Genomic DNA, 63156 nt, shown 5'->3' with positions numbered 1-63156 from the left:
TGTTTTGATTTGGGTTTCGCACATGTGACCACTTTGGGTCACATAACTACGGGCGGGAAGAACATTATATAAGGAGGCCGATGCGGCCGAGGAGGATGGGTTCTTCACGCTTTGTTCTAAGTACTTTTCCTACTTATTACTTTAACAAATCTAAAATACTTTTACGATCTTTATCTTTATTGCAACGATATCCTTACACCAAGGAAAGCCCTTCATGCAGAAGAGTTAGAGAAAACTTACGATAAGCGTTTCCGATAGAAGACAAAGGTCTTGTACTATTAGTAACATCGGCAGAGGCCTAGTGCGATCGTAAGGTGAACAAATAAAGAGAAGAAGAAGAGAAGTATTGTTCCCCATCACCAAGAACTAACTATCCGAGGAGGGATCATTACATGCACCTTTGTTTTAACTCTAGCTCTCATTCTATTCTGGTATCAGCAGAGTACCCAGGCCCAACGAAGACTTTACATAATGGGAGATGGTGCCTCTACCCACAAGGTATGATATACTCAAGTAAGGCAGCAGGAGTATGGTATGCCAATGTTCAATTGGCCCCCATGCTCCCCTGACCTGAATCCAATTCAGAATGTTTGGAATCTTTTGAAAGGCATACTTGATGCCTGGTGGCCTTGCATTCAGAGAAAAGCTGCCATGGTAGCTGCACTTCCAAAAGAATGGGATCAGATATCTCCATCCAATGTAGTTTCCTTCATTGATTCTATGCCCGAACCGATTGAGGCTGTTATAGCTGCTAATCGAGGACCTACTCACTGGTAGACTAGACCAATCATTTTTTCATTTTCTTTAATTTTTAATTTTTGATATTTATAATTGTTTATTTATATTTATTATATCTATCTCAATGTACTCTATATACAAATATTCAATAGTTTAGCAATCTTTGATCAGGGGCTAACTGTCATTTTATTCTAAGTACTCCAACATTCAGGCATCTTCCTCCCTCCCTTTAGCTTATGAGAGGGGCCCCTTGTTTCCAAATACTTTTTGCCTGGGACATGTACCCGTACTGTATTATCTCAGAGAGGGGCAGATTCTCCACCTTATATTTTCATTCTAATCTCTCTTTTCGCGTTCTTCTATGGTATCTCGAGTACCGTCTATGGTTCTCCAGAAGACGAGAAGTACAAGTATCTGTGCTTAAATGACAGGAGCCACAAATTTGTATGGGCACTAACACACGACCAGACCCAACCAGCAAAACAACGGTGTCTTATTCTCAGATACGAGTACTCCAGGACGGGTACCTCACACCTGAGAGTACAGTCACCCCCCACTATCCCGGATGGACTAATTTTACAGATTCCATCTGGGACAACAGGATATCCAGAACAACAGGTATCACGAACAATGAAGAAACTTGGATATTACTATCCAAGGAAAAATAAAGAATATTTATTGCAATTCCTATCATCAGCAGAAACTGTATCTCAACAAATATTCATATACAGTATTAACTCCACCTCCAGTTGCCCATTGTAACGTGTTCGCATGGAGCTAATCAAGTTATCGGTAATAGATACGATAGTTGGCAGGTGGCCTGCTCTTCCAGAGAGGAGGCGAGAGCTGAGAACTAAAGGAGGCTTCAAGGGTGTATTGGGGAACAAAGAAGTAACTATTCAACCAAGTATATTGAAATACTGTCTGTCGAAGTCTGCCTTTTCTATCGTAGAAACAGGCGGTCTTTAAATACACAAATCTGTTCATGTCTAGTATGAACGAAACTAATCAAAGGCATTAATCGATACACTTTGGTAAAACTCTTTAAGTATCAAAGCGATACTTAAAACAAAACATAAAACAAAACCAATAACCGAGTACCCGTATCGGTTATATTCCCCAAAACAAAACAACTATTTAAACAAACAAAAACCTAATAATCATCAAAAGCAGATTCTGAGAAACTCATGGCTTCAGTTTCTGCTAATAACTCTTCATCATAAGTATCACACCAGGGACAAGACGAAATTTTAAGAAAACACTTAGACTCAAAGAAATGTAGATCACAGTAGTCATGAATACCAGATTCGCACTGTATATCAACCCAAGCGTGATCACAATCAGGACAGTAGTCTATCCAGAGGATTTCGAAGTAGTCTTCAAGTTGGATAACATTGCGGTTCAACAACAGTCCAACAATCTGTTGTCGCAGCCTCACATTGAGTTCCACATAGTTTGACATGGTTATGGCATTCGGATGGTGATCGGGATCAGATAAGGTTGTCAAGGACCTGTTCCATAGCATGATTTTCATCATCGCTACTTTCGAATTCCAATTCAAAGTATGGTGCCCAAAATCCATCTCTAGCTTCAAGTTCTGCATGCCATCGCTCAATTTCTGGCATCGTGGGAGTCCAGCACATGGTGATATAATTGATCGTTGGGGGGAGGGATTCATTCGGCATATTGTCTTTCCACCATTCGTTCACCATCTCTATAGCGTGCTCGAGTCCTTCTAGTGGTTCCCAGCTGTTTTCACTCGTTGGATATCCTTTCCATTTGACTAGAAACTGATCATTTCCATGCCAAAGGTGGTGGTCTCTGATTTCTTCAACTTCCCATTCATCTTTCTTATCGATGATGATAGGTGCAGGTCGAGAGTGGGATCTTCCAGGGAACTTAGAGTTATTATTTGGATGGAATCGTTTGACAGCTGAGGCGTGGAAGACTGCAGTATTGCGGCGATACATGCGTCTATCCATCTGGACAGTATAGTTTTCTGTATGCTCGTCAAAAGATAAGACTTTGAAAGGTCCTCGCCGTCGGGGTTGCAATTTCTTGCTGCGTCCGACATTGGTAATGAACATGTTACCATGTACTATGAGCATATCACCCAGTGGGATGGGGACATGTTTGCGTCGTCGTTTCTGAGCAGTAGTGGTGCTTCGAAATCGGGCAGCTTTAACAGCTTGGAAGGCATCGTTCCGAATTGCTTGATGGCAGTTTAGATGGTCATCAGAGGCAGGGACTGAGGAGTTCTTAAGTAGTGTTGTAGGTAGGAGGGAGTATTGGTGGCCAAAGACTGCCATGTATGGTGATATTCCCAAGGTATCTGAAAATCCGGCATTGATATATGCGGCCAGTTCAACCACGGCTGGTTCCCAGTTGGTTTGTTGTTCATTGATCATGTTCCTAATTCCGGTCTTAACTTCGCGGATTTTTCGTTCTGCTTGGCCATTAGTCTCATGGTGTCCAGGGGCAGCCATAATGTGTTTGATTCCGAGGGAGGTCAAGGTTTGCTTCCAGAATCTGGCGGTGAACCGGGGTCAGCATCACTGACAATAGATCAGGGGTACCCATGGGGGGTAAATAGGTGTCTTTGGAGGTTATTCCAGGTGTCTTTAGAGGAATCGGTAACCTTCATTGGTATGAGCCATGTATATCCAGAAAGTAGATCCACAGCTACCAAGATGGTGTCATATCCAGCGGACTTGTTGAATGGTCCTGCGAAGTCGATGGCATAGGATTCGAATATTTCACATGGTAGTTGGAGAGTCTGTGCTTTCCCTTCAGGTAGTTGTGTTCGCTCCTTATTTGCCTGGCAGAGTTCACATTGTTTGACGAAATCGCGGAAATCCTTGCGCATCTCAGGCCAGTAAACATATTCTGAGGCATATTAAAGGTTGCAGTCCGCACTGTGGTGTCCTTTGTTCTGAATCTCAGAGATGACATATTCTCTAATAGTCATTCCATTGAACATATGGCCTCTTGGGACGTATAGGCAATGTTCACCATAACGGGTGCTGGTATAGGCCATTCCATTGGATATGTCGTAGGGGGCGAGGTCTCCATGCTTGGAGCTATCCATGGCTTTGAAGTAGATCGGATCATGGCGATATCCTGCTATCATTTGGCTTCGGAAAGATGAGGTTAATTCTTCTGTGGTTGATCTAACATCTCGTTCATCCTCAATCAGGGATCCTCTTGTTGGTTCGATAGGGGCATCCTCCTCCTCAAAGGTTTCATAGAGTTGTCGGCCATGCTCAGGAATAGTAGGGGGTATGACTGAGACAATGGTTTCATTATTATATACTCGTAAGGGTCCACCATATAGTGGTCGTGAATCGATCCTGGGAGGAGAGAATGGCGGGGCTGACTGTGAGGGATGTAAATAGGATATTGCATTCACGTAGGCTGCTGCTTGTTCAAGTTCTTCAAGACCTTGGTATCGTGTTGGAACAAGATTAAGAGTATGAGGAGGTTAGGTCGATTCATCTTCATCGATCATCTCTTCTGCTCCTTCGGCGGTGTCGAAGCTAGTATTTTTGGAATCATCAGTAGGCATATAGTACAGTCGCCGGTATCTGTTGCCGAACTTAATCTCAGTCTGGTGAAAAGGGCAGGTGTCGTGATAACAGTGGGACCAGTGGAGTCTGCTTTGTTCAAGCTCATGAGGAGGGGTGCTGCGGAGCGTGCAATTGTCTTTCCATTCTTCATCAATGTCCTTTCCTCGTTCCATTCCGGCAGCGCTGTACATGGTGTAAGCGAAAGGATTGGAGGGAGTGGCAGAGCTGGCGGTAGCCATCGATGGTTCTTGTTCATAGGAGATGTCGTCAGGGCTGTCTTCGCTTTGTCTTGTGTGGTCATGAAGAAGAGGAGGATCTGCAAGGTCTTGATTCTCATATAGGCGGGAGAGAGCATCAGCTAAATAGTTCGTTCTTCCAGGGGTATACATGATTTTTGCATCGTATTTGCTGATTTCGCCTATCCATCTTGTTCTTCTCCTTCCCGGTATTCTTTCTGTTTTTAGATTAGTGAGAGGTTGGTGGTCGGTAACAATAGTGAAGGTATTGCCCATCAGGATGTGGTTGAAAGCGGTGAGAGCATCAATTACAGCAAGGGCTTCCTTGTCTGTTGTTCCATAGTTCATCTGTGAGTTAGTGAACTTCCTGCTGTGTAATGCCGCTGGTCTTGCCGTTTCATGGGAGGCCCCTTGCCCAACCTATGCCCCAACTCCAACATCCGATGCATCAGTAATTAGCCATATCGGTTCTGGTATAGTCAATAGGTTGAATAACGTTGGTGTTTTTAATCAACTCCTTGATGTTGGTAAAGGCTTGGTCATGAGTGTGGGTCCAGCCAAATTCTGCATTGCCAGTAAGGTCTGTGAGCGGCGCTGTCATAGTGGCATGGTGTGGTAGAAACTGGGAACTATAGTTAACTAGTCCTAGGAATCGCATGAGTTCTTTTTGATTCCGGGGTGTCGTCCATTCCGTTAAACAGGCTATTTTTCCAGGGGCTGCATGTATTCCTTCATCATCTATAACATGTCCTAGGATATCAAGTTTATAGGCAAACAGAATTGATTTGTTTCTGCTAGCGTAGAATTTAGCTTCCTTTAGTTTGGTACAAACCAAACCTATATGGTAGGCGTGTTCTATTTCGGTGTTCGAGAAGATGAGAATATCATCAATGTAGACTCAAACAAAATGGTGGAGGTATTCACTTAGGAGATCTTCCATAATTCGCATAAAGGTGGCAGGCGCATTCATATCACCTTGTAATATAACTCGGCTAATGAAACTTCCAAAGGGTGTTTTGAAACTGTTGTAGCGTTCACTTTCTGGATCTAACCTTGTTTGGAAGTAGGCATCGCTTAGGTCAATCTTACTTCGGAATCTAGCCCGTCCAACTGCATTTAGGATCTGGGTTTGGTTTGGGATAGCGGAGCTGTCCATAACCGTGTTTTCATTCGGTAGTTTGAGGTCAACTAGGGGGCGAATTCTTTTGCCATCTGCTTTGGGTTGAACAAACATAGGAGTGGCACCTGGGGCTTCTGCCCGGTAGATGACTCCTCTTCTTTGTTGTTGGTTGATCCAATTACAAAGTGGGCTTTTGTATGCGTCAGGAATAGAATAGGTGGGTTGGTTCTTGAGATTAGAGGGATCTCGGAGGTGAATGTGGTGGGTCACCTCTCTCATAGGCGGTAGTTCTTCGGGTATTTGATCAGGGAAAACATCCGAGTATTCATCCAATAGTCGTTAATCAGTTGCTTCTCAGACTGCGGCTCGGTACTCTCCGCTTGTTGGCTTGCATGAGACTCTGACCTTCTGATCTGGGAAATCGATGGTTGATTCCCCACACCTGATTATAGCTTTGTGGCGATTCAGGAATGGCATACCTATTAGGGCATCGTATTTGGCTAGATTTCCAACCAGCATTTCCTGGAGGGGTAGTACAGCAGAACCAAGTCGAATAGTCGCACTACAGGTTTTATGACTTGTGGATCGTGACCCCTTTACTGCCATCTTGACTGGTATGGGTTGGTTAAGGTCTCGAGTTGGGAGTCCATGGACAGAGATAAAGGCATTACTGATCATATCCCTTCCGATTGCGCCAGTGTCAAATAGGACTCGAGCTTTTTTGCCATTGATCAGGATAGTACCTTCCAGGGCGGTGTGTGCTTTGAAAGTAGCCAGAGGTCGAACACTGTTGCATTCCACATCGATATACCCGATATGGATCTCTTCATATTCGCTGGATTGGGTATTATTGCTTTCAACATTGTTGGCCGATGCCTCCTGCTTAATTGCCTTTCCTTTCCCTTTCTTCGTAGGACATTTCTTTGCCATGTGTCCTGTTTTTCCACATTCAAAACATTCTCCTTTCTGCTGTCTTGATTCTTTGGAGTATTTTGTTTTTTTCTTGAAAACCCGTGGGGTATCGTCTTGGGAGTTGCCGTAGGCTTTGTGCCGTGGCTAGCTGTTCCTACTAAAGGATGTCTGTGTTTTGTAGGCCTTGGTCTTATAGAGGATTGGAATCGTCCTTTCAGGTAATCGAGAACTGTAGTTCCTCTTAATCTTACATTCCCGCCGTATTCCTTATAGCATTAGTGGTATGCGTCAGTTGCCTTTCCTTCGCAAAATGATCCAATGATAAGTCCAGTTGTAGGGTCTTCCATATCTTTTCCTTGTAAGAGTAGGAAGTGTGAGAGTTCCGTCGCCCATCAGTCAAAAGCTTCAGGTTTGATGTCTTTTCCTTCTCCTGTGAACTTCGGAGGGAGGTGGAGTTTAAACTTAGGGGGTTCAAATGCTGCGGGTACCTCCTCTTCTTCAGGCCTAGTACGAGATTTTCCTCCTCCTCCAGAAGGCCCTCCTCCTGTGCTAGCCATATCTGATTCGCTACTGGATTCAGGGTCGATTGGAGGTTCAAAGGAAGGCTTCTTTGCTGGAGTAGAAGGGAATTCTCCTGGAGGTTGTGTGTCTTCCGTGTTTGCAGGATCGCCCAGCTCTTTAGCACAGCACCGGGGTTGTTTCTTTCTTGTAAGATCTTGCCGTTGGATTTGCTTCCCACTCCTGGTCGTCAATGACTCTATCTTGGGTTTGAGATGAAGCCGAATGTGCTGTGATTCTGCTGCTTCTCTCTGCTAGCGTTCTGGTGGATATCAATAGGTTGATCAGGCCTAAATCCAGGGACAGGTTCTGAACCACTTGCTGAGGTTAAAAAAATGTAATGTGTTCGCATGGAGCTAATCACATTATCGGTAATAGATACGATAGTTGGCAGGTGGCCTGCTCTTCCAGAGAGGAGGCGAGAGCTAAGAACAAAAGGAGGCTTCGAGGGTGTATTGGGGAACAAAGAAGTAACCGTTCAACTAAGTATATTGAAATACTGTCTGTCGAAATCTGCCTTTTCTATCGTAGAAACAGGCGGTCTTTAAATACACAAATCTGTTCATGTCTAGCATGAACGAAACTAATCAAAGGTATCAATCGATACACTTTGGTAAAACTCTTTAAGTATCAAAGCGATACTTAAAACAAAACATAAAACAAAACCAAGTATTAAACAATACTTAAAACAAACCAAGTATCAAAGCGATACTTAAAATAAAACATAAAACAAAACCAATAACCGAGTACCCGTACCGGTTACACCCATTTAGTGGAAATACATGTAGCATGTTCTTCATCCTCCTCTTCACTACTACTAGTCCTAATATATTCTGCCTTGTTCTGCCAGTCCAAGTGAAGGCTGGCAGAGCTCATTTCTTTGCCCTTTCCCTTATCTATTTTGCTTTGCCCCCCCATTTCCCCCCTATCCTGACCAAGACTGCCAGACCCAGGCATACCAACACTACCAGACCCACTAAGACCCTTAAGCTCCGAAATACTCCCAAGCCTGCTCTCTTTCATCTTCTCCAAGCCCAGCTCATAAACCTCTAGTAATACCGAAGTTGAACCCTCGGGTTTAAAGAACCAGTCAATTGTTGTCTGATAGGTTTGTCGAGTATTGCGATAGCTATACTGAATTAGTTAAAACTCCAAAAATAAACACTAATAAAAAATGGAGGAGGATAACACCAGAGAAGTGAGGAATGAAGCTTATGAGTAGAAGAAATTGCCTCTTCAATGGAAATACTATTGTGATCAAGGAGAGGTAGTTGAGTAACAGGAAGAGTTTGTAAATAACGTACAAGTTCAAAGGACTAATGTGCAGCAGTTTCAACTCCAATTAAAGGAAGTATTGGAATTTTATCGCTTATACTATTATCTTCAGAATCACTCCTATCCAGTTCATCCTTTGAGTGGAATAAAACGCCAGCAGCAACTCCAGCCTGAACGATCAGAAGAGCGTCTGGAGTAGACTTGTTGTTATATCCAAAACCCAACTCTTCCTCCTCCGGGTCCTTATCTGTGATATCAGCAAAGTAGGAGTCAAAAAAGGCCTCGAAGTTTTGAAATTTGTTCACCCCACCATCACGCAGTAAGCTAAAAGCCTCACGGCATTCTTGCTACTCTTGGTGAATAAACTTCTCTGCAGGTAACAAAGTATTGTGATTAACCCGCATACCAAGTGCCATGTCTACCTTCTCCTCCACAGTAATTCCAGCCTTTTTCCAACAGTGAGTAATGGTTTCTTGAGAGACTGAATCCCAGGAATCGGCGATAAGGTATATTGCTTGCAATATATCGAGTTTTGGGAGTGCCTCTCTATGAGAATTAAAATACTTAACCATAAATTGAGCATAGCATCTGCGGTATGCTGCCATGAAAGCAGCAATGATTCCAGCATCCAAGGGCTGCAAAAATGAGGTTGTATTTGGAGGCAGATAAATTAAAGTAATATGAGAGAGAATAGGTAGAGTTGGCCCTTTGTACTCGATAGGTGGTGATGTCGGAAGAGGATGCATGGGACAGTTATCGGTAACTAGAGCAATTTTACGCCGAGCAATTTGCATTTCATCATTCAATCCTCGTAGAAAGTCATACCAGAGACCAGTTAAGAGCTATGTCTTTTTATTATAATGGTAAACGACTGATAGGTTGGCTGGATTAATACGATTTTGATTGAATGCATATGGTCTCTCTGCTTGTCCAATAACCCATATCTTTTGTTTGTCTGTTCCTGTTTCATTAACTATGTGAAATGTGGTAATTCTAATTTTATCATCCTTTCTACCTCTTAACTGTTTACCTTTATCTAAACGTACATTAGATGATTATAGTTGCTTATTAAAAACAAGACCACTTTCATCATAATTGTAATGATCTTCAGGAAAAAAGCTGGTGAGTTGTTGTGATAGATGTTTACATTGTGCTGGTAAAGCAGACTGGTCAACATCACCAGATTGCCCATGAGTTCATAGCCTGCCAAAGTTGTACCGATTTTTGAATCACAGAAGCCAACCGTTTGACATTTCGAAACCATCGTATTGTTCATTAACATCTACTCTTTCTAGTTCCGATTGAATGATCTTCGCTTGGGCTCGAATCATATCATCAGTAACTGAAACTCCAGCATATTCAGCAGCATCAATCCAAAGAGCTAGAAAGTGCTCTAAATATGGGTAAGAACTCGCTTCGTTCTTTCTGCTTTTTTCCTATTATACCTATTATTAACAAATGAATTTATTAGTACTACTATAAATACTAAATTTACAAGAAATACTTACCAGCCGGAGGTTCTGTCTTGATCATCTCCCTCCATCCTTTCAAGTGATCAGAAAGGCTCGAAGTAGCAAGTGGCTGTCCATCTGGATGCCGTGGGCACTCATCAAGCAGAGCACAGTCTGCCAACTTCATCAGAGGATGCTGTGCCCAAAGGCAGCAAAGCTCATATTTCTGCAAAGCTGTTAATCCAGCTTTTTTCGTGGATTTTGTTATAGGCATTATCGGAGTCAGGAAAATGGAAGGAAATTTGGTACAAATGGTTACGGTAGAGTTTTCTACCATAGTCTACTCTATATACACTCGTAACAGACTATCCCCTCCCTCTATTATCCTTCCTGACCTTTGGTATGCTAACTCACTGCTCATATCATTTTTCTTTTCTTCCACACTGCAGGGGATGCAGACTCCGCATTTTTTCCTGTTTGAGTCTAGTTTTTCTGATAGCTTTAAAGGAATCCAGTTCAGCAGACTAACTTTCTATTAGAACAGGGGTTAAGGTTTTCCAAAGTCTCATACGAATCCGAAACCCTCCTATTCCGGTTCAGCGGGTGAAATTCTATGTGAATTCAGAGGAGTCCAATATCTCATACGGTTCAGCGGGGTATCCGGTTCAGCGTGATCCGGGATAGCGGGGGGCGACTGTACTCGTACTTGTAGCATATTTCGCGAATCCCTGATTTCGGGGCGTTCTTCCCCTCCTATTACGAGTGCCAATATGCGCTATGAGGGCCACCGGAGAAGGGATACAGGGGTTATGTCGCGAGTTCAGTTAAGTTAAATTAACTGATCACAAACTTTATCGTGGGTACTCGAGTACAGCACAGTGCTTGTACGATGGGAACCAGTGCATGGAGGCATTGAGTTTGCTCGGGCTGGCATTGTACCTTGGCTTGGCATTTTGGCGGGGCATCGTAGTACAAGTGCTGTTGAATGAAGCGAGAAGGTGAAAAGGGGGTTTGTCAGCCACATTCATGCTCAAGTGAGATAGCGATGGCTCATGCGTGGATGCTTGGAACTGGGCCAATGGTAATTCTTTTGACAAACTCACCCTTCTCACCTTCTCCCACAAATACTCGAGTAGAGTACCCCCATAGAGCAGTCGCTGAGAGGGGCCTGTGCGGTGTGGGGGCTCGGTGCTGCCCGGGTTGCTGATGGGGAGGCATGTCAGCCAACGGCTATGATTCGCTAATCACTAGACCAGACAGAGGTGGTACTTGTATCATCGCGCATCTCCTGGAATAATTGAACTTCTGCTTGGATTTTGGAGTTGCTTTTGCTGGTAGAGAGCGTGGAACTTTTTTACTCTTCTTTTTGTCTTAGGCCGAGGCCGAGTGGTTCAGCCATCGCAGCGTTTTGCCCCCCTAATCCAAGAGTGGGAATTTTGGACGTCCCCGTGCGAGGTTTAACTATTCCAGTAAATTTGCCCAGGTATTTATTCATATTTTTTTACACTTTTTTCTTTTTCTTACAATACTCCGACGTGTGGTGGACTCCTTTCCACCATCACACTGCAGGTCTGATCCAACTGACTCGAACTTCCCGCTTCGGCCTCATCATCATCATTACCGCCCCAGCGCGGGTAACCCATGGACCAATCAGAACCTCTGGAACTGCTGTTCCGGGAGTCCCTCTGATTACGGTACGCATGGCGCTCGAGTACTGCACCGTTCTGCATTTCCGGAGATAGGCTCGGTCGAGAAGGTATCTTATCGGGCGAGAGGGGCACGGGATGCCCTGTAACTCGAAGGCCGAGGGGGGTTGGTTTGGTGGCAGGAGCCGGGACCTATCTGCCGGGCGCAGCGTAATGGGTCTCTTACGATACCAGTTCTCGGACAGTGATAGCGCCAGATATCTACTCGGAATTTGAGAATCACATCAACGAACTTTGAGAGACTGAAACCAACCTAATGCACTGTCGGGCAGTCCTTTCTCTGGAGGATACTGTAGATACGAGTCATCGGTCTCCTATTTTTAACTAGGTATATGAATCTGGAGAAGTTAGACATGCAAGGGAACCAAAATTTGATGAGAATGAAACATGCCCAGTACTCCAATATTCGCAATGTGAGGTGCTGACAAAATTGGGCTGGTACATGTACCTCCCCAGCGGTGTGCATAACATCAGGTCTTGAGGTTCGGTTGGTTACCACGGAAACCGTCACCGCCAATTCGGCGTTTCACGGAGGACACTGCTTTTGGCATGTGCCGTAAATGCAGTAGGTAGGCATGTCACCCTCCCGTTTTCAATACGTATCCTCGGGGAGAAAGCCCTCTCCGCCGCACACATCCTCTTAAGAGGAAACTTTTGTTCATCACCGGTCACTCGCCAATTGTACTGACGCTGATAAACAGGTATGCGCGATCAGTGTGACGGTGGTGATAGTCTTCACGTAAGCAAATAGAGGAGAGAAGCGTGGAAGTCAGGGCAGAATAATAATGGAGAATGAAAACCTAGTTCCCGAGACAGACTACTTGTGCTGGTACTCGAGCAGAGAAATACATGACTCAGTACCCTTCCTCCTCTTTCACCACCGATAAAATGCATCCGATACTTTTGAGATACAGAAACACAAAGCATCTGCAAGTAGCATCGAAGGTATTAATTTTTCTTCTTCTTTTGGGTTAGGGCTAAATCACCAGGTATTGGCAATTTCCTCTCCAGACACTTTGTGAATTGGCGGGTGGACGGCTAAATGCGATAGTCAAGGTAGGGACCGGCGCACCTCCTAGCGAATTAAAGCACCGGGGTAGGAGTTATTCTTGCGGACCTAGTTTTCTACTCGTGTTGACCCGGTTTTGCTTGAGAACCTCAAAAGTATCCCGGAAGTCTAGGAATTGCTTAGCACCCGGTACCGCCCGATATCACTCCCTAAGACAACCACAGTACTCTTTGAGAGGTTCCTATGAGTCGCTTGTACGACCTTGCGCTTGCCCATTTTAGGAGTATCCGGAAGTCTAGGAGTGGCTTCGGCATACCGTACTCCGTATTATCATAACTTGAATAAGAGAAAGATGTCTCAGGACGTCTGACTTTCCAATATATATATATATATTTTGGCGGGGACTGGAGAAAGTGCCGGCAAAACGGAACGACGCGTTACTTGGAGGGGAGAGTTTGACGTCCTCAGACATGTTGCTCTTATCCAGGTTACAAGTACTCGAGTAATACAGTAAGACACGCCAGGGTTTTGGGATACCCTTGGATTGGGCGAGAACAACGTGAATGCCGGGCACCAATAATCGGTCTTCCTGTTCACCCTCTCCTGGCTTGGTGACGACGCCTGCAAGTAAAAGTGCCGTGCTTAGTGTGTGAACCTAAGTCGGTCAAACCTTGGCTCGTTGGTCGAAATTACATTGTGTGTACAGTACTCGTACTTACACTCCAGTATTTAACCGTGTTTTTCTCGCAGCTTACCATACTCGGCCTTCTCCGCTAATACAAGTGCTGTGTTTGGGCCTGTCGAACCCCCGCCCTGTGGCCGTGGTAGAGGGGATCCCATTCTTGCAGCGGTCGAGATTCCACTTCCCCCGACCAGAGAGGGGTTCGACAAACTCAACTTACCCTCGATGCTCCGTACTAGCATGGGAACGTAGCTTAGCTCCTTGGCATAAATTTGCATGAGTTTTCACTTTTCCCGCTCCCAGTCAATACCGTAAATACCGACATATCATACCTGCATAATTGAGAATGGCGCTAATACGTCCAGAACCCCCCCGCTCTACCAGGGGGGGGGCAGAGCGAAAAGATTATCTTTCAGCCCTCAGCTGAGACAAAGAAGAAGAGGAAAAAATAAGAATCCAACGGACCTTACTCGGAGATGCAACTCCAACGTCCCAGAGAGATTCTCCATTATTTCGGTTTTTACGGTAATAGTGCCCGCCCCATCAAAAGATGGAGTTCATTTAACTTCGAGATATTGCACATTGGTACGTTCGTTCTACTTGCTTATTCCGTTCCTGGAATAAATCTAAATAGCTCTGCCCTCATGAAATATCACTCACGCTTTCATGCTGGCGTCGTTTTCTTTTGCCCTACTATCATATCATCGTTTCTCGCCCGAGAGCTGCAAGATGTGCACCTTTCCGCTCCATGCCTGCGGGAATGCCGGTTGGGTAATTGGGGATTGCCCGCTAGCTTCAAGGCTATGGCGGTACCACCGTTGTATTGTGGTTTCACAAACGTGCTTTGCAAACAATGCTCCTACCAAGCGGTGCGATTGGAATTTGGAAGGATTTAGAAAAGGTCCTTTGGCGTAGGAACCAAAGCTCAAGGAATGGAGTACCGTTAGAAATGGGGTGATTGAACCCCACTCTATCACCTTGTTTATTTGTACCAGTGGAGGACTGAGAGCCAACCTTTTCCGGTGTGATTTCCCCCTCCTATTCCAAAGAAGGGAGTTCTGGACGTCATAACGTGAGGTTCAATCATTCCACTTCTTGCTGTGGAGCATTCTAGAAACAGAAGAGGGAAAAACTGCTCGGAAGGAAACGGCAGTCTGACAGAATTACACAGTAAGGAGCCGAAAATTAGTTCTAGCCCTTCAATAAAAGCTTACGAGCCTAGAGATTTAGGACTAGGCACCAAACCTATTCTTAACAGATATAGTTCCTAAAACATCTTTTGTAACCTCCTCGGATTACTCTTTTTAAAAGATGGCGAGCAAAACGCTCAGGCATTTAAAGTTAAAACTCTGGGTGAGCAACACTGGTTCCCGCGAACTTTGTATGCAGATAGGTTATGCTAAGAGTCGTTGACCGATTTGAGTAGGCGCATTATAACGGCTTTGGGACCATAAAACACTTCTCGACAATTGGGGGGGGGGGTTGGCAAGGATCTTTGGAGAGCTATGAGAAATGAGATTTACTCGACTAATGTGTTGAAAAAGCCATAGCCAAGGTTTCAAGTTGAAAATAGTGATGTAGCGCGATTGCACCAAATGGAAAATTTGGGAAAGTGGGGAAGTATATGGTTTATCACATTCTGAGCTGGGTCTGCGCTTTGATGATCAAGCCCTGAGAAACTGAGCTAGAGTTCGGTGATCGAAGCCCCTTTTGCGGTAATGCGGCACGAGACTCAACTTGAGGTTTATGGCTGGTATGTGGCAATTTTCGCGAGTAAATTAGTCAAGTATGGGATTCCAGAACCATATTCACCTGAATTCCTTCTCTAGGGAGATGCTGCCCCACTCGTGTGTACTAGGTACAAGTACAAGTAAAGTAGACAGATATTGGACAGTGTTATTGACGCCAATCCAGGTTCCATCACCTCGGATGCCTTGATGCAGACATTTCCAACGGCTTGATCCGACGGCGGTCTCAAATTAGGGCGAACCAAACCCCCCTCAGCTTACCTGAAAATTGTCCGGTCCTACTCGAGTACTATATCTATCCTCTGCGCTGTAGCCTGACTAACGGAGGATTATCCTCCTGTCCCTACCACACCTCCCCCCCCTAGGTCCACATGGCCCCCTCGTGGCACTGTTTTCAACGGGAATACTCTGGACGGCGACTCCTGGTACAGGGGGAGCTTGGGCTCTGTTGCGATTGTGGCCATCCTCACCCAACTTGTTTTTTCTCGTCCGGGGGAGATACGGTATGGTTGTAAGACGAGCGATGCAGCAAGGCGTGGTTTGACGGTACGTGACAATCCTGGCGGACGCCTTTTGTCATTATAATACGAGTACGCAGTAGTGGGTCTGTATGACAATCGGACCTTGCGTTTTATTATTACAAATCATGGGAGAACCTTTTTTTTCATTTCCTTTATAATAATTATTTGTCCTTTTCCCCACTTCTTTTTGTTCCTTCCTTTTTTTCTATCATACCCCGCAGATTTTAGACCTTACCTTACCCCTACGATTGGGGCCGTGGTCTAGAATCCGATTTTATCGTACCGGTACCACCTCGTATACCCGGTCTGTCTCGTGCCACTCGCAATTCTCTGACGTTTTGTGGACACAGCTGGATCCGCATATGTAGCCAAGTACCGTGCATCAGAGCCGAATATGGGCGCTGTGCCTTTTGTGGTTGTTTGATTGTGGAGAGCTCAAGGAAGGGGGACTTGCGGGCACTTGAGTCGAGGTCGCACTCTTCGGTTTTATGCGCTGCTGCTACTGCTTATCATTGGGCTATCTAGCGTATGCGAGTTTATGCTGGCCCAGATGTGATTACAAACCTCAGAGAAATACGGGTGCAAGGTTATTGGGGAAGGTGAAGGCCCTCGATATCCCCGCGCCCCCCCCCCCTCCCCCTCCCCACATTGGGTAGGATGTCTTAATGTTCCTGCCCTGCATGATGGATACCGGTAGTATGATAATAATAACTCATGATGTCGAGGGGAATAGACCTCCTGAGCTCCCGCTAGTCGGCCACTAACTAGAGTTAGTGGATTCCTGACACCTTACCCACTCGGGCCAACTCCGCGTTTCACATAATATCACTTGTGGGGATAGATGCTCATCCTACCGGTACGTAGATTATCATCATCATTTTTTTTTCTTTTTTCAATGCACGATTGCCTAACAATATTCGGCCCCACATCTCCTACCGTACCCCAACACCCACCCACTTCCAGTCTGGGCTCACTGGTGGCCAAAGCTGCCCATTTTTTTATCACCATCGAATGTTACGGCCACGATTACTTGACACAAAAAAGGATTCTCAACGCCAAGTGGTATGATAATCTGACCTTAGGCGGGGGTGAAAAAGTGTATCATATATCATAGCAGGGGAGTACATGATAGGGCATTCAGGAATCGTGGTGATCCTGTTCAGGGCATTGCGTCCGACCTCCGAGTCGGGTATCACGAGTTGGGCACGTGGCTGGGAGCACCTACGTTATCGTTCGGTGAAAACGTTCCAGGTGCGAGTGATAGGGTGTGACTGCACTAATGTGCTCCTCGCCTGCATTGACTCTTCATAGCTAGGCCGAGGTATATAGTACCATATGATGGTTAGAGCTATGTCTCCTGATTTTTCTAAAGCCTTATTCCCGGAACGCCGGACGTGGAAAGTCGTTGGGTTTTCGGACTTTTTGTCTGTGCGACGGGACGGGAGTGGTGGGGAGGTTCTGGAAGAAGCTGTTTCGGCGATTGGATTCAAAGTCTGCTGTTGGCCATGCCTTCTATCAGCTGATAGGTAAATAATAATAATAATAATAATAATAATAATAATAATAATAATAATAATAATAATAATAATAATAATATCTGATCCAGCCTGACCTAATAGGAGGGTCTATTGAACTTATATGATACATACTTGGAAATAACACACCATGGCGCATTGTACTGTATCCCTCGCAACACCACACCGATATGCCCAAAACAAACAAACACGCGCTACTCGAATTCAATCTACGGCGCATTACATCCCTCATGAGCTACTACTACTACTCGCAGAAATTAAATTACATATCCGAGTAGGTGAGAATCTAGGGATGATTGATAGACCCAGTGATACCCCGCTTTGGAATTAGTTGTATAATATGATAGAAGACCTCTGAAATTCTGTTCAATGATTCATGTATATTTTAGAAAACCATGCTAAAGGTTCGACATATCACACCGGTATATTGTATTTATAATGTATGAGGGCTCAAGAAAAAGGTATCATACTTGTTTCAGGAGGTTCGCGTGTGCTCCAGAGCTGCAACTATCTTTCTCGAATCCTGGAAGGCTCGTAGCAACGATCAAATTGCTCTAGTCGAATTGGTTCTGCTTGTGTTGTGAGACTGAGCACTACATCTGGTGTGAAATGCGCGACCAACGATTTAGATATGTCGCTGTACAGTACTGTACTATGTCTGGCAACTTGGTCTTATCTCTGATTGCAGTTCATTGAGGTTAGATGGGCACTGATTCATATAATTATGGCTAAAAAAAAAAGGCCTGAATGTCCCCAGGGGCTTGGAAAACAATCTGGTTTGTTTTTCCTAGGATTTCGAGGATGTGTCGTCTAAGTTGTAATGAATTTTCCCACTTGGAACAAAAAAGTTCAATACTCCCATTTTAACTTGTACAGTATCACACATTTTCAGATGTAAAAAAAATATGTACTCGAGTAGCTAGTAATTACCGATATCATCAACCATCTTCTAGCTATATGTACTAGTATCATAGACAATACAATTACTCTAACTCTAAATTTTTTATTATACATGACCATTATCATGACTTTTCAAACTTTTTTCAAATAATTTTCTGGTGCCGTGAATTTAAAATGTAGACTTGAACCAACACTACCGGTAATTCTCAACCATCTGAGGAAGAGGGTTATACTGGGGGATTCTAACTTCAAAAGGTTCACCAATCCACACTATGCCTTCGCCAACCCACACGCCGACCGTATCCCGAGTACCAAAAGCTCAACCCACGACCCCAACCCGACCCAGGAAATGGAAAATCCCATCCCAGAACTTCATTGCCCTACCGATGATATCCTCACCATCTCCATCCTCGAGTCCTTCCAAATTATCCCTTCGCCACTCAACAATACCGTAAAAGAAAGCCAAAAAGCACTCGGCTCTATCTAGCATTTGATCTCTATCCTATGCAAGTATCCTAAGGTGGCTAATCGTCAACGAAGTGTATCCTAGAAAAGTTTCTCTGCACTCGGCTGGTTGTTGAGGAGGGGACTTGTAGCTTATTCCGAGCTTGTCGATTGGGGGGATAGCGTAGAAAACTAAAGGGGATCTGGGTGTGGTTAATGAACATGGGGGATAGGTTGTTTTCATTGGTAATAATCATAAGGCAGCAAAGGAATGGAATATAAGAGTACTCGTAAACAGGCAGGTGAAGGGGGGCGGGATGAGAGGGGGAAAGGGAAGGTTGGAAAGGAAAGGCAAAGAAGCGGAGAAGGTTAAAGAGCCGCGAAGGGTAAACAAGACCGGAGTGGTGGGCGAGACCGCAGTAGTAAATTGGGCAGCTAGATAGAATACCATGCAGAAGCTTGGTGAGAAAGAGGAGAAGAAGGAACGGGAGAGATAGGAGGATAAGCTGGCAGTGGAAGTGCTGGTAGAAGGTCAGGTGAAGGCAGGAACGGAGCGGAAGGGGAGGTGAGGGAGATGTTTAAGGGTGGAGGTGAATGAAAAGAAAATGAGAAGAAAACCGGGGACGGCAAATTGAAGGGGAAGGTGATACAGATGCAACAGCGGGAGCAGAAGGGCAAAAGAGAAAGAAAAGGAAGCGGGAGAAGAAGGAGGGGTAGTGAGGGAGGAGGAGATGTAGGGGGAGAGCGAGGAGGGGGAGAAGATGCGGAATAAGGAGAAGAGGAAGGAGAGGGGGTACCGTACTCGAGTACTCGTACTGGTAGCGGAGGGAGAAGCGTATTGTAAGGGGAGGAAGAATGAGGCAGGGGTTGAAATAGCTGGAGACAGGGAGCTGGAGGTGTTTGCATTCATTGGATGCAGTTCCCTTGTGGGATGAAATTTCCTATTTCTTGATTGGGGTGCTTTTAGTCTACTCGCCAAACCGCGCTTGAATCTAATTACTAGGTAAACATTCGACTGGCGTGTATTTCACCGCTAGGTAGTGTCATAGTCTAACAGTCTATGGAATTGCGATCGCTCTCAACCTATGAAAGCCCAATCACCACAGCCAACCCACCCCAGTGGAGCCACATAGAGAATGACAAAAATTACGAGGCAAGTTCGAGCATACTATATCACATATCCAAGGGATTCCCCACGAGCAACGATGTGGGGCCATCATTTTATCCTCCCCTGATGTTTTCCAGCCCCTCAGTAGGATTAAAGGCAGATAATTCATCCCTCCAAACTCCTGTTCTCCGTTGGTATTCACGAGCGTACTTTGTCCTCGCTGGTTAGGAGCCCGGGCCACTCTTGAAATTTGAGGCCAATTTCATATATCGGTACCCGGTTCGTGACTAGCAATCCATATTAGAAAAATATCTGTCGCTCTTCCTCTATAGTTTTTCCCGTTCCCAGAGACTTGCTCCGGCCGCCAATTTATTCGAAGGGGTTCCTCTGCCTTTCCGCCTGCGATGACGTGATTAAGGGATTCTATCATGGAAAGTTCTCAAATTTCCTTCGCCCACGATTGACCGCTGATGACCTGGAAAGGTTCCGGTGTACGCTTTTATAACTTTGGAGGCCATGATCGGAATTGCTAAGGTGTCTTGTCATAGAAAACAGGAAACGGAGCCTTATAGTACACGACTCCCAGTTAAACTCTTCCGAGGATCACTTCGACCTCACCAGCATCAACAGTTGCCGAAAACATACCAGCAATGTCCGCCTAACCTTAGTGAGGTTAGAAGTTTCTGGAATGGGAACGATAGATAATTGGCAAACTGCACCAGCATAACTCCCTTCCGTTCCGCCACACCCTGAAGAGCGCTCATAGTGTTCTCTCGAATACCCCCCAACAAACTCCCGATCCCAAGTGCACCGCCACTCCCTCCATGCTGCAAACTCAAGAAAAGAGGAACCCCAACTCGCGAGACTTTCCCCTTCAACTTCAACGCAAACAATTTGATGCACAGCATGCGCTCTTCAGATCACCCTAGCCGCAGCTGATACCAGAGATCTCATCCTTGCGAGCCAACCAACTCCGCTACAGCGCCGATAGTGTCTTCCATGGGGACGCGCTTGCTCGGGAAGCAACGAGAAGATGTCCACCTGCTTGCGCGGGTCCCAAATCCAGGATGGGGGTTTTAACCTCTGGCAGACAAAGTTCCGGTGGAGGCCACCTGTGGATCTTTTCGGCCATAGTGTCGGTGGTTTTGAGGAGAGCGTAAGGGGAGCTGCTATAAAACACCCTTGCCGCAGTGAAGACGTGAATACCAGATCCCGCCTCGACCGCCTCCATCAAACTGAAGCCCACACTCCTCTCCGAGTGCTTGAAGTATAACAGAAGGCCTGGATATGGGAGGATGCCCGGTGCCACCTGGACCTCCTTGGTAACCTCCCCCCTGAGCATAACGATGGCCTCAACGCGAAGCCTATTCCCGCCAGGGACGCTGACGGGAAAAATGCATTTTATATCGTTTCGTTTTGTGTTTGTGGATTATTTCTTTCTATTCCCTTACCCGGCGCGCCCACCATCGAGTAAACCTCACGGACAGAATTTAGTGGTTTCCTAAAGAAAGGAGACAAGCAGGAACTGGAATAGAACCTTATCCCACCGGCACCCCTGGTCTGCTGGTGGGGGGCAATTTTTTGCACCGGGCCTCCGAGATAAGTGGTTATATAACATGACTCGTACTACCAAAAGGAGTTCCTTTTTTCTTTTTCCGAGAAAAACTATGTCAACGAGCTCGAATTATTCCTTGAGTTGGGGTAGGCATAGTCTGCATTATCCGCCGCGTGTGGATGGGGAGCAAGTCAGTGGTGCAGCACTGAGAACGAGTGACAGTTTATGATGCTCTACTTAACAACCGGTTGGTGTGGCGTCTGGTGATGGTGGGTAGTGGGGGGGGCGGTGAATACAAGGGGGAATTTTAAGCCCACTTGAGATGCAAGGGCGGGTTTTAGCGTGGAAAGGTTACTGTGGTCTCATGGAACCAGCAGGAGGACACAGAGGATGAGGGGGTGGTAGTTTTTTGGGTCAAGTTCGCCAATATCACTCGTCAGACTGACTACTCATATGATAACGGGGTAATTTGCGTTATCATACCAGAACAGTAATTTCACCCTTCTCCGACAAGAGAGCAAAGAGAACTGAGTAAAGATATATCTAACACATCTCACCCACAACAAAAATAACCGCTAAAGCCTACACCTCTCCAGTCAAATAATCGAATCCACTCCATCCCCCCTCCTTCGGTTCAAATTCCGCAACCTCGAACGACCACTTCACCAGCGCATTATCAAAATTGTCCAACATCCACGCAGCGGTCATATCCATACCAGCCGTGACGCCGCCACAAGTCCAAATATTCCCATCCCTCATCCACCTCCCCTTAGGAACCCAGTGCGCCCCAAACGCATTGTCCTGCCCTATCGCCTTCAGCAACATCTTGTTACTCATCGCCCTCTTCCCCGCCAACACCCCCGCCTTCGCCATCACTAGCGAGGCCGAGCACACGGCGAGCACAGCCTGAACCTCTTCAACCCGCGCGACGATAAAATCCTTCACGTCGTCGCGCAGGGGCGCGAGCACGTCGGTGCCCGGGATTATGAGGACGTCGAGGGGCGGGCATGTGGTGTACGTGGTTGTCGGGAGGAGATGCGGGCCCCCGGTAGCGCTCATGGGGGATAGGCTGTGGGAGATGTAGTGCCATGTTATCCGCGGCGCGAGCGGGAGGAATACCTCCGTCTGCGGGAGCTGGGTGAGGAAACGATGGGAGATATTTGTCAAAAGGTCGATTGGCCCGGTGCTGTCCAGGAGTTCGTGATTATCAAGGAGGAGGACGCCGATCGAGAGGGTGGGAGCGGTTTGCGTTGCTGCCATTCTTGAGGTTTGGATGCTGGAGGGAAAGAGGGAGGGAAGCTGTGGAGAGGAGTTTATATATCTATAACTTGAATCAGCTCAACCCCACTTTACGATGAGAGCAGAGAGGAGTATAACATTGGTTGCCCGGGAAAGGAACGGAGCAACAAACTCCCCGAACCAAACCCCGCGTCCAATACTGGAGCAGCTTCAGCTTATTTCTGCAACTACTGTCTCTAATTGAGACGAGCATGATAAGAAGGCCGTGCACGTTTACCAATCAGATCTTTCGGGCACTCTGGGTACCGGCATGAAAATAGTTCGGACCGGGATGCTCAATGCCATGGACGACCAATGCTATCCCTTGAACCAGTGAGAGGGTGAGACTTTCCAGTCCAATTTACAATCTGGGACATAAGCCTATTCGTGTAGTCATGACTACCTCTGCTACGGCGACATTACTTCTTGATCGTTTCTATCACTGCCACGATGGATACCGGTAGCATAGTACTAGTACATATGTTGCGGTATTTTGAGCACTGTGGTTATATCGAGTCCGTGCTTGGTGAGGGGGCGAGGGGGAAGTCTGGATTGTCCCTAATCCTAAGCAAACCACCAGTCTGTGCTACCGCTCTGATCCTCAGCCGTTGCCACGGGCTGGCGTTTAACGACTTTAGGGACAATGCATACTTTTTCCCCTTGGCAAGTAGCCTTCCCTAACGTGATTTACGGGTATGGGACACCAATTAACTTATAACCTAGTAACCGATTATCTGTATCATCTAGTGTAAAATTAATCCTGCATTTCAGTACCCCTATAAATAATAGGCCTGCCAGAATGGGAATTTATTTGCGAGCACCATACTTTGAAATATGGAGTCAGAATACGCAACTCTTTTGTACAGATTTTAATATCATTCCGAAGGATACAAATTGAAAAATAGCTAAGGAGTACTTTCTTAAGTTAATAGTATCGCAATATTATATCATACATGTGCAAAATGACAAACAAGGGGAAAAAGTAGGTAAATAGAGAACCCCTAGAATCGCGACTCGACATGTATTATCATTCGCAGGCAGCTCTAGGCAAAAACCCAGACCCCTCCCCCCCAAAAAAATGCCAAACCACCTACTTTAGCGTAGCGATGCCATCGACACCACCAAGCTTGATGTCATCTACGCCATTCACGCAGTCAATCTTCACAACCCCGTTGATGCCATTGATACCACTAACCTGAGGTGTACCCTCAGCCTTAAGCACCTCCTCCGTCTTGCTAACAAGAATCTCGAATGCCCTCCTCAGCACCTCCTCTCGGATCTTAGGCCCACCGCCTACAACACGAATGGCATAGATCCCGTCGATAACCGTACTAGTGATAAATATCTCCCCATCGGCGTTCACCGCCTCATACACAACTCTGGTAAGGCGGTTACTCTCCTCCCTCCGTGTCGTCTTGATTGCGAATACTGTAAGTGCAAACGCCGGCGGCACGACGATTTCGAATATGTCTGCGCGATCGCGCACCCACTGTGCGAAACTCTCCCCATGCCGGATCGAATCCCAAATATGCCTCTGCAGTCCCGAGACCCCGTAAGAGCGCATCACGAACCAGATCTTGAGCGCGCGGAACCGGCGGCCGAGGGGGATTTGCCAGTCTCTATAGTCGGTGACTAGACCTTGCTCTGAGAATGGGTTTCGGAGGTAAGGGGGGGCTATAGAGAGGGCGTCTAGTAGGTGCTTGCGGGTCCTGACGTAGAGGCACGAGCAATCAAAGTTTGTTAGCAACCATTTGTGCATATTCATGTTGAAGCTATCGAAATGCTTGAAGGGGGCCGGGACATGATGGTATTGCGGGAGGATGAGAGCTGCGCCGGCGAACGCCGCGTCGACATGGACCCAGAGGTTTGGGTAGTCCTTCAACACAGGGACTATGGAAGCGAAGTCATCAGCGGCGCAGGTGGCAGTGGTGCCAAGAGTTACAGTTAGGAAGAAGGGGTGTAGGCCTTTCGCTGTTAGTTCTTCTAGGGCCTTGCGAAGGAGTGGGCCCGTTAGAACGTAGTTCTCTGTGGCACTGCCGGGGACTTGGATGGAATGATGTTTTACGCCGGCAATCTGACAGCCTTTTTGTGTAGAACTGTGGGTTTGGTCTGAGAATAGTGCGACAAGTTTTGATCTATTGTTGTCAATGATCCCCTCGCTCTGTTCCACCGATTTGCCTGCGGCAGCGAGATTGCCCAAGTATCGTTCCCTTGCCGCGACGATGACTGTGCAAATAGCCTCACTGGCACTCCCCTGAATAACTCCCCCACCGCCATTCCTGCTCGTGCTCAGAAAGCATTCCGGCAGGTTGAGCAACCGCGCAAGCCAATCTAGGACAATTGTCTCCAACTCTGTCGCGGCGGGGGAACAGAGCCAGTTGAAGTTTGCACTATTGAAGGTGGCAGAGTAGAGTTCTCCCAGGATACCGGGGTATGAGGAGTTCGCGGGGAAGAATGCGAGGAAGTTAGGGCTTTGCCAATGGGTTATCCCGGGGAGGATCTTGGATTCTATGTCTGATTGAATGTCGGCCCAGGGTTCAGGATTGGCTGGGGGTCCCGAAGGGAGGAGGGGTTTAAGGTATCCAGGCGAGACGTTAGAGACTACGCGGCGGGATTCGATAGTGTCATAGTAGTCGATTACTATCCAATGGTCCGTTTGTTAGTTGCAGGCAGACGTTGGTAGAGTGAAGCCGGTAGGGGCGGAGGGAAGGAGGGAGGGAGGTTACTCTGGTCAATGGCAGAGTAAGCAGCTGCCCGGAATTGCTCTGAATCCATGGCAAGGAGAAAAGGGGGGAGAAAAGGGGGGAGAAATAGGTCCGCAGATAAATGGGTGAGACGGAAAGGTAAAGTCAAAGGCAAAACGGAAAGCGGAAAGCTAAAAAGGTTCCTGTAGATGGATTGTTTATATTCACGCGCTCACAGAATGTGCAGAAGGGGTGGATCGATTTTTTAGAAGCTGGTGAAATGATTTCGAAACTCGAGGCTCTGTCCCCTCCCCCCATTTATGGGGATAGCGGGGCTGGTGGGGCGATTTATACCAAAATATTCCTCCCTGCCCTCGCTTCCCGTTCCCCATTCCCTGGGCTTCCTTTCTCCCTCTCTTTCTTTCCCCGAGCGTAGCAACTCGTGCTTACCGAACTACTCGAGTACCTTGTGTTCCTCCCAGCTTATCCTGATCCTAACCCAACTTTGGTGCCCGCGATATTTCGCCATCCTGTTGCACTCTGCAAGCTCAATTCGCCAATCACCTAACTTAAAGGGGAAAGAGGAACCAACCTCTAAAAGGTACTCGAGTAAGCTTACCCTTTCCCCAAGCGTCTTCGTTAGACTACTCAAGCACTTGTACAGGACGGGTGCTAGCATTAGACTAAGTGGATTTAGCTGGTTCGACGCACCGCCCGCTAGGGTAAGGAAAGAGGAACGACTCCCCGCTCCCTATCCCAAGGCTTTAGCAACCACAGTCCATTCCGGCTGCTTCAAGTACTGCACTGTGCCAGTATCGGCAACATGCAGGCGGGTAGACTGGTGGGATTTGGGGTTGATGAGCGAAAGCAGGGCAGGGCGGGATCATCTCCTCTTCCCCTTTTGTTTGCTTATGGAGGCAGTTTTGCCGTGCCGTACCTGAGGAAGTAGACCACGGGTGCTGTCCTGTATGAGGTATACTCGTGTACCTGAGTAGTCTGCAGTATCATAGTAGCACCGGTGGGGGAGAAGGCGGCTGGGACTGAGCTCGTGAAGCTTCGAGCCAACCATGGTGAGCCACCCGAACGGTACCGTGATTCTTTCCCCACCGTAGTTCGTGATAGAGATGGTTGTGGAGAGTTAATCGGTTATGGTACCGAACACCTTGACTACGGTAGGCTATGCCTCTCCACTTGTGTGGCAGTCCTGTACAGTATTATAGCCACCTGGAAGCCAGTGGGAAAAATAGCGGTGCTCTAGGAGCCTCGAAAATGATTTTGCCACCATCAATCAAACTCCACCCCAGAAGGTTGACCCCCAACGCACAATACCACGTTAACCAGCCGGGGTGAATACAGTACAGTGCTGTACCAGAGCACGGCTGTAGCTGATTCTACACGGTCAGTCTAGCAGACCGTATCTGGATATCGTAGTTGCTCGTGTATGGCAAGTTGAAACGTTGCAAAGGCACTTGGGTCGGACTATGCCGTGGTATTACATACAAACTGCACATTGCCACTACTGTGCTTGAGTGCTTTAGGGCTGATATTCGAAACTATCGCAGCTGAATATCACCTTCTTTTCTCTTACCCGCAAGGAGTGGAGCGGATTCACCCGTACCGGTCTGCGGTATTACCCGTAGCGTGCAGAATTGCCGTGTAAGTTGGGGCTCAAATTCAACTTGTTCGAATTGTCGACAATCATTCTGTACTGTATCATACTCGAATGCCATACCCTACTGGTGCGGTACGGGCATCTTGTGCAATTCTTGCTCAGCTATTGAGTGTCATCCTGCAGGTATGATAGCAGCAGCAGCATGTATGATAGGGTACAGTGATAGTACTCTATCGGTAATCGAGCACTCGAGCAGACTACAGTACGAGCACATCTCACTGTCCACCTCCCCGTTGCTGTCAGATCATAATAATAATTCTGGCTAGTTTGCCCATTACTCTCCTTATTCACCCGACCCTCACTTCCTTACCCTCCTCCTCCTCCTTAGCTTTTCTCTCCGCGCCCGCTCTCTTCGCCTCGGAGAAATCACTTTCAATTCCTCTTTCATAGGCCAACCAACCATAGTCTAACTAAACGACCCAGTCAACATGGCGCCAACAGCTACTGCAAAGGTTAATGGAACTGTCATCGCAAGCTCGGACCTTTACGAGACAGTCGAGGGAAACATTTATGTGAGTGTTACAAGGGCACCTAATTTATTCCACCTCTTCGCTCCGGAAACCCGGTAGTCTACCCCACTACTAACTTACCGGCAATCTTTCTTTCTTTCTTCTTTTTTTTTTGCACGTCACTTTGTTCAGTTGCTGATTCTGGTAAAATATTCCCCGATAGTTCCCACCACAGTACGTTTCCAAGACAGCAGAGCGCTTATCCGCTGCGGGGTGGTTGCTAACCTGAATATCATAGCTCCGTGAACTCGGAGTTTCTCGAAAAGTCGGATACTTCAAGTTATTGTCCGCGGAAGGGAACCGCAGCGTTTTACAATGTCAAAGTTGATGGTAATTAAGACTCTTTGTTTCATTTCCCTCTTATCCCTAGGGCTATCTGTTACAAATAGTGTCCCTATTTTCCGGCACGAACGTTGGGAGCATTTCTAACACCCCCTCCCCAAACTTTCAGGAGTCACAATCAAGGACGCCGCTTGGTGCTACCCAGAACCAAAAGACAAGTTCAGACCGTTCAAAGATTTCGTGGCGTTCTGTATGTATGCACCGCTAATGCTCCATCTGAAACGAGTTCCCTTTCGTCTGCGTTAGTACCCTCTTTGCTATCGTGATACTCTTTTTACTCTCTTTTTTCCTTTCTTCCCCAGATTTACACCCCTCCCCCGCAATCCTTCATACCCAGAAACGGCATGGACTAACTTCTCTACCCTACAGATAAAACGAAGCCTGTCATCGAATCAATACCAGAGTAGACCTTGAATAGATACGATGATATGATTGATACCCACCGGAATATGGAAAAACTGATGAGAGGGGTGGGGTTTTTTTATTCAATTTCTTAACTTGCTTCTCCTTTTGTTTGGGGCTGCGTTTTGTTTTTTCGAATTCTTGCATCGGGGTTCTTATCGTATTCACCCCCTCTGATGCCTGTATGGTAGCAGAGGAGGAGGGGAAAAAATGAGGACAGGCCTTCCCTTTTTGCAAATTCTGAAGAGGGGAAAAACTTTGTCGGATTTTTCTGCAGAATGTGAGGCTGAAGCAGAAGTTGTTTTGCCGAATTCATATGACGTCATGCACGATAAAGTTGGGTGTTTGGGCCAAGATCAACAGTGATCCGGGATCTTGGGCTAGGGCTCTTTGGGGTTCGGTTGGAAGGGTTTTCAGTCACCTGCGGAAGGAATAGAGATTTGACTCCACGATAATGTTGGTACGGTACCATACCCGCTATCTCTCCATAGGAAGAGTGAGACGTCGCAGGGACGGCTGGTTGGAATACCGGTGCGGGACGATACGAATAGAAAAGAATGAGATGTGGTGGGTGTGCTGTACGAACTGTATGATACTCGAGTACCGGTACTGTACTGTACTGTACGTGTCAGATGCCCATGTTATTCGCGTCTCAAGCCTCTCTTGGAGCAGAGCCTCTTCCTATCACCATGAATCCTCTTGTCTCCCACATTTACCCTCAACCTCACTTCGACTTCCTCCATCCAAAGTCTAACGCCGGCGGCGGAACCAAATAAAATCAAACCAACTGTTCTTCTCCGTCATACTAGGGGGATTTTGAATCTCCTCCCTACAGCTAGTTGTCATGGCATCCCCGTCGTTCAACTCTGCCGTGTTCGAGTCCGCCGTCTCTCCCGTTTCCTCTGAACCATCCGGGGCCCTCCCCACCATATCTTCGCAGGACACCCAGTCGATATTCTGGCTATCGGCCTCTTTGGCCTACTCTATCGTTTACCTACTTCAGCGGATATTCTTCTGGGTGATATCCTTCTCGACTTATACCCTACCCACATGGCTATTTACTTTGTTCAGCACCAGTTTGACATTTACCATGAATTTCACTACTCTGTCCGTTCACCCGATCCCTGACTTTTTTCCCGGGGGTTTTTGCTAATACGTGGGATGCGGTAAAGGCTCATTATATTCTTGATCTTCGGGTCGATAGTATCGTGGGCTGTCAGGTACAGGTTGCTCTATAATTACAACCGGCTACCACACGAGCCCCAGCGAAAGGAGCCTCAGATCGACCTATTTCCTGATTCGCAAGAGGGGGACTCTAAGCCAGGGTTCTCGAGCTACTTGGACGAGTTCCTCAGTGCTATTAAGGTGTTTGGGTACTTGGAGCGACCGGTATTCCACGAGCTCACCCGGAGTATGCAGACGAGAAAGCTGATTGCCGGTATTATGCGCCACTCGTCAACGCTTTATCATCTGTGCTGGGCTAACACCGCGATTTAGGGGAAACTCTACTACTCGAGGAAGAAAAAGGGTTCTGCATAGTGGTTGATGGTTTAGTTCAGGTGTTCGTTAAAGCCAGTCGCGATGTTGGAAACATGGCTGCAGCGGCTTCAGGGCCCGGTTACGGTGGTGCATTTCATGACGAAGAGGAGGAGAGGATCGAAGATGGGCAAGGATATCAGTTACTCACCGAAGTAAAGAATGGCGCCCCGATGAGTAGCTTGTTTACCATTCTCAGTCTCTTTACCGAAGATGTTAAGCTACGGCACGAAGACGAAGACGAGAGTGGTCCTGTGAGTACTAGTAGTAGTATGGTGAATCTTCACGCTGCCGGGGACTTGGCCCACTTTGAGGCCGAAAGGAACCCCGCAGGATTGCCGCCCGGAAGGAGCGCAGATAGTGGACGATTTCATTTGCCTCCCGTGCCTCCGCTATCCTTGAGTGGCGACTTTACCCGAAGTAGTTCGCGGCCAGTGACGCCGCATGATCAACAACCCCCGCGTCCCCAGAGACCTCGAATAAAAAAATCCAAGTCCGTACACCCAGATATTGTCGCTAGAGCGACCGTTGACACCACAATTGCGGTTATCCCCGCTAGCGCATTTCGAAGGTTGACTAGGATTTACCCTAAAGCGACGGCACACATCGTTCAGGTTATTCTCACGAGGTTTCAGAGGGTCACATTTTTGACTGGTTACAGGTATCTCGGCCTTACGGCTGAGGTTCTGAGGACTGAGAAGTTCATGAATAGATACACTATGTATGAACTGCCGAATCATCTCCGCGGGGAGCCCCTTGAAAGACTAAAGGAGAAGTTTGAGAAAGAGCAAGAGAGGGCGGAACCTGAGGATTCGATGAAGGGGATAGTCCTACATAACCCCGATGTGAGTTCGGGGAAGCGGAGGAGGTCTAGTAGCTCCCTTCGCAAGGAGGCGGTCATTCATGCTCGTCTTGCTGCTGCCAGGGGTCAGCCATCCCCTGCATTGGATACAGCCCCCTCACCGTTCAGAGATAATAGAGGAAAGTTTAAGGGCCAATTTGAACAAAATCACCCAACTGGCCAACTTGCGCCATTCTCTCAAGGGTGGACTATGTCGGCCTCAAGTATGGGGTTAGACACGCCCATGCCCATGACCGAGAAAGCGTTTAATCCATTTGCACAACGAGCAGCTCAAAAGTTCAAGGCCGACGGGCCTTCAGAAAACGAAGACTCGGCGTTCAGAGAAGCTGTATTAGAGTGCATGTTCAAGGCCATTGGGTTAACCGGATCAGCGGTGAATGTGCGTTCTGGCACTGAGAGTGGAGAGCAGAGCCCTCGACTTGTTAGCTATGATGCCAAGAGGCAGAAAGCCGTTTTCTCCAACGCCTTTGGATATATCGACCCTATCGAAGGCGATGGAGAGACTGAATCCGCCGCTAGCACCAGTGGGTCCGGTGCAAGTACCGGCGGATTCGTGAATGTCGGCATCAGCGGTGTCCATGCTGAATTGAAGGGCGAAGTTGAGATTGTATTTTTCCCTAAAGGATCCGTATTGGTTGAGCAAGGAGAGAGAAATCCTGGACTTTATTACGTTATTGATGGATTCCTGGACGCCAGTATCCCAGTCGATGAAAAGACTGAGAACAGTAATGTGCTAGGTGGGAACTCGATGAACCTTGGATCACTTAGTGGTGACCATGCAGAGCACCTACCGCCAACGAACGAGAGGAAGAACTCGTTTGCTTCTAGGTCAGGAAGTCCAAAGGGAAAGATAGGTAGAAAGAGCCTTTTCATGGTCAAGCCCGGAGGTATCGCGGGATATATCGGAAGCGTTAGCAGCTATAGAAGCTTTATTGATGTTACTGCCAAGACGGATGTTTATGTTGGCTTCCTGCCTAGGGCTGCGTTGGAAAGGATTGTGGAGAGGCACCCCGTTGTGCTCCTGACTATGGCTAAACGCTTGACGAGTCTACTGCCGAGATTGATTTTGCATATCGATTTTGCGCTTGAGTGGTTGCAGGTTAATGCCGGGCAGGTTATATATCATCAGGAGGACGAGAGGTATATTTTGACCCTGAATCTCTTCGGACTGTTACTAATTGTGTTTTAGTGACGCTATATACATTGTGCTCAATGGGCGGTTGAGGGCCGTGCAGGAGGATGAGAAGGGCGGTATGAGGGTGGTCGGGGAGTTTGGCCAAGGAGAGAGTGTGGGCGAACTAGAGGTCATGACTGAAACAACTCGTCCCGCTACACTTCATGCTATCCGAGATACGGAAGTGGCTAGATTTCCAAAGTCGCTCTTCAATAGCCTCGCCCTAGAGCACCCTGGGATCACCATCCAGATATCCAAGATCATTGCCTCCAGGATGCGGGCCTTGATAGACGACCCCCTCTCGGAACAGCGTAGAGGGGCAGACCGGAGTAGAAATGCGCCGGCCAGGAAAATCTCCTCAACGATGAACCTCCGCACTGTTTGTGTTTTGCCAGTCACTTCCGGCGTTCCCGTGTCCGAGTTTGCACATAGACTTTCCACCGCTCTTCAACAGATCAGCACGCCTAATGGGGTCACTGTGCTCAACCAAGCCGCAATATTAAACCATCTCGGAAGACATGCATTTAGTAGAATGGGCAAGTTGAAACTTCAAGGCTATCTCGCGGATTTAGAGGAGAAGTACGGAATGGTCATCTACGTTGCTGATACGAGTGTCAACGCTCCATGGACACAAACTTGTATCAGTCAGGCGGATTCTATCTTACTCGTTGGTCTGGCTGAAGGAAGTCCTGCGATTGGTGAATACGAAAGATTCTTGGTTGGGATGAAAACCACGGCGAGGAAAGAGTTGGTACTATTGCATTCGGAACGGTACTGCCCGTCGGGATTGACCAGACAGTGGCTTAAGAACAGGATGTGGGTAAACGGCGGCCATCATCACATACAAATGTCCTTCCGGACAACGCCGGAGCCCGTCAACACACAAATGAGAAGGTTTGGATCGGCCCTGAAGCAACGAGTACAAATCCTGCAAGCCGAGATAACAAAATACACCTCGAAACGGGTGAGAAGTGCGCCAATATACTCAGCAGGAACTCCGGTCAAGAGCGATTTCCACCGCCTTGCAAGGAGGCTTTGCGGGAAATCTATAGGTCTAGTACTCGGGGGTGGTGGGGCTAGAGGTATTTCCCAAGTGGGTGTGATCCGAGCATTAGAAGAAGCCGGAATACCAATTGATATTGTTGGCGGAACTTCCATCGGTGCATTCGTCGGAGCGCTTTACTCCCGAGACGCAGATATTGTTCCCGTCCTCGGCCGGGCTAAGAAATTCGCCGGACGTATGGCATCCTTGTGGCGTTTCGTTCTGGACCTAACCTACCCATCTGTCTCCTACACTACTGGGCACGAATTCAACCGGGGAATCTTCAAGACTTTTGGAAACTCCCAGATTGAAGACTTTTGGTTGGAGTTCTACTGTAACACGACCAGCATAAGCAAGTCCCGCATGGAAATCCATACAAGTGGTTATGCCTGGCGATATATCCGTGCGAGCATGAGCCTTGCTGGGTTACTGCCTCCGCTCTGTGATGAGGGAGAGATGTTGCTAGACGGAGGATACGTTGACAATCTCACCGTGGCACACATGAAGAGCCTGGGCGCGGACGTAATCTTCGCAGTGGACGTCGGGAGCATCGACGATAACACCCCGCAGGAATTTGGCGATTCGCTATCGGGCTTTTGGGCCTTTTGGAACAGGTTTGTGTCACATACACGCTGCCTTGCAGGACGGGAGCTAAACTGCAAATTTCAGGTGGAACCCCTTCAGCCCGCACCCTAACCCTCCTACACTTGCCGAGATCCAGGCAAGATTGGCGTACGTCTCGAGTGTGGATGCGTTGGAGCGAGCAAAGCTGATACCTGGATGCATCTACATGCGCCCTCCGATCGACCCCTACGGCACTCTAGACTTTGCTAAATTCAACGAGATTTATAACGTTGGATACGAATACGGGAAGAAATTCCTCGAGGAGATGAAAGGTAAAGGTGTGCTTCCACCCGTAGCTCCGGGAGTGGCCGATGGGAAGAGAGGGTTCAGGAGGACCATGGCGCCGAGAAGGGCGAGTATCTAACTATGATTGCTTCCTCCGGGTGCACTTTATAGTTCTCTTCGTGTATTTTGTAGGGCTCCTAGCTTTAAATTTTAGCCATTTGATTCTATTGTTAGGGGCATCCGTCCGTCGCCAGAGCAGGCGGACACTCACCCAGGCTCTTCGGTAGTATCACTGTGCTCGAGCATGTTTAATTTGTCCGGGGGGTATTATTAAAAGCGAATTCCTTGACAAATATCTATATATGATAATACCGACTTTGCCGGGGAAATTATTAACAGGAATTAACATATCCCAGAAATTCCTCTTGCCCCATGATGCCATACAAAAATTGACATATTATGATAGCAGTACGGTACTACAAACCCCATGAAAACTTGAGGATATTTCTACGCTCTCTTTACCAAGAAAAGGCAGTGCCCTCCACCATACTGAAATGTTTTTCTACCATTTTTTCATACTGGCTACTTGTTCTCCCCTTTTTGCTACCCGACTAGTTCCTTCGACTGTTCAACTACTCGTAGCATCTGTAGAGAAGTCCGCATCTGCAAATACTTTTTTTTATTCATTTTCGGAGTGGCGGTTGGAAATCCTTCGGCGGGGGGGGGTCGAAGTCGAGCAATGTTTTCCCGGTAAGGTACTGGTACCGCTGCTACGGGCTCCCTTAGAGCACAAGTACCGGTATTCAATCCCCATTTTGCTATCACAGCACAATTGGTGTAGCTGAGAATACCGTACTTTATCGGGAGGCTCCGTCGCGCATGCTGCCGGCTTCCGTCGGCTGACGAAGAATTCCCAGGAGCGAAGGATGCATTAACGGTAGACAACCGGGTTACCTGCTACTCCTGGTGAGGATACCGGTACTGTACTGTACGAGTACCGTACTCGTGCGTCTCAGCTAAGATTTACCTCCTCCTTGCTGTATTTCGAGCAGTCGGTGTGGGCCAGCTCTTCTCCACCGAAGAAGTACTCGTATAGTGCACGACTACCAAGGGAATTGTCTACTCGAGCATAGATGCACGCAACAGGGGTTGACCATATAGTATACACTAATACGATCAAGATAGAAGCTCCTACCATACTTACCTATTACTTCTGCATACATCTACTGTACTCGAGTAGGGCAACAACAGTAGCTGCTTTAGTTGATATAGAGAAGGCTTCTGCCGTTAGGCATCGTGAATTGACTGCGTTGATGAAATTTCTCACGATACGGTACGTTTAACGCAATGTTATATTGGTACCATACTTGTACTACTACTGATACAACTATTTCTTTGGCCCACACACGCTACGACTGCTGCAGATGAGAGAAACCAGATCTTAACTGAGGGGCGCGAGTAAGAGTACCTGCAAGAGGTTTTGCAAAGCTGAGATACAGGTACTGTACTGTACCGGCGTCAAAGGAACAGGGTAATGCAAGTATCCAGCAAGTTATGATAATAGTGCCTGATAACAGGGATTAAATTTTGTTTCTCGTAGCAGGTTTTCTGATGATGCAGGTCTGAGCGCCCATACCAAATTCGTGCGCGGATTCTCAGGTATTCCTTGCTGGGTATGCTATGCGTAGACGGGTTTGTAGTGTCTCAGTTGCTGGGAGGGCTTGTTTTAGCTGTTTTTGGTTGCATCCGCCGCAGATGCCCGGGTTTGCTTGCCCGCTGGGAGTACTTACTTCTACTTGTAAGCTTCAACACGATAAATTTCGAGATAGGCGACCAACCCCGAGCTCTTATCACTTGAGTGCAGTAGGAAAAAATTACTCCATCTGTCATATGAGAGCCTCCGGCCCCCACCTTCCAACTACTCGAGTACTTATACTCCCCCTTCCTCCCCCTTGCCTTCACCACTCTTGTCTTCTCCCCCACCACCACCTCTCACGATGGCGTCAACATACTACCTCGGGACCTTCATCCAGAGTCGCTCCCAAACCAACCTCGAAATCGTCAAACATGGCACAATCCACGTCTCCGACGGAATAATCCGATCAATCCATCGAGTGGGAGAGGACTATAGCGAGTCAGACAGCCTCCTCCCTCCATCACAGCTCCTAAGAATGCTCGGCTACGACATCACCGAACCACTCACAATTTGGGAAATTCCAGAGAACCACTTCCTCTTCCCGGGCTTGATAGACACACACATACACGCAAGCCAGTACCCAAACCTGGGCTTATTCGGCAAGACGACACTCCTGGAATGGCTAAACAAGTACACATACCCGCTCGAATCCAGCCTAACCGATCCGGTGAGAGCGAAACGTGTGTATACACAATGCGTGAACCGCTCATTGCAGAATGGGACCACCACGGCAGCGTACTACGCAACGCAGAGCGCGCGGTCGACGAATATCCTGACGGACGTGCTCATTAACCTCGGTCAGCGGGGCTTCGTAGGACGCTGTGCGATGGATTCAGACCTACAACCGGAATCGTACCGCGACGAGAGCCCCAAGGCTGCGGTCCATGATACAAAGGTGTGCGTAGCGTACTGCAAAGAAGCAGACAAGAGTGGCAGAGTGCGCGGCATCATCACACCACGCTTCGCACCGAGTTGTTCGCGCGATGCACTCCGAGGCCTCGGCCGCTTACTCGCGGACGGTGAGAAGGATGGCCTCCTCTGCCAGACCCACATCTCGGAGAACAAGCGCGAGGTGGCACTCGTAAAAGGGTTATTCCCGGAGTGCAGTAGTTACGCCGAGGTCTACGATACGTATAACTTACTCACCCCCAGGACTGTGCTCGCGCACGGCGTTCACTTGACTGAAGAAGAGGTCGAGCTCATCAAGAGTAAAGGGAGTGGGGTTTCGCACTGTCCGACGAGTAACATGGCGCTGGGGAGTGGGAATATGTGGGTTAGGCGCTTGCTCGACAAGGGTGTTAAAGTAGGCCTTGGAACGGATGTTTCCGGCGGGCACGACGTGAATGTTCTTGAGGCGGCGAGGATGGCGTGTTTTGCTTCGCGGAGTGTGGCGGAGGGTGGGAAGGGTGAGAGGAGCAAGATTTCGGTAGAGGAGGCGCTGTGGCTTGCGACGAGGGGTGGTGCGGAGGTATTAGGATTGAAAGGAAAGGTGGGAGGTCTGGAGGTGGGCATGGTTTGGGATGCTATCCTCGTCGGCCTTAATGGGGTCCCCTTCAATCTGTGCGGGGAGGGGGACGTCAATGGGGCACCAAATGGAATCCATCACGGAGGGAAAGGGGCCAAAATCGGCGGCAAAGTGGACATTTTTGGGTGGGAGAATTGGGAGGAGAAAGTCGCCAAGTGGCTATACTCGGGCGATGATAGGAATATCAGGGCGGTGTGGGTTGGCGGGAAGTTGGTTTGCCGGAAGATGTGAGATGGCGGAAGGAGTTGCGGGGGTTGCTGATAGGAGGACGGTTTGAACCACCATAACCGGTACAATTCATTGTTTTGTTTTACCCAATCTTGCTCTACGCACTTTGATATTTTCCCGAGTGAAAGGAAGCAGCGGCTTGCATACCGTGAGTACCTGAATACCTGTATAGGAGAGATGTGCTATGATATATGACGTCGCAATCGCCCCTCGTAGTATTGCAAGGCACTGTGTAACTTATTTTTTATTTTTATTTTTCCCCTCAGCTGAGGGCTAAGTTCCCGGTAATATCTCCTCCCCTACAGTATCCCAGAAGGGGAATTCCAACGACCTTGCGCATTTCTCTTGTATTCGAGGACTCGTGGTACTGCGCAGTACCGTACTGGAGCGTGAATGCTCGCTCGTATATAATAATGCTCGCGGAAAGAGAGGCGACCGGAAACCGTCTCCAAATCTATCACTCGACAAACCTAGCATGAAGGACTGTTGGAACGCGCACATTAATTCGCACAACCAACCCACCATATGGCTCATCGACAGAACGCCTACCAATATGATGGGTTATAAAATTCTAGAATCCAGTGCGGGGTGTCGTTGCATACAAGTATCTTTTTCCTTTCTTTTCGGGGGGGGTGAGTCATACTTGGGACAGAGATTTCTATATAAAGAGGCCACTGTCCCTCGTTCACCACTCCCAGAGTAGGAGCGATATCGTCTCTACGGCACCCAGAGCACTGCCTCCGTCTGCCGTGATTGGTCCCTCGATTGCTTAATAATCAGCGCCGAGGCCAAGGTGCGCCATAATTGTCTACCTTCCCGACTAGGAAAGGTGAGATTTGATAAATTTGTTTTGCTACTAAAACCCCGTGTTTCACCTCACAGTTGACAATTGTTTAAGAGTAAGATTCTACAAAAAAATCATAACCGGTACCACTCCATGAATAGTGCTGGGCCAAGTCATTGCTCAGATAATTTTTGTGAGTATGATATTTTTCTAAGTGACTTGTGGTTTTTCTATAAGTTAAGTATTATAATACTGTTATGCTTGACTGTATTTCAAGTTATTGACATATCTTGTTGAATTTTTATTTATTTAACAATTAAAATTAACAAGTATGAAATAGGAGTCTCCTCTGCTACACTACTCAACTATCAAAGATCTTCTATCATACACCTCTTGTACTGGTTTAAATACTAGTTATATTCCTACCCAGTAAGTTATTTAAGGCTTAATTCTTCAATTATAAAATTTAAGGCTAATATATAGTGTTATTTAGAACCTATTGGTACTTAAAATTATTGGTACTATATTATTTATTACTTAGTACTAGGTAAATATTTAAAGTTTTTATAGTAATAGTATTTCAAATAATTAGTTTATTTTACACTAAATTATTATTTTCAAATATAGCTTACCACTAAATAGTCTCCTTATCCACTCCAGCTATTCTACATACCTTAACTTCTACCTACAATGCAGCTCAAAACTCTGAGGTTAAATCCTATAATAAATCCTTTATCTGATAATGATTTTAATCTTACTTTTCCAAATACTAGTTTCTCTATACCTTCTCAAACATCAGATTCTTTATTCAACTTACAGTTTCTACCTCTCTATGATCTCTCTCACCTACCAAAACTCAATGGCTCAGTCAACTATTTGCATTGGAAAATTACAGCTGAATACATCTTGCGACTATTCAACTGCTGGAATATTATACTTGAAAGGGAAACAGAACCAGTAAGAGCTAAGGATACCACTGGAAGGATTACCAACAATAAGGATATTGCAAGCTACAATAGTCGATACAACTATGCTTGTTACTTCCTTACAGCTACAATCAGTCCTTTTCTTCCTATCAATCAGTTATCAGACAAGACTCCATCTGCAATCTGGTTTATATTATATAACAGATTGAACAGTTCTAGTTCAGTTTTTTTTTATACTGAATTTCATTACCTCCTGACCCTTGAGCTTAAAATGACTACCACTACTGCTTTTATTAGTCATCTTATTTGCTTTCATACCTGTTGGATTTCACTACAACAACAATGCAACTCTGCACTACTGGAATACCAATTTGACAATTCTTTTAAAATCTCTACCCAGCTTCACCAATTTCTCAATTCCTTACACATTAAGGCAGAGCTGTTTCTTGATTCTCTTCCACTTTCTTTGGCTCTGATTATCAAAAATGTTTCAGATTATGAGATCTTGATCTTTGATATGAAGCCTGAAACTCTAATTCAACTTTCCCAATTACTTGACAATATTATACCAGGAAAATCAACAGGTTTTTAATATCTCTAATTGATTATTAAAGTACTTATGCTAATATGTTTAGGTGGAGGATAATCTTTGCAGCATGTTAATTTTTCTACTTTTTTTTTTTTTTTATCTTTGCTTCATTTTATTTTTGTTTATAATTTTTTTCTACTTTATTTTTCTACTTTTTTATAAAATTGGAATAAATTTCTTCTGTTATTCTGCTTTATTTTTCAGAATGTACTTTTCTTTTTTACATTTTATCAAATTTGATGCCTATTACTTTCTACTTATGATACTAAGAAAATTTTCTATCCAGTTTTAACTTTTCATTTTTATACTATAAAATCAAATTTATTCTTCTTTATTAAAAAGAATTACTTTAAGTAAATTTTGAGTGTTCTGTGATAGTGATTATTATATACATAACATTATATTAAATATAATAAATTTACAAAATATATATTTCTTATCAGAAAACTAATGGAATTGACTTGTAAGATATATTCTTACTCTGAGATTAAATATTTCTCTTTTATCTAACTTATTCCCACAGAGCATATTTGGTATATTAATTGTATTACTAGAAATATTGTATTTTATTATTATATTAAAAATAATCAAACATGTTAGACCTCAAAGTTAATATTAGGTATTTGTACTTTTCACATAGAAGTACTCTGCTATCTTTGAATATTCTAAAGCTTTGAATAATAAAAGTAAAAACTTTAAAAGTTAGAAAAAATTAGAAATTTGATATATATTTGCTTATCTTACTAGTATATCTAGGATTTAATATATTTCAGTATATTATAAGTTAATACCTAGTTATGAATCAGATAGTATTTGTATTAATTATAAAATTAGAAGAAAATAAGACAATAATACTTTTACTATTTACACTTATTTTATTTATACAGTAGGTACAATAAACTAGTATTCTATATATCAAATAATATTTAAAAAATCTTAAGTTTTAATATTTTTATTAAATCAATTAAAACTTGTACAAGTATAAGATAATTTCAAAAATAGTTACATAATATTATGTATTAAACCAATTATATTATTATTAGTATAAGTACTATAGAGAGACTCTAAAAAAGGTTTTTCTTTTTATTGGATTTAAATCTCAACTATATATGGCAAATTATTCAACTTACAAGTTCTACTTTTCTCTACAAATTTCAAGTAAGATACTGTCAAATATATTTACTTATATTTTAATAATAAAACCTCCAAATACCATTTATAATATTTCTTAAAAAAGCCAATCAGGAGAAGAAGTAAATTACTGAGTACTGTAAAGTACTCAAGTCAACTTCTGGACTTACTACTTACTGGACAAGTTAAATATATGATATTTCAAATACAAGTTTTAAGAACTACTATAATGGATATATCATATAGCCTACTTACTTATAATTAGAATAGCAGTTATTTAGGCCTGTTCAGTTGCACTGAGCCTATTTCATTTTTATATACAAATGATCATCTTTCTTCTATTTCTAAATAGATGAACTGAATGGCAGTTCAGCAATAGTAAATGGTATTGACCTTCTATTTCAGATATTGCCCTAAAATAACAGCTTCTTTGTAGAAACATCACATGTAAACGGTTGTTGTGCTAATAATATTATTATTAAATCAATAATTACTATTATGCAGAATGTGTTTTGTAGAGGATAATATTATCTACAAGATATCTTTTGTTTGAATTCCAATTTTAAACAAGTCAATAATTAGTATTCAAGCCAATTATAATAGCATTTATACCATAATCATCTATTAATTAATGCAAATTTCAAGCAGCATAGTAATTTATGTTAACTTCTTTCAGCCTAGAGAGTATGTATATACTTTCAGTATTATTGGTTGCTGATTTATCAAAGTAATCCTAGGAGCACATCCATGTTACCATTTGATAGAGTGTATAAATATTTCAATAACCACTTTCTTGGATCTTTAGGACGGGATAATTGAGTGTAGTTAATTTTCTTTTCTATATAATACTATTAAAGAGAAGCTTGTTTTGTTTTTATGGACTACATGTCATGGAGTATCAAATTCAAATATATAGAAGCAGTTTCCGGATAGCAGAAATATTATGTCATGGTAAGAAAATGTTTTATTTTATTATAAGTAGCTATTATTATAGTGTATTTAGTGTTTAATCTATTAACTTGTAGTTTCCTGTATTTTTTATTGTTAGAACTGGGAGTAGGAGCTAGGAGTAGTGAAAGTTGTAGTAGGTAAAAGTAATGTCTGAATTCTGGCAGGTTGTTGGTGAAGTGTTGAAAGTTTGAATTTGAGAAGAATTAAAGCTACTAGTAAAAAAAAGTTTCATGAGGCCCTTAGGTGAAATTTTTTCATGTATTTGCTACTAGTAAATAGTAGTTTCCAATTGGCAACAATTTCTGCAGGTCCATCCACATCACACTGGAATGGTCCAAAATAGGCCCAGTATAACTGGACTGGGTCTTAGTAATGAGGAGGAAAATGTATTCATTAACTAGATTGAGAGATAAAATAATTATAGTCTTCCTCTATACTATTCTGATGTATTTTAAATCAAGCATAGAATTTTAAAAAATCCAGAAGGAATAAATAGAATTAAAAAAAACTAGCTTGTAGGGTTTTTAGTTTACTATCTAACAGTTTAATTAAAAATTACAATAGTACTAGATAAGTAAAGGATACTTGCTATAAATTATAAATTATTTTATAATTGGAGCTCCCTCTGGGAAGATGGATCCTGTGGTTGTGATCATACTGAATTGAATCCTTCTGGGAATAAATATAATAAGATTTTAATACCTTAACAGTAGAGTTGGAAGAAATAAAATGGTAAAATTTAATATCATTAAGCTACTGCTTTATTCAATTGAGTTCTGATCTCAAGAGAAAGTTGTTTGCCAGAGTAGAGGAGAACTCACATATACTTTAGTGGATTTCATATACTGTCAGTTGCTTCCTATTACTACTTTGTATTCATGAGCACTCAACTCCCTTACACTGTCTAGCCAACCTCTACGGCTTAGACCAAAAATCTTCAATAGTGAACTAGACTAGTCTATAGTTGGCTAACATCTACCCAACAGAACTGCTTTAGCTACTGCATCTACTTGTAACGATCCCTCCTCGGATGGTTAGTTCTTAGTGACAGGGAATGATACTTCTCTTCTCTTACTTCTTCTTCCTTCGTCTTATGATAACGCTAGGCCTCTGCCTACATTACTGATAGTACAAGACCTTTGTCTTCTTTCGGAAACGCCTATCGTAAGCTTTCTCTAACTCTTCTTCATGAAGAGTCCTCCTCAGCATAGCAATAACGTTGCAATAAAGATAAAGATTGTAAAGGTATTTTATATTCGTTAAAGTAATAAGTAGGAAAAGTACTTAGAACAAAGCGTGAAGAACCTATCTTCCTCAGCCGCATCGCCCTCCTTATATAGTATTCTTCCCGCCCGTAGTTATGTGACCTAAAGTGGTCACATGTGCGAAACCAAATCATAACAAACTAGTCATGTGACCAAAGTGATTACATGCTCAAAACCCATGACCTCATAGCGAGGTCATGTACAAAAACTCATAAACTACTCATAACGCAATAAACAAGTCATATGACTCGACTGAGTCATGTGCACGAAACCCATGACCTCATAACGAGGTCATGTGCAAAACATAAATCATATGCACAAGGCTTACCCGCAAGGCACCCTCGCAAGGCATACTCGCCAGGCGTATGTCCCATGACTCATATTAGAGCCATGTGTGAAAGCATCACAAATCCCACACATAACAAATCATGTGACCCGAATGAGTCATATGTGTGAAACAATAACATACCTGTGACTCATAACCATGTATCACATGAAATCCTCTTTTATGCCAAGCCACATTCGTGACACTACTATACAACTGCAGGAGTAAAAAATCTTCATAATGCAGAGATATTAGTAGCAAGTAGATATGCCTGAATGAATACAATACCAATTATAGAACTCTCTACCCATATATACTTAGTTTTCCACAAGCATCAACAGCTCCTGAATATCTATCCAGTTCTACTTTATTTCTTTACATTCTGGGTGATGGCAATGTTGCTCTCCTGATAGATCCCTTTGGAGGTTGACTACTAATTGGTGCTACCCACAGTCAATCCTCCTAGAATTAGGTCTTATCGTAATCTTAGACTAGTATCTTAGAGTTCTTAAGGATTCTCCAATACTATTCTACTTTTGGGGCAATGGATTTTGGTTACCTCGTCTACTGGACTTTGGTAATTTCCCATAGTACTTCTAACTTCAAAGTAGTATTACTCCACCAGTTCCAGTCCATTTTATATAAAACTATCTGGAGACTATTCTCCAGGTTCTCCTCTTCCCCCTCATATATCCTGCAAACAGCTTCCGGTTGACAGGACAGTGTGAGCATATACGGTGTTACAGGAGTATCTCTACTTGTAGACCTTTTCTGGACTTACAGCAACTCTCCAAGCTATAGCCCATGATGCTTGGCACTTATAACAGGGCCGGAGAGTGGTGTTAGCCACTTTATCTCTAAGTTACAGCTTGTTTGAAGCTCAACTGGTTGTGCCGGAGTGATTCGCCCAACCTGAAATTCTAATGTCATATGTAGTTTCATGTGACAAACAATCTAGTAACTTCCCTCCAAGCCCTACAGAAAAAGTTACTTTCAAGGTAGGGTAACTGGGCTCCACAGCAGGGTAACCTATGGCCCAAGGCAGATTAACTCTGATCTGAAGGTAGGATAACTCTACCTGGACTCACCATCGTGCAATTCAAAGTAACTCCCAAATTGACTACTTGGGTTACCCTACCTAGTAGGGTAACTACCACTTCTTACTAGTGTCTATGTACTTCTTAGTATAGCCTAGCATGTCCCACTGAGGTACCCAACCAACAGTACTTCTATTTGGTAGACTCTGGTGTACTATAATGTATTTGTAAGACGCTAATCACACTTCATGATAAGGTATGGTAGTTTGACACATGGCCTGCTCTATATGAGAGGAGACAAAAGCTGAGAACGAAAGAAGACTTCTAAGGTGTACTGAGAAAACAAAAGAGTAACCGTTCAATCATGTATATTGAAATACTGTCTGTCTAAGTCTGCCTTATCCATCATGGAATTAGGGAGTTTTTCAATACACAAAACCTTTTCATGTCTAGCATGAATGAAACTAGTCAAAGGTATCAAGTGTTTCACTTTGGTAAAACTACTTAAGTATCAAAACGATACTTAAAACAAAATATAAATAAAACTAAGTATCAAACAATACTTAACACAAATCAAATATCAAAGCAATACTTAAAACAAAACATAAAACAAAACCCTTAAACAAGTACCCGTACCGGTTATATCTAACACTATTCCTTCCGCAGTAGTCTCTTGATACCAGTATGGGCATATGTTTGACTAAGTGTAATTGTACTCTATGGAGTTTCATTATATATTCAAATACCATTTTAAACATTTCTGTAAGATTTTTTACAAGTTTTATATAAAGAATAAGATATTATAATAGTTACTTCACACTATACAGGAACTGTTAATGAGAACAAATTCTCTCTAAAATTAATAACAAGAAGCTAAGTAACCCCTTATGTATCAAGAGGAAATGTAACGATTCCTCCTTGGATGATTAGTTTTTGGCGACGGGAACGATACTTCTCTTCTCTTTCTTCTCCTTTCTTCGTCTTACAATAGCACTAGGCCTCTGCCTATGTTACAAATAGTACAAGACCTCTGTCTTCTATCGGGAAATCCTATCATAAGCTTTCTCTAACTCTTCTTCGTGAAGAGCTTTCCTTGGCGTAACGATAACATTGTAATAAGAATAAAGATCATAAAGGTGTTTTTATATTCTTTAAAGTAATAAGTAGGAAAAGTACTTAGAATTCAATCTAATTTTATTTAAACTCGTACCGCCAACACTGGCATATGACGAGCCCCCGCCGGCACAGGGATACCGCTAACCGGTATACCACTAATCCTAGGCTAACTAAGTCTACGGTCCCGCACCTGCCATCCCCGCGTCATGCCCACACGGAAACTAATTACAAGACCATCAAACAACCCAGCGCCCTCCCCGGTCCGAGTCCGTAGCCCCTCTGGTATGAAGCCAACCAGCACCAAGCGTAGCCGAAGCCGAGCAAGAGACCAACCCAATCAGGTTCCTCGTCCAACAAAATTCAAAACCACTACCACCCGGTCTAAATACCGTCCCGCACCACCTCCACCACAATAGAAAACCAACAAGAAACCAAACCAAATATAAACTACAGGCGACACAATGGCAGAGAGGAGGCGACCAGCATGTCCACCTCTCGCATCTGCATGCCAGGCCGTCGACCCTATGAACCCACTTTGCCAAGTACCTCTGAGGAGCGTAATGGTGAGGAGGACCTGTACCCGCTGCCTGTCCCCCAACATAAAACACATAAACAAAAGAAATACATAGAGGTGGTGACAGACCGAAATAGTCAGTAGGGCCTATCTCCCACCCGTGGTGCCTTGCCCCTGCCAGCCATGCCCATTGCCAAACCAAAGAAACCAAACAAACTTCCACAACACCCAGCACCCAGAACCCAAACAAGTCCAACCAGGTGGTCGCAATCCACTATCCGCACAGGTGGCCATCAGTCCAGCGGTCCGCCGGGGAGCTTTACAGCACTCAGCAGCTTCGCCCAGCAGCTCAAACCGGTCCGGAAACACTTAATTAGACATCGCCCAACCTGACGCATGTCCGACCGGTGCTCGCAGGTGCCTCTCCCCCCCCAATCAGCCCCCCCCAAGCTCCACACACCAGACGCCACAGAGCCCATCCAGCCCCCCCAGCCCCTCAGACAGAACAACCATCCGATGGCCCACAGGACAGCTCTATACCCAGCCCCGCCAGGCAGCCATTGATCTTGGCCACACAAACAGAGCCCCAACCCCCAGCACCATATAGCCGAGGGGGGCCCACCAGCCACAGCCGGGAGCCACAAAGGAGGCAGCACCAATACCTGAAGGCACAGGCACCAGCCACACCATCCAACCCAGCCGAACCGAAATCCAGCCGAGTCGGGAAGAGTAAGCAGAGCCAGCCAAAGCCAGCCCCACAGGTCCGGCAATAGGTACGGACCGAACAATGGGCAAGAGGCATCCCCAACTGATGCGACAAGCTGGGGAAGGGCGAATGAACAGAAGCAGAGAAACGGAAGGTAGGCCCCACTTGCAATGGGTGAAGCCGCCAACCACAGACTACAACTGAACCACCCAGACGCACAGACAACGCGAGTGCTTGGCAGCTAATCGTCCTACACCACTCCAGGCAGCAAAGAAAAACCACTCCAGGGGGTAAGGTTTTTCAGGGTCAAAGCCATCCCCACCGTAGCTAGGAGGTGACACCTGACTGAACCACCGTATATGCCGCAAGGATAAAACTTCCAAGGGAACGGTGATAAACAACATCGTAGGATTCCGACCGTAGAAACATAAAGTAATGAGGCAGGGAGGGGCCGGCGAGGCCCCCTCCCTTGAGGAAACGATGCGGCCGGTACGACGAGTTGATACTTGGGAAGGTCATCAGTCTAACCCAAGGGCGTTTTGTATCGTGTGAACTAAGGACTCCGTTAAAACCCAACAAAAGACATGAGCTGGCCCAAAGAACGACACGGGTGATCCCCCCAAACACAATGTTCAATCCCCCCAATCGAACGCGAAACCTGCGAGTAGACGATAGACAGGAAGCCGTAGACATTTTACCGAAAGGGGCTCGTATGCGACCGTGATGAGTGCTCGAAGTGCTGGTATCGTGAGATAACCAGTCCAACGAAACGAGACGCAAACAAGTTGTCCGCCACGCAATACCTAACCGACCTCAACACCAAAGACCCCAGGAACTACTGAGCGAACTCAGATATCTCCCCCAGAATCAAAGGCATCAAGGCCCATCATGATGGCGAAAGAAACGCTCGGGGCGAAGCGACAGCAAGGACGAGGAAAAGTACTTAGAACAAAGCGTGAAGAACCTATCTTCCTCGGCCGCATCGGCCTTCTTATATAGTGTTCTTCCCGCCTTTAATCATGTGACCTAAAGTGGTCACATGCACAAAACCAAATCATAACAAACTAGTCATGTGACCAAAGTGATCACATGCTCAAAACCCATGACCTTATAGCGAGGTCATGTGCAAAACTCATAAACCAATCATAACACAATAAACAAGTCATATGACTCGACTGAGTCATATGCGCGAAACCCATGACCTCATAATGAGGTCATGTATGCAACATAAATCATATGCGCAAGGCTTACCCACAAGGCACACTCGCAAGGCATACTCATCAGGCACATGTCCCATGACTCATATTTGAGCCATGTGCGAAAGCATCACAAATCCCACACATAACAAATCATATAACCCGAATGAGTTATATGCGCAAAACAATAACATACCTGTGACTCATAACCATGTGTCACGTGAAAACCTTTTTCCCTGCTAAGCCATATTCGTGACAGTATTAGAAAACTTAGAGAGTAAAATAAAGGAAAACAGTAATTATTACTTTAAGATATAATAGAAGACTTAAAGAATATTTTTAGCTGTAATAGTTAAATAGATAATATTTTCTGTCAGAAAAATCAATAAATAAATATACAGAGAAGGTTAATAAAATATTCCTACTATTTTACAACCAATCTGATTAACTATACTATCAAGAGTAATTAAGATATTTCTAATTAATATCAATATTTTTATATCATATACTTTCTATCTCTCTGTTGTACCCAAATAATCTTCTTTAAATAAAAATATATATATATTTACAAATTAATATTCTACAGAAATTACTAGAATTAGAAAGTAAAAACACTAGATTTAGTTATACGATTTATATTTCTATGGCTGGCCAACTAGTAAATAGCCTAATCTATAATATAATTAAGTATTAACCTATAGTATCTTTATATACAACATTATAATAAAGTATTATCATTAGGATATAGGGGTTTTGAGTACAAACTTTATTAAACATTTTAAATAAATATATATGTATACTTAAGCAGATAATTGTAATAGAGATTTAGTTTGATATATTTAAAGTATTATAGATTTTAAATCTTACAGACTTTCATACTAGAAGTGAAACTAGTACCAACTAATATCTATTTTAAGTATTTAATTTAATTATTATTAAATAGTTATAGTATTAATAAAATTATAAGAATAGTTTTAATAACAATTATAATTAAGATGTATATTGTAAATAAAATTCTACAAATAAAACTTATATGTTAATAAAGTTAACTTAACTTAATATTTAATATTAATAAAGATCTGTATTATTAAAATTGTAATAAGAATAAATTAAACTTTATAGTGTACATGTCAAAAAATAATTATATTGTGATATTTTTTATATAATAATAATATTTATCCTAAAATTTCTAAGTCAAATAAGTCTGATATAAGTATTATTAAAAATTCAAGTTATTAGAATTTCACATAAATCTTCTATAATACCAAGAAAGTAATAAGAGAAGAATTCTTGAAAAGTAGTTTAATATATGGGTATATTTCTAGGAAAAAGCTGAAGATTTCCAACAATTATAAAATGAGCTGAGTGATTTGGAGGACTCCAGACCAAATAGAGTAACCTCTAAGCTTCTTGAAATATATTGAATTTTAAAATTAGAGGAAAAATGAATTGGTAATGATTATTTTTCTAATATAACTTAAAAGTTTTTATTATATAATCTGAAAGACTATATTTGAATGTATTTACATAAGAGATTTCAAATATTTTTAAGAGTAAAGTTAAGAGTTATTGTTAAAATTATTAAAATCTACCTACTTTTCCTATATATGACAGATATTATAAACCTGTAGTAACAATAGTTAATGCAACAATAATTGAAAAAAGAGTATAGGTATGAGCGTAAAAAGTAGATAAGAGAGTGATATTTTATGATTAGGATAAATATATGATATCTCTTAATATATGTTAATAATTGTCAGTATGCAATTAAACATATTAACTTTATGTGAAATGAAATTTATTTACATAGCATGAAATAAAAAGGAAAGAAGACTATGATTCTCTATTCTAAAGGAATTTATTGCTAAGTGGTTAAGTTATATCAATTTTATTGATAAAAAATATTTTTCCTTTTTTCTCAAAAGGCTTCTAATTGCTATGTAAACTAAAACCTCTAAAAGCAATCTTACATATTTTTTCTGAACTGTACCTATATATAGCTATTTCTTATAATAACTACCTTTATTGCTATTAGGGAGAATGAGAGGATAGGAATTAATTACTTGAATGAGCAACAATACACTCTCAAGTTCTAGAATTTCAGAAAGCTTTACCTACCTATAACATGAGTTTCAATCCTATATGGCTGAAGTGAATACTGAGGTGCCAAATTTAGACCTAACACCCTACCTCTTGTTCTGACAATTTTGGAATAATTGTCTATTTTCTATACTTGTAGAAAATACCAACCAGTATGTAGCATGATTATGGGAACTAGACTTTATCTCCTACTTGCTCTTTACCTGAGCTTGAAAGCCAGTAACCATACAAGAAATAAAGTATTTTGTAGTGCAGTTAGTATTACTAAGTATATACAAGTACAATAATTTAGCAGAATCCTAGTGGCAATTAGATTTCGTGAGAAGAATACAGATTAGAAAAGGCCTTGGGATAGTTCTATTCTAGCAAATCAGGAGACATTTGCATATGGAGCTGGCATATGTTAAGGTAAGAGTATACTCAAAGTGGTGGAAAAAAGTTGAATGGCTATATTTGCTTCTCTGACAGCAGTTTCAAACAGCTCTGAAGCCAGGATAGAATTTATCTTTTAATGAGATAATGGTTAGGTTTAGTGGGTCTAGTAAGTATACTTACTATATACTAAATAAACTAATTAGCGAGGGACAGGTCATATGATTAATTAGTTTTATACATCTTGGGTCACTGGTATAGCAGAGCAAGTTTCCTATATGGGGCCTATTTACCTCAATTCTATCTTATTTACTATCTATTAGTTATTACAAGTTCTCTCCTATTAGAACCTTTAATTTAATATCTCTATGTCTAATTACTTTATAAATAATTCCATTTTCCAGGTCTTCTTTAGGCTAAATATTGATGCCTGTAGAACTGCCGACCAAAATAAGAATACTTTTTCTCCAGATATTTATAATACCTACACTAGGCTATTCTGAAACCACCTATGTGGTGTCTTAGTTGGATCACTATGACATTTAGTACAATCTCTACAATGAAAGAATAGTGGATTGGTCTACTTTCTTACAACAGTTCTGTTAGGTGAAGATGATCTGTATAGACTCAGAATTATCTAAGCCAATGGCGATTTGTTTTTGTAGAGAGAGATTTGTCTAAAAAGACTTGAAGGTTTACATATTTCGTTTATGACTACTAAGAGTAAGGTAAGTTAAATAGAATTATAAAAACAATATGATAGTATTAATGTCTCTTCTCCATTACTTGATGATGTCCGAAAACTTGGGAGGCACTTTGATATTTATATCCCTTGTTTGAGTATTTGCAAACTAAATCTATTGCTTATACATATTATCTACCTCTCTAACTATATCTCATAACGTCAGGTTTTCTCTAAAAGTGTAAATACTGGGAGATTCTAAAATCATCACACTTTTTTCACTAACTTATTATTTTACCAGTTAGAGAACTATGCTGCTCCCAATAGTAATTATCCAATCTTCGAAGTTCATAGACTTATGGCCTAGTTCTCAAGTCGAACTGTGTTGGCTTGAACTGTTTCTATTATTACTAAAATGAGGAGTTTTATCTAGGGGTCATGTCCGTACAAGTAGTCATAGATGCAACCTTCTTTTTAGTTCAGTGACTTTAAACCTTTGTAATGTGTTCGCAGGATGCTAATCACGTTATCGGTAATAGATATGATAGTTGGCAGATGGCCTGCTCTTCCAGAGAGGAGGTGAGAGCTGAGAACTAAAGAAGGCTTCGAGGGTGTACTGAGGAACAAAGAAGTAACCGTTCAACTAAGTATATTGAAATACTGTCTGTTGAAGTCTGCCTTTTCTATCGTAGAAACAGGCGGTCTTTAAATAAACAAATCTGTTCATGTCTAGTATGAACGAAACTAATCAAAGGTATCAATCGATACACTTTAGTGAAACTAAATAAGTATCAAAGCGATACTTAAAACATAAAACAAAACTAAGTATCAAAGCGATACTTAAAACAAACCAAGTATCAAACAATACTTAAAACAAAACATAAAACAAAATCAAGTATGAAACGATACTTAAAACAAACCAAGTATCAAAGCGATACTTAAAACAAAACATAAAACAAAACCAAGTATCAAACGATACTTAAAACAAACCCAGTATTAAAGCGATACTTAAAACAAAACCAATAACCGAGTACCCATACCGGTTACATTCCCCAAAACAAAACAACTGTTTTTAAATAAACAAAACCTAATAATCATCAAAAGCGGAGTCCGAGAAACTAAAAGCTTCAGTTTCTGCTAAGAACTGTTCATCATAAGTGTCACACCAAGGACAGGAAGAAATCCTAAGAAAACACTTAGACTAAAAGAAATGTAAATCACAGTAGTCACAAATACCAGATTCACGCTGTACATCAACCCAAGCATGGTCACAATCAGGACAATAATCTATCCCGAGGATTTCGAAGTAATCTTCAAGTTGGATAACATCGCTGTTCAACAACAGTCCAACAATCTGTTGTCGCAGCCTCACATTGAGTTCCACATAGTTTGACATCGTTATGGTATTCGGATGGTGGTTGGTGATCAGATAAGGTTGTCGAGAGCCTACTCCATAGCTTGATTTTCATCATCGCTGCTTTTGAATTCCCATTCAAAGAATGGTACCCAAAACCCATCCCTGGTTTCGAGTTCTGCATGCCATCGCTCAATTTCTGACATTGTCGGTGTCCAGCACATGGTGATGTAATTGATCGTTAGGGGGAGGGATTTGTTTGGCATATTGTCATTCCACCACTCATTCACCATATCCATAGCATGCTCTAGTCCTTCTAGTTACTCCCAGCTGTTCTCACTCGTCAGATATCCTTTCCATTTGACTAGGAACTGGTCATTTCCATGCCAAAGGTGGTGGTCTCGGATTTCTTCAACTTCCCATTCATCTTTCCTCTCAATGATGATAGGTGCAGGTCGAGAGTGGGTTCTTCCAGGGAACATGGAGTCGTCATTTGGGTGGAATCGTTTGACAGCAGAGGCGTGAAAAACTGCAGTATCATGACGGTACATGCGTCCATCCATCTGAACAGTGTAGTTTTCTGTATGCTCATCAAAGGATAAGACTTTGAAAGGTCCTCGCCATCGGGATTGCAGTTTCTTGCTACGTCCAACATTGGTTATGAACATGTTTTCATGTACCATGAGCATATCCCCTGGTGGAATAGGGACATGTTTGTGTCGTCGCTTCTGAGCAGTAGTGGTGCTTTGGAATTGGGCAGCTTTAACAGCTTGGAAGGCATCATTCCGAATTGCCTGATGGCGGTTTAGGTGGTCATTGGAGGCAGGGACTGAGGAGTTTTTAAATAGAACTGTAGGCAAGAGGGGGTATTGAAGGCCGAAGATTGCCTTGTATGGCGACATTCCCAAGGTATCTGAAAATCCGGCATTGATATATGTGGCGAGCTCAACAAGAGCTGGTTCCCAGTTAGTTTGTCGTTCATTGATCATGTTCCTAACTCTGGTCTTGACTTCGCGGATCTTTCGTTCTGCCTGGCCATTAGTCTCATGATGTCCAGGGGCAGCCATAATGTGGTTGATTCCGAGGGAGGTCAATGTTTGCTTCCAGAATCTGGCGGTGAAATGGGGATCAGCATCACTGACAATAGATAAGGAGTATACATGGGGTGTGAATAGGTATCGTTGGAGGTTGTTCCAGGTGTCTTGGGAGGTATTGGTAACCTTTATTGGTATGAGCCATGTGTATCCAGAAAATCAATCTACGGCTACCAAGATGGTGTCATATCCTGCGGATTTGTTGAATGGTCCAGCGAAATCGATGGCATAGGATTCGAATATTTCGCATGGTAGTTGGAGGGTCTGCGTTTTCCCTTCAGGTAGTTGTGTTCGCTCCTTATTTGCCTGGCAGAGGTTGCATTGTTTGGCAAAGTCACAGAGCTCCATTCGCATTTCAGGCCAGTAAACATATTCCGAGGCATATCGGAGGTTGCGGTCTGCACTGTGGTGTCCTTTGTTGTGAATCTCGGTGATGACATATTTCCTAATAGTCATTCTATTGAACATATGGCCTTTTGGGATGTATAGGAAATGTTCACCATAACGGGTGCTGGTATAGACCATTCCGTTGGATATGTTGTAGGGGGCGAGGTCTTCATGCCTAGAGCTATCCATAGCTTTGAAGTAGATTGGATCATGGCGATATCCTGCTATCATTTGGCTTCGAAAAGAGGAGGTTAATTCTTCTGTGGTTGATCTAACATCTCGTTCATCCTCAATGAGAGATCCTCTTGTTGGTTCGATAGTGGCTTCTACTTCCTTAAAGGTTTCATAGAGTTGTCGGCGATGCTCGGGAATTGTAGGGGGTATGACAGAAACAATGGTTTCATTGTGGTATACTTGTAAGGGTTCACTGTATAGTAGTTGTGAGTTGATCAAAGGAGGAGAGGATAGCGGGGCTGACTGCGGAGGGTGTAGGTAAGCTATTGCATCCATGTAGGCTGCTGCTTGTTTGAGGTCTTCAAGACCTTAGTGTTGTGTTGGAACAGGATTAAAAGTATGGGGAGGTTAGGTCAGTCCATCTTCATTGATCATCTCTTCTGCTCCTTCTGCGGTGTTGAAGCTGGTGTTTTTGGAATCGTCAGAAGACATATAGTACGGTTGCTGGTATCTGTTGCCGAATCTAATCTCAGTTTGGTGAAAAGAGTAAGTGTTATGATAACAGTGGGACCAGTGGAGTCTCCTTTGTTCAAGTTCGTGTGGAGGTATGCTGCAGAGGGTGCAATTGTCTTTCCATTCGTCACCAATGTCTTTTCCTCGTTCAGTTCTGGCAGCTCTGTACATGGTGTAAGAGAAAGGATTGGAGAGAGCGGCAGAGCTGGCGATAGCCATCGATGGTTCTTATTCATAGGAGGTGTCGTCAGGGCTGTCTTCCCTTTGTCTTGTGTGGTCATAAACAAGAAGAGGGTTTGTGAGTTCTTGGTTCTCATATAGGCAGGAGAGAGCGTCAGCTAAATAGTTCGTTCTTCCAGGCGTATAGATGATTTTTGTATCGTATTTGCTGATTTCGCCTATCGATCTTATTCTTCTCCTTCCAGGTATTCTTTCTGTTTTAAGGTTAGTCAGGGGTTGGTGGTTGGTAACAATGGGGAAGGTATTGCCCATCAGGATGTGGTTAAAGAAGGCGAGAGCATCAATCACGGCAAGGGCTTCTTTGTCTGTTGTTCCATAGTTTATCTGTGAGTTAGTGAACTTTCTGCTGTGTAATGTGGCCGGTCTTGCCATTTCATGGGAGGCTCCTTGTCCAACCCATTCTCCAACTCCAACATCCATTGCATCAGTAATTAGCCATATCGGTTCTGGTTTACTATAGTCGATAGGTTGAATAACGTTGGCGTTTTTAATCAACTCCTTGTTGTTGGTAAAGGCTTGGTCATGAGTGTGGGTCCAGACAAATTCTGCGTTGCCGGTAAGGTCTGTAAGCAGAGCTGTCACAGTGGTGTGATGTGGTAGGAACTGGGAGATATAGTTAACAAAGTCTAGGAATCGCATGAGTTCCTTTTGATTTCAGGGTGTTGTCCATTCTGTTAAACAGGATATTTTTCCCGGGGCTGCATGTATTCCTTTATCATCTATCACATGTCCTAGGATATCGAGCTTATCGGCAAATAGAATTGATTTGTTTCTGCTAGCATAGAATTTAGCTTCCCTTAGTTTGGTACAAACCAAACCGATATGGTAGGCATGTTCTATTTTGGTGTTCGAGAAGATGAGGATATCATCAATGTAGACCCAAACAAAATGGTGGAGGTATTCGCTTAGGAGGTTCTCCATAATTCGCATAATGGTGGCGAGCGCATTCATATCACCTTGTAACATAACTCGGCTAATGACACTTCCGAATGGTGTTTTGAAACTGTTGTAGTGTTCGCATTCCGGATCTAGCCTTGTTTGGAAATAGGTATCGCTTAGGTCAATCTTGCTTTGGAATCTAGCCCGTCCAACTGCATTCAGCATCTGGGTTTGGTTTGGGATAGCAGAACTGTCCATAACCCTGTTTTCATTCCGTTATTTGAGGTCAACCAAGGGGCGGATCCTTTTTCCATCTGCTTTGGGTTGAACAAACATAGGAGCGGCACATGGAGCTTCTGCTCGGTAGATGACTCCTCTTCTTTATTGTTGGTTGATCCAGTCACATAGTGGACCTTTGTATGTGTCAGGAATAGAGTAGGTGGGTTGGGTTTTGAGATTAAAGAGGTCTCGGAGGCGAATGTGGTGGTTCACCTCTCTCATAGGTGGTAGTTCTTCGGGTATTTGATCAGGGAAAACATCAGAGTATTCATCCAATAGTCGTTGGGCAGTTGCTTCACAGACCGCGGCTCAGTATTCTCCGCTTGTTGGTTTGCATGAGACTCTGACCTTCTGATCTGGGAAATCGATGGTTGAGTCCCCACACCTGATTATAGCTTTATGGCGGTTCAGGAATGGCATTCCTATGGGGGCATTATATTTGGCTAGGTTTCCGACTAACATTTCTTGGGGGGGCAGGATGGCATGACCAAGTCGGATAGTTATACTGCAGGTTTTATGGCTTGTGGATCGTGATCCCTTAACTGCTATATTGACTGGTATGGGTTGGTTAAGGTCTCGAGTTGAAAGTCCATAGACAGAGACAAAGGCATTGCTGGTCATGTCTCTTCTGATCGTGCCAGTGTTGAATCGGACTCTAGCCTTTTTACCGTTGATGAGACTAGTACCTTCCAGGTCGGTGTGTACCTTGAATGTAGTGGGAGGTCGGACACTGTCGCATTCCACATCGATGTATCCGATATGGATCTCCTCATATTCGCTGGGTCAGGCATCATCACTATCGCTCTCAACATTGTTGGCCGATGCTTCTTGCTTAATTGCCTTTCCTTTCCCTTTCTTCGAAGGGCAGTTCCTTGCCATGTGTCCTGTTTTTCCACATTCAAAACATTCTCCTTTCTGGCATCTCGATTCTTTGGAGGATTTGGTTTTCTTTCTGAAAACTCGTGGGGTATCGTCTTCAGAATTGCTGGAGGGTTTGTGTCGTGGCTGGCTATTACTGCTAGAGGATGTCGGTATTTTTTATGCCTTGGTTTTATGGAGAATGGCGTCCTTCCGTTCTGCTCTTGCAATTATTACTGCAATATCATCATCGTCTTCCTCTAGTGGTTCTACCTCTCGTCGGAGGGTAGGATGCATGGTATCATAGAATTGTTGCTTAAGGATGTAGTTGAAAATGCTTCCTTTCTTCATTCGGTCCTTATACATCAATAGATCCGTGGCTACATCTGTCATCCTCTTGACATGCGTTCCATTAACTTGTTAGTCCTGGTTGAATTTGTTGTATAAGAGGTCGTTGATGATAGAGGATTGGAATCATCATTTCAGATAATCGAGTACTGTAGATCCTCTTAATCTCACATTTCCGCCATAATCCTTATAGCATTGGTGGTATGCGTCGGTTGCTTTTCCTTCTCAGAATGATCCAATGTAAAGTCTGGTCATAGGATTTTCCACATCTTTCCCTTGTAGGAGAAGATAGTGTGAGAGTTCAGTCCCCTATCGATCAAAAGCTTCGGGTTTGAGGTCTTTTCCTTCGCCTATAAACTTTGCTGGGAGGTGGAGTTTAAACTTAGGAGGTTCAACTGCTATGGGTACTTCCTCTTCTTGAGCACGAGATTTTCCTCCTCTAGAAGGTCCTTCTCCTAAAGGTCCTCCTCCTGTACTAGCCATATCTGATTTGCTACTGGATTTGGGATCGATTGGAGGATCAAAGGAAGGCTTCTTTGCTAGGGTAGAAGGAAATTCTCCTGGGGGTTGTGTATCTTCTGTGTTTGCGGGTTCTCCACGCTCTTTAGTAGAGCGCCAGGGTTGTTTCTTTCTTGTGAGGTCTTGTCGTGGAATCTGCTTCCCACTCCTAGTCGTCAAAGACTCTATGTTGGATTTGAGACCAAGCCGAATATGCCGTGATTCTGCTGCTTCTCTCCGCTAGCGTTCTGAGGTGGATATCGATAGGTTTATCAGGCCTAAATCCGGGGACAGGTTCTTAACCACTTGCTGAGGTTAAAAAAATGTAATGTGTTTGCAGGGTGCTAATCACGTTATTGGTAATAGATACGATAGTTGGCAGATAGCCTGCTCTTCCAGAGAGGAGGCAAGAGCTGAGAACTAAAGGAGGCTTCGAGGGTGTACTGAGGAACAAAGAAGTAACCGTTCAACCAAGTATATTGAAATACTGTCTGTCGAAGTCTGCCTTTTCTATCGTAGCAACAGGCGGTCTTTAAATAAACAAATCTGTTCATGTCTAGTATGAACGAAACTAATCAAAGGTATCAATCGATACACTTTGGTGAAACTAAATAAGTATCAAAATGATACTTAAAACATAAAACAAAACTAAGTATCAAACGATACTTAAAACAAACCAAGTATCAAAGTGATACTTAAAACAAACCAAGTATCAAACGATACTTAAAACAAAACATAAAACAAAACCAAGTATGAAACGATACTTAAAACAAACCAAGTATCAAAGCGATACTTAAAACAAAACATAAAACAAAATCAAGTATGAAACGATACTTAAAACAAACCAAGTATCAAAGCGATACTTAAAACAAAACATAAAACAAAATCAAGTATGAAACGATACTTAAAACAAACCAAGTATCAAAGTGATACTTAAAACAAAACCAATAACTGAGTACCCGTACCGGTTACAACCTTCATAACTCCTGGTCCAACCTGCAGATATCTTCTGAATAACTTCCTACTAACTCACAAGCAGCTATTTTACTGGACTGGCTAATAATCCTTCTATTAGCAACTCCTGGGTGTCCTAGATTATGGAGCTTTGGTGGTTATTTGATATTTGTAACAATTTCCCCAACTATGACACATTCCTTAGTCTAGCTGTAATACTCTGTAAAGTTCTTTAGCTTCTTCAGTAGTATTTTCTGGCAGTTCTTAACGCTTCAGATTATTGTAGGGTGGATGAATATATGTAGGGCCTTTGTAAAGATCTCTTTACATTTGAAACATTATCTTTGTTCGAAAATGTCCCTTTACCTGTGGTCTATACCAAAGATATTCCATTTTTGAAGCCAAGTAGCTCTCGAGATAGGTGACGGATTTACACTATTCTACTTCTCAGACCTAGCCGAAGGACCCTTCTCATATACGCTGTAAGCAGGATCCGGTTAGATACAAGGTAGAGACATATAAGGTATTATCCTGACATCTTTAATTTGTGGTATTATAGTTACAGGATGTAACTAAGATAGGTATGTATGATGATGTGTGGTCCTGTAAGGGGACCGAAGTGGAGTGTTAGAGACCAGAGATTCTGATTCCGGGTCAGGTTACCCTACTTAGAGTAGTTCCTATATATCAGATTCTGGTACTCCTAACATGAGCTCTCTCTTCTTAGGCTTCGCCTCAAATGCCTTTTTGGATACATATAAAACAATTTAAAAATTAAAATATTAAATCATTAAACCTTAATTATTAACTCCTTTAGTACCTGATAAAGGTAGAGTGAAAAACCTTCCATGTTTGATTAGCCATGGTAGAAAAACCTTTTCCTAATCATCCTTCCTCAGACTGCTGTAGCATTTTGGGTTTATGTTTATGGAATTCTTCTACTATTTACCTCACATTATTCAAGAATGTTACGGGCTCTCAAGTGCCCTCATTTTCGGAACACCCATGCTATTTTACAAAGAAACATAGTTCACATATCTCTTAGTAGCGACCATGTACTCTTTTCCTATAAGAGTGTACTTTACTTACAATTTTTTCTATCTCTTATTTTAAGTCATCCTCAATATCTTTGAGTTTCCTGACAGGCTGTCATTAGTCTGCTCATACTAACTTCCTGTACAGTTCTAATAGAGACACGTAAAATATCAAGTGTATATTCTATTGATCTGAAATCCTGAGCTTGAAAAGGTGATTCTCTTGTTTTTTAAAATCACAAATGATTTCTCTAATTTGGGACTCACTTTTTTTTGACTTCTAGCATGTACAGATGTTCCTTGCGTTTAATATTACTTTGTTACCAACTTTGAAGTCAGGTTGTAGCTTGAATTTTCTCTTATAATATTTGACTATTGCTTCTCGAATCTCATTGGAGTAATTGGCTTGCTTGTTCATGGATTGTTTTCATCCAGTTCGTATAAAGTGTTGCTCCTGCATTTTACGTTTCACACTTCCTCATCTATTCAGTCTGTAAATGTAATCTATAGTTTACATAAAATAGAGTTATTTCTTGTATATTGCTTGCTGACTTGTTGTAGACATGTTCCATTAGGAGTAACAGTTGGTACCAGTTGTCCTGCTAGTAGTTGACAAAAATTCACAGATAACCTTCCAGCACTTGGTTGGTTTACTCAGTTTGTCTGTCTGTCTGCAGGTAGTATGCTGTAGACAACCTCCTTTCTATATTCAATATTTTGCAAAGGGGCTTCAAGAATTCTCCTGCAAAATTTGAGTCCATGTCCAAGACAATTTCTAATAGCAAGTCATGTAACTTTCATATTTCCTTTATACAAGCTGAGGCCACATCTTTCACTATAGCTGTTTCTTCTAATCCAACAAAGCAGGCTATTTTTGAAAATCGGCCAACTACTACCTTAATTTGGGTACATTCTTAACTCTGTGGTAACTGCATTATCAAGTCCAAGGATATAGATACCCAAGCTCTATATGATATTACCAGTAGTTATAGTAGACTATATTTCGCATAATGTGATGATTTGTTATGTTGATAATGATCACATGACCGTACATAATCATTCATTGAATCTGCTAGGCCTTTCCAATAGAAGTCTCTCATGACTATCTCGCTAGTCTTTTCCTATCTAAAGAGTCTTGCTATCTTAGCATCATGATATCCTTCAGTTATTATGGATAAAAGTCATGGTTTATTAGTACGAATAATCATTGCTTGTAATAAGGTATTTATCAGACATGGTCCAATCCTTTGGGAAGGATTTGCCATTGTCTTGTAACTTATCTCGCTTATTTCTTCCTTCAATCCACTCTTTGTCTTCTCAGATAGCTTTTAAGATTTGCTTTAGAAGTTCTGTGTTGAACTTTTTTCAATCTTTACGGATAAGTATAGTACTGATAATAAGAGTTCATTTGAGTATTACCACCATGTCATACCACTGCGTTTTCTGGTCTACTGATACATGTAATAGGCTAGCTGCCAGTTCCAATTCCCAGATAGTTATAGCTCTTGTTGCAATGTCTGTACTGTCAGACTCCACAGTGTCTCTTTTAGTATCTGTTAGGAATACGGAGATCTGATATCTAGAAACTGTCCTAAGTAGAATAACCCCATTCGGAATCATAATCTCTCCTCTCCAACACTGACCTCTGGCCCCCTTACGGGGCCTGCATGTCATCGTACATATCGATCTTAGTTGTGTCCTGTAACTATAATATCACAGAATTGAAGGTGCATTAATAATACCATATAAGTTACTGCCATCCATCGGACCAGTTACTGTTATTAGGGTATATATCAGAGGGGACATTGGGCAAGGTCTGGGAAGTTTAATAGAGTAAATCTGTCAACTACTCAGAGAGTTACTAGGCTTCAAGAATGTGATATCATTGGTATCGGCCGTAAGTAACAGGGTGATTTCGTAAAAAGGGACGGTATCAAATGGTAAAGAGTCTTAACGAGAAACCAACACATTCGCATCCACTCTATGATAAACAGAAGAGTCTAGTACTTTAAGAAATACTATCACAGAAGCCAATAGACTTCACGGAGTGTTACAACTGGATCCAGGAATGAGCTAAGATTGGAGGAATAATTTGCAATACTAGAATGTCAATTGAAACCATGTTATCCAAAGCGGCCAAGGGTTGCTAAGTGAGGAATTATCTGTTAATCTGGTAGAATAGCTTCCTGCAAATTAGTAGGAAGTCCTCGAGAAGATATCTGTTAGTTGGATATGGTGTTATGAAGGTTTGAAGTCAGGAGACCTAGGAAGATTGCAATTATGACTACCTTGGCAAATACCACCCCCAGATGAAACTGATCATTTTATCAATGATAGAGACAATTAGGGTCAACTCAGTTCAACTTGAGAACTAGGTCATAAGTCTAGAGACTCTGATGATTAGATAATTACTATTGGAAATAACATAGTCTCTAGTTAGCTATATTGTAATTATTGAAGAAGATGTGATGATTTTCAAGGTCTCCAGGTGTTTGCACCTTTGAAGAATACCCAATGTTGTGAGAGAGGTACATAGTTGTATGATAGATAGATATAGTTTGTGAATACTGAGATGTGGAATATAAATATCGAAGTACCTCCTAAGCTTTTAGACATCATCAAGTACTGGAGAAGAGACCTTAACAATATACAATTGTCTTCACAATTCTAGTCTACTTTACCTACTGTACTTCACTATGAGTAGTTATAAACAGAATGAATGAAAATCTGAGCCTCACGAGATAATCTCTGTCTACAGAAATGAATCTTGGTTGGCCTAAACAACTCTGAAGTCTATCAGATTGTCTCTGCCTAACAGTATATTCTAGGTTTTCTATTTTTATCTTATCTGAGGTATTAACTTTTTCTGTCACTAGTTGGACGATTTGATTACTGCTCTTAATGTGACAGTCTACTTCTCAATTGTTAAATTGTGACAATTTGAGTTCATCAGTATAATCTGCGTTGATTACGCTAGCATCTATGGAGATACCACTTCTGACTGCTAATCCATCTCTGGGAGTAATCCTTCTTGAAGTTCCTTCTGGTAGCCCAATCATAATGCCAGTTCTCATTACCAATTGTTCTTGTTCTGGAACTATATCTTCCTTTATATTGTAGAGATCATGGCATGCTGTCATTCATGAGCCCTTCGTTGGTAATCTTGCTCTTGTGTCTAACTATTTACCCGAATTATAGAGTCCAAATTGTTCCACTTCACAGTTTGCTATATATCTCTAATGATAATGTTCTCTACTGTACGACTAGCTGCTAAGCATAATTGAATTTCTTCTTCCGTATTTCTTGTTATTCAACTGATTTGGAAATATTCTAGTTGCAAGATTGCCTATTCACAATACACAGCTCCCTCTTAAGAGCCGTACTCTAGCCACCAAGTGAGGTATCAGATTTGCCTTCTCTTATTCCTGAGCAGTAAATAATCTTGAAGTTGTAGTCCACTAACCCCTACTTCTTTTGAATTTAGTGTCTGCTCCAGATTTTTAAGGTGAAGAAATATTGGAAATTTTGGTGATTGGTGTACACTGTTATCGGTTTTTCTGTTCCAACTAGGTATTGGCCCCATTCTTTGAATACCTCTAATATCACCAATAGTTCTTTACTATAGATCAAGTAATTGCACTCTGCAGAATTCAATTCATGGAAGTGTAAAGCTATGGGTTGTATTATTTTTTCCACAAACAGTGATAGAATGCAACTTAAAGCAAAATTACTAGCGTCTCTTTCTACTACTCTTTCTCTTTCTGGGAAGAAATGGGGTAAAATTGGGACTAAAGTAAATCTTCTGTTAAGCTCCAGGAACGCTATTTCCTGTTACGAGTTCAATATGTTCTTTCCCATTTTTTGTATAGAGGAGAATGTTGTCTGAATAGCAGACAACTGCTTGGTCTAAGAATTCTCTGAGAACCTTATTAATTATGTCCTACCACAATTTGTTCATGCCGCGACTTAAACTTAAACAAATAATTG

General features: G+C 43.4%; 4 protein-coding genes; 2 read left to right on the top strand and 2 right to left on the bottom strand.

The window, feature by feature from the left end:
* Nucleotides 1-18095: 18095 nt before the first annotated feature.
* GSTUM_00010989001 (uncharacterized protein) lies at nucleotides 18096-19307 on the bottom strand (the record flags this gene model as incomplete). XM_002841635.2 has 1 exon in its annotated part: nucleotides 18096-19307. The coding sequence occupies one exon, from the start codon at nucleotides 19305-19307 to the stop codon at nucleotides 18837-18839; it is 471 nt and encodes a 156-aa protein (XP_002841681.1). The 3' UTR covers nucleotides 18096-18836.
* A 4125-nt stretch (nucleotides 19308-23432) lies between these two features.
* Nucleotides 23433-25309, bottom strand: GSTUM_00010987001 (uncharacterized protein; the record flags this gene model as incomplete). XM_002841634.2 has 2 exons in its annotated part: nucleotides 25069-25309; nucleotides 23433-24982 (listed from the first exon to the last, which is right to left on the bottom strand). Exons 1-2 carry the CDS (start codon nucleotides 25115-25117, stop codon nucleotides 23433-23435), a joined length of 1599 nt encoding a protein of 532 aa, XP_002841680.1. The 5' UTR covers nucleotides 25118-25309.
* Nucleotides 25310-28795: 3486 nt separating this feature from the next.
* Nucleotides 28796-33627, top strand: GSTUM_00010985001 (uncharacterized protein; the record flags this gene model as incomplete). XM_002841633.2 has 8 exons in its annotated part: nucleotides 28796-29058; nucleotides 29124-29389; nucleotides 29449-29568; nucleotides 29623-31074; nucleotides 31204-31489; nucleotides 31539-32417; nucleotides 32496-33179; nucleotides 33235-33627. 8 exons carry the CDS (start codon nucleotides 28796-28798, stop codon nucleotides 33551-33553), a joined length of 4269 nt encoding a protein of 1422 aa, XP_002841679.1. The 3' UTR covers nucleotides 33554-33627.
* Nucleotides 33628-35411: 1784 nt separating this feature from the next.
* GSTUM_00010984001 (uncharacterized protein) lies at nucleotides 35412-37148 on the top strand (the record flags this gene model as incomplete). XM_002841632.2 has 1 exon in its annotated part: nucleotides 35412-37148. One exon carries the CDS (start codon nucleotides 35412-35414, stop codon nucleotides 36864-36866), a length of 1455 nt encoding a protein of 484 aa, XP_002841678.1. The 3' UTR covers nucleotides 36867-37148.
* Between the last annotated feature and the right edge of the window lie 26008 nt (nucleotides 37149-63156).

The sequence above is a fragment of the Tuber melanosporum genome (assembly GCF_000151645.1).
Source record: "Tuber melanosporum whole genome shotgun sequence assembly, scaffold_78, strain Mel28".
NCBI classification, from domain to species: domain Eukaryota; kingdom Fungi; phylum Ascomycota; class Pezizomycetes; order Pezizales; family Tuberaceae; genus Tuber; species Tuber melanosporum.
Note: the sequence above shows the minus strand (reverse complement) of the source record. Positions and strands in the feature narration are given on the sequence as shown.